The 60,948-nt window shown below is 49.2% G+C and overlaps 1 protein-coding gene and 2 pseudogenes across 1 annotated transcript; 2 read left to right on the top strand and 1 right to left on the bottom strand.

The window, feature by feature from the left end:
• Window positions 1–9,869: 9,869 nt before the first annotated feature.
• On the top strand, window positions 9,870–14,215 carry LOC119514595 (annotated as a pseudogene).
• Window positions 14,216–15,982: 1,767 nt separating this feature from the next.
• Window positions 15,983–17,254, top strand: LOC119514593 (acetylcholine receptor subunit beta-like). The gene is made up of 3 exons (XM_037810427.1): window positions 15,983–16,043; window positions 16,129–16,268; window positions 16,775–17,254. Exons 1-3 carry the CDS (start codon window positions 15,983–15,985, stop codon window positions 17,183–17,185), a joined length of 612 nt encoding a protein of 203 aa, XP_037666355.1. The 3' UTR covers window positions 17,186–17,254.
• Window positions 17,255–21,375: 4,121 nt separating this feature from the next.
• On the bottom strand, window positions 21,376–31,230 carry LOC119514592 (annotated as a pseudogene).
• Between the last annotated feature and the right edge of the window lie 29,718 nt (window positions 31,231–60,948).

The following is a 60,948-nucleotide window of genomic DNA, read 5'->3' as shown; positions in this document are numbered from 1 at the left end:
TTTCTACACAGCCAAATAGGAGAGTTGAATGGGGATGTGGTGGGAATCACTACCCCTGCATACTTCAAGTCCTTAAGAGTGGCATTGATCTCTGCAATCCCTCCAGGAATCCAGTATTGCTTCTGGTTTACTATTTTCCTAGGCAGGGGCAATTCTAGAGGCTTCCATTTAGCCTTTACAGCCATAATAGCCCTCACTCCATGAGTCAGGGAACCAATATGAGAATTCTGCCAGTTGCTGAGTATGTCTATTCCAATGATGCATTCCAGCGTTGGGGAAATAACCACAGAATGGGTCCAGGGACCCACTGGACCCAATGTGAGATGGACCTGAGCTAAAACTCCATCAATCACCTGACCTCCATAAGCCTCAACTCTGACTGGTGGACCAGAGTGACATTTTGGGTCTCCTGGAATTAATGTCACTTCTGAACCAGTGTCTAATAACCCCCAAAATAGCTGATCATTTCCTTTTCCCCAGTGCACAGTTACCCTGGTAACTGTGCACTGGGAGGCTGTAGGTCCCTGTACCCCAGGAGGCTGTAGGTCCTCCTGGGGAAGGCTGGGAGGAAGATTAACAGTATAAATTTTTGGCAGTGTAACAGGGTCCTTCCCCAAGGATACCTGGCCTTCCCCTCATTCAAGGGGCTCTGGATCTGTAAACTGCCTCAAGTCTGGGAATTGATTAAGGGGCTGTGACTCTCTGTTTTTGTAATTCAAGGTAGACTTTTGATCACTTGACCTAGAATTCTTCTGCTTTTACAGCTCAAACAAGAATTTAGTAGACTGCCCATCTGTTTTACTTCTAGGTACTCCATGATCTACTAGCCAATGCCATAAGTCTCTGTGAGTCAGATTATTTTGACTGCTGCTTTGAGCCTCTTTTCTATTATGGTAGCCACACCCACCTTGTCTTTGGTGATTAACTGCAGCCACGTGGCTTCCACCAACTCAGGATCTGATTATCCCCACTGCGTTTAAGAATTCCAGCTCAGTGACAGCAGTTCCCACAGTAATATCTGACCTGCAGAGAAGGGTGACTACAGAGCTCTTCAGGGATGATGGAGCTAGTCTCACAAATTTGTTTCTCACATTCCAGGGGTGTTTGAGCAGTTCTTTCATGATAAATCCACTCTAACATTCCAATCTCTCTAAGCCTTTGGATCCCCTCGCCTACATTATACCAGGGCAGTTCTGGCATTTCGACCTCAGGTAATGCTGGCTACCTTTTGATCCATGTTTCAGCCAGCCACCCAAACAAGCTGTTAACACCCTTCCTAACCCCTCGAGCTACAACATTGAATGCAGAATCTCTGCTTAGTGGGCCCATATCGGTAAATCCAGCATGATCCAACTTTATATTCCTTCCACCATTATCCCACACTCTTAATATCCATTCCCACACATATTCCCTGAGTTCTGTCTGTATAAGTTAGAAAATCCATGCAGTTCTTTTAGAGTATAGCGTAATTCCTCATGGGTCATACTTTGTACCTCACCCTTTGGGGCCTGTTGGGACTTTAGTCTAGTTATAGGTCTTGAAGCAAAGACTGGTGGTGGGGGTGGGTCATGAAAAGAGTTAGAATTATCCCTCAGGACATTTACCTCAGGACATTCTGTTGCAGTTTCATCTGGTGAAACAGCATTAATCTTTCCAGACAGAGGAGTGAGTGCTGCTTCCTCAGGGGAAGTGATTATAGGTTTAGCAGGCACTGAGGGGTTAATCTGTTTAGGTGGAGGTTGGATGGCAGGCTCCTCAGGGCAGACTGGAGGTCAGGAAGCCATTTCCTCAAAGCAGGCTGGAGGTTGGGTAGCTGTCTCCTCAGGACAGACTGGAGGTGGGGGGTGGGGATGTTTCCAACTTCCGAGGTTGAGATTTTAGTTTATGCTGTAAATCTGCTACTCTCACAAGGAGACTCAGGGTCTGGTTTTCAGAAATCTCAAGTCTGTGGCCACAGGAAATAAGATTTTCTTTCAGGGCACACATAGAAACCTTTACATCAGTCACGCAGTGCTTACGTTTCAAATTTGAAGCCTTTAGCTCATCCCTTTCTCTTATAACTTTATCCAGGGTATCTAAGAACAACCAACCAACATCATTATACCTCTTAACTCCACAAAACTCTGTTAAGGTGTCAAAAACACTGTAACCCAGAGCCTTGCTTCATACAAGAGTATGATTAGGAGAATCAAATGCTGATATTTTGCATATCTCCATTGCCAACTCATGCCACGGACTGAAAGTGCCATCTTGATTATTGGAAATGGAGTCATTAGTGCCTTTGAATCTTTTCAGAGTAGAAAACCAATTGTAAAAGCCCATTTTAAGATTCTATTTCTCAAGAACCACTCCTAGTACCAAGCTCTGTTAGCGTTCTCTAGGGAAACAGAACCAACAAGAGATGTCTGTAAATATGTGTCACAGCCCAAGAGGGCTTTTGCAGCCAAAGGATTAAAGAAAGCACCAGACATGCTCTGAGACATGAGCTTTTATTTTGGGGCTTTTCTACAGGGTGGGAAGTTGGTCGTGTTGCCCTGAATTCAGGAGCTTCTCTGAATGGATTCAGAGGCTGTGTGAACGGCAGCCAGTTCAGAGCTCAATTGAAGATACTCCTCCCTTGGGGGGCTGAACAAGCTGGTTATAAGGGCTCGACATTTCAGTGGGAATGAAAGCATAAGGTGGGAATGGGGGGGTCTTGTGATGCAGGGAGGGATCAATTGTAATCAACAAGGAGGAGGGGAGGAATACTATTATCTTGTAGATAATATATCTCAGGGAGTCTCAGGAAGGAGGTAGTTTTGGGTATAGATTACATTTAGCACCTGATTTTACAAGGAGAATAGGTCAAACCTTAACTGACCTAGGTCATGCAAGCTGCTGTGTGCACAGTCTTCAGGGCCCCTGGGGAAGGCGGTGGGCCTGGGGCTCCCACAGTCCACCCCCACACATAGGACAGACATTGCATCCATAATCCACAACAATATAGTAAACAGCAGAATATAAGTAAACCAGTACATATGGACAGTAATCCTATTAACAAGTGGTGCCATGGCCAAGTTAAAGAATTAAACCATTTGGACAAAGGATCGTTCAGATACATGCTCAATATTTTGTATAGGATATTGCATGTGATTAAGAGCTTGCGTTACACTTTGTGAGTTATCAGGTACATATACACAACACTGAATATTAATTAAAGCACAGGTATTGGGCAGCGGTGAAAATATCCAGAGCCATTCTGTTTCGTAAGACTACTTTCCTAAGTTGTGTAGTTTCATCATTAAGCAGTGATATAGCTAATTTTGTCTCGCTGAGCACTTGCATGATGTGGTTAGCTAAAGCAGCTACATGTTTTTCAGTTACTATGGTGGCACCACCTGGGGCTAAAATAGCTAAAGGATAGAACAACCAGGCAGCCTGTTTCATTCTATATCTGGTTTTTACCATTTCCCAATTGCTGGGTGTATGTGGTAAAGTGTCATAGAGGGTAGCAGGCATGTAGGGTTGCCCCCAGGTGCATCATCCAGGGCAGGTAGGGCCAGCCGTTCTGCCCACAGGGTCAGAGCCATCCCTAGGGGATGGATAAGCTCTGTGGCTAACGTTAACGTTTTGCCACTGAAAACAGCTATCCTTTTGTAGGCGGATGGTCATGCCTCAGAGTTCAGGAGGCAGCCAGCCCGCTTCTTTATACCCTTCAGTACGCTCCATACAAACCGGACCCACTTTATCCATGGTTACAGCCTCGGCACTGAGCCATCCTAAACCATCATGAACTGAATACTTATTAATTTCCTCCCAGACCGGGGAATATACATAAGAATAAAATTCAGTCCTGGAGGGAAAAATTTTCAGTGATGCAGAGAAAAGGAAGAAGTCTTCCATACTTGCTGTTGGTGAGTGTGCTGCCACACCAGCATGGCGTCCCAAGTTGTCTGGTTGGCAGGAGCGATGGTCCCTGGGAGGCCAATGGCACCGGAAGACGGCAACTCAGTGCATACCCAGCACCGAGACCTGTTCTGTGCGGAGGTTACTGCAGATGCCCACTGTAGAAATATGTTTCTACAGTGCTATGGGCAAAAAGAAAGATGATTATGGGACACAATAAGAGGCAAATCTTGGTGGTCTAACAATACACAAGCTATATTTTCATCAGTGAATAACAGTGGCCTGGGTGAGGGGGGCATTATGAGGGGGGCTTAAATACATATCTTTTCCCCTTGGGTTTGCAAAGGACCCCCAGAGGTTGCATCCGTGGTTAACTTAGGCATAGTAAGAGTCCATAATGTCATACATATAGTACCTTAAGGTATAGGGGTCCCCCAGTTAACAATATACATAACCTTTGGCATGTTTTGAATAAATTGTGGTCTGTTTAGGTTTTGGATGATCCCAACCCCCCATGGGCTTAGGACACCCAGCCATCGAGGCTGCATTAGCCAAGACCAGGGCCAATTGACCTTATTTTCCCCAATTTCTAGTGTTTGTGGCATAGGCAAGAGTAAATTGCTATAGTTACCCACTATGGTTCTAAGATATCGCATCCCTTTACCTGAATTTGCAAAGCTTGCAGGGGCCCAGCGGTTTGGGGGCAGCTGCTCTAGGCCTGGAGTTGATACTGATTAGTGTTGAATACAATCATCGAGTCCATTGCTGTAGGGAGTTTTTATCATCCTTTAAGTTTTCTTTTGAAAGGCCATTCATTCAATCAACCCTGCCACAGTGGGGTTGTAGGGCAGGTGGAATGTCCACAGGACATCATGCTTGGCAGCCCAGGCTTGGGTTAGCCGTCCTGTAAATGGGGTTCCTCTATCACTGTCCACATGCGTGGTGACCCTGAAGAATGCACTCAGTGTTTCTAGGCTACATGTTGTAGCCTGTTGGTTGGCCTTGTCCACTGGGAGGGCCAACAGCAGTCCTGTAGCCATGTCTACCATGGTGAAGGCATCTTTTGCCTCTTTGGACAGAGGAAGGGGGCCAACATAATCCACTTGCCAATAGGCGACAGGGATCTGGTCTCGGCCAATGTGCCAAGTTAGTGAGGAAGCATTCTGGGCCATCGCAGCAAGCAGGAGGGGCAAGTGTCCACTACTTCTTTTAATTGGTGTCTGGTGATGGTGTCTGGGTAGTTGAAACTGCTGTACCACCTCCACATGGTCTGATAACCTCGGTGCCTTGTTTTCTGATGCAACCACTCAGCAACTTCATGTGTTGTTGGTGCTAGGCTGTGGGTTTTTGCTAGGGCATTGGCTTCTATGTTACCTGGTAATGAATTAGTGTTATGGGCAGAGACATGGAAAATGGTTATCTTGCTTTTGTGGCAGGCAGACCAGATGTCTTCCCACTTTTCTTTTCCCCAGAAGGGACTACCGACTACTGTCCATTTTTCTTGCTTCCAGGTGGCCATCCATACAGTTAAGCCCTGGTACGTGGCCCAGTTGTCTGTACAGTCAAAGCATCCCCTGGTTAATGGACAATGACCATCCATGCAGCCCACAGGCTGCTTTGCAAAGTTCCAGTCTCCCACCAGATGGTGTCAGTAGGGCTGGACAGCCAAGGCTGTCCAGGTAGCAGGTTGCCCATGTGCTGATCCGTCAGTATACCATGCAGAGTCAGGGATGCTTCCTTATCCGTCAACGGTGGGCATGGGAGGAACCACCTTGGGAGGATCGATAGGAAGTGGGGCATGCTGCTGTTCCACACTGGAGACCAGTCCTAAAATTTCATGCATTTCTGCACTCACAGGGCTATTGTTAAAATGCTGCATTGTAGGAGGTAGTCTTTCCATTTTGTCAGCATGCTCAGCTGAACACTTCCTGAATGGGGATTGTTTACAGTGTCCTGTATCCACCCCTGTAGCTGTAGGGCTGCCCGTAAGGTCACTGGGCACCTTTGAGTTAGCCCTTCAACTTGGAACAGAGCATTGTAAGCTGCACACAATTGCTTTTCCAAAGGGCTATCTGTATTTGATTTCCACACCCTTCCATAGTTGGGACCAGAATCCAATAGGTACACGTTTAACCTGTTGCCTTTGACACAAACCCACCCAAAGCCAATATTGGCACTGGCCACATCCAATTTACAGGATATATTGCAAGCCTGTGTTTGCACAATAGTTCAATTAGCTTTTATAGACACAGCCTGCCATGGAAACTTCCAGTCCCATGCTTTCCCTTTTCTAATCAGGGTGTACAAAGATTTTAAAATTTGTACTAAATAGAGTATAAACAGTTTCCAATAACCTAATAAACCAAGAAAAGCTATTAATTATTTAGGAGTTAGTGGTATAGGATAACTTCGTATTTTAAAAACAGCTGAAAGAATAACTTTACTTTTACCCAACTAGACAATACCCAAGAACTTGATAGGGTCGCTAGGTCCTGCTGGAGGTTTCCACATTTTTAAATCTTGAGCTATTAAACCACTGCAGATGGTGGCACTGTGGAGGTATCCTTGTGGAAGCACAGCAAATGTCCACAAAAAAGTTGTTTTTCCCACATGAATGTGGATGCAGGCTGGCCGGAGGGATCTGAAATACTAAAATAAGCTTTAGCAAGGTTTAACACAAAGTGAAATTGGCTTAATACTCATATCCTGCAGCAAGGCAGCTATATTCAGCACAGCTGTAAACAAGGAGGCGTTACTATATTAAGTTTGCTATAGTTAAATAGTTATTTGCCAGGTACCATTAGTTTTTTCATTGGCCAGACAGGGCTATTAAATGGTACTGATAGTTTATACAGATATATTGCTGCAGTACATCTGGCAGAAGGGAACTTTTGTTGGACCAGAGGAAGCACATGCTTACTTTCCCATTTAAATTTCCCAGTCAGACAGGGGCTCATCATCTTTTCATGAGGAATCAACAGGGTCTCACAATTTAGGGTCCCATCAGGGGAAGCCAGGGTATGCCTCTGGTGTACCGGCATGCCAGTATTTCTCAACTTTCATCCAGAATGTCCTTCAATTCTGCTTGGGTCAATAGCATATCCCTTTCTAACTTCAATTCTTCTTCTAAGCTGCAGACTGCTGCATCAGAGGCCTTTTCTGTAGCTGCACACACAGCCTCCAAGAATGGCTGGGTTACTGCTGCAGCAGGCTGGCAGTTTTCCTTTTCCTCAAGAAATCCTACTAGTCCTGTGGCTTGTTGCAGGAGGGCTATTAGTCCAGCTGGGGAGTTATATGCATCTCCATACTCCCTTGGTGGACCCCATTCATCTAGGAGGGTAGCTACCCCTCCCCACATAGATGTTGCAGACCACCCCAGTATCCCACCCGGGGACTTCCCCTTTCTCTTCCCCAAGTTCATGTCATCAGTGGCTGAGATTTCTTTAGTCTCCAGGCTGGCACACCAATTGTCATGACCCTAAAGGACTTTTGCTGCCAAAGGACTAAAGAAAGCACCACACATGTTCTGAAACAGGAGCTGTTACTTTGGGGCTTATCTACAAGGTGGGAAGTAGAGTCACATTGCCTTGAATTCAGGATCTGCTCTGAATGAGTTCAATGTGAAGATTCTCAGCCCTTTGGGGGGCCTGAATAAGCTGGTTATAAGGGCTCGACATTCCAATGGGTGTGAGAGCCTAAGGCCGGAGCTGGGGATCTTGTGACATAGGGAGGGATCCATTGTAATCAACAAGGAGAAGGGGAGGATTATGGATTATCTTGTAGATAATAGCACCTCAGGGAGTCTCAGGGAGAAGGGAGTTTCAGGAGGGAGGTAAACTAGAGATTACATTTATTGCCAGAGGCCTGATTTTACAAGGAGAGTAGGCCAAACCTTAACTGACCTGGGTCACACAAGCTGCTGTGCGCAGTGTTCAAGGCCCTTGGGGAAGGCCCTGGGCCCAGGGCTCCCACAATAAGATTTTATAAAAGTGTCTCAGGCAACTGTGGGGATGCACAAGTCCAAATTCCATAGGGCAGGTAGCGAACTGGCAACTCTGATGAAGGTATCTGATGAACTCCTCAGGAAATGCTTCACTGGCTAGCCAAAGAGGAAGTAAAGGTCCTCTCTCTTTCTCCCTCAAAAGTCTACAGCCGATTGGATTATAGCTGATTGCATTCTCTCATTGTGGAAGACACGCCCTTTGTTGATGTAATCAGTCAGAGCTTCAGCCAATTGACTGATGATTTAACAAACCAGCCTTCTGGTTTATTAGAATATAGGAAATCAGGCCTTACTCAAGCCCCTGAAGTCGAAAGATTTGGCCTTACTCAAGATGTTGGAGTTTCCAGGAACCCAGAACATACCCAAGACCCTATCTCCACGAGGGCCCAGGAATTAACCAAGATCTGGTCCCACATAAGGGCCCAGCCCTTTCCCAAGACTCAGGTCTCTCCAAGATTCCAGATCTTAACCAAGAATCTGGTCTCCACAAAGACTCAAGCCTTATCCAAGATCCTGGCCTCCACAAATCCACATGGTATGTTCAAGGTACTGGAGGGAGGATGGAGAGCAGCACATACCCTGGACTTCTGTCCCACTCACTCAGAATATCTGCTCTTCCAAGACCCCGGTGATGTGTGGTGTGCTGGTTTGTATATATTATGTCCCCCAGAAAATGCCATATTCTTTAATGCATTCTTGTAGGGGCAGACATGTTAGTGTGGATTAGGTTAGAACCTATTGGTTCGGTATTTCCATGGAGGTGTGGCCCTGCCCATTCAGCGTTAGCCTTGGTTAGTTTTACTAGAGCTCTGTAAAAGCTCAGACATAAGGAGCTCACTGCTGTAGCTGAGATAGATATTTTGATGATGGCCATTAGAAGCTGATGCAGACATTTTGGAGAACGGCATTTTGAAATACAACCTGGGACCAAGCAGACGCTAGTCACATACCTTCCCAGATAACAGAGGTTGTCCAGATGCAACTGGCCATCCTCCAGTGAAGGTACCTGATTGTCCATGTATTACCTTGGACGCTTTATGGCCTTAAGACTGTAACTGTGTAAACAAATAAACCCCCTTTATAAAAGCCAATCCGTTTCTGATATTTTGCATTCTGGCAGCATTAGCAAAGCAGAACAGTCTGGCTGGAATCCAAGCCTGACTTCTCCCAGCTCAGGATCTGCCCAGACATGGAAGCAATAGCAAACCAGAACATGCTGTGACCTGCAAACCTTCTCAGAGGTACCTGTTCTAATTGAGCTACAGCCATCCTTCCGGAAACAAAACGGGGTGTACAACCCTATGGATACAGTTCCTTCAACCTGCTAGACCTATTGCCAGATGTCTGTGCCTCCCAAGATCTGGACTCTCTTCTCCTCTATTCCCCTCAGCTCTGGAGGCAGCTGAGGAGCTCCTTGCAGATTCTTTTCCCACCATTTTGCCCTAAAGGTGAGTGAGCCTGGGGATGGGCTCCAGGGGAGGTGGGCCTGTCCCCTTTCTTCTATCCCTGACCCTTCCCTCAGTCCTTTAAGGACCAAGGCCTTGCCTCATCCCACCTCTTTCTGCAGACACGCAGAGCAGCTGTACAGGCAGCCATCCTGTGTGCATGTGCTGCTCCATGGACCCAAAGACCCAGAGCCCGAGAGCTTCTTCCCACTTCCATCGCCACCCAAAATTTCAGCTCAGGCACTAACCATTAGGACTCCTGGATCCCAGACCGGAAGGTGGAGAAGACTTCCAGATGCTCCTGGATGCCACCTCCATGTGGGCACACCGGGGGTCCCACGGAAGCTCCATGGGGACCAAGGAAGGAGGAGATGATGGGAGCTGGGAGGGCCCCTGGGGTCACAGCCTTAAAGGGCCAAGCCTCCTTTTTCTCGAGGCCAGAGACCCCTTCCCAGATCCAAGCCTCCATGGGCAACTTCATGGCCCATGATACAAATGAGCAAGTTTTACATGGTTCCACTGCCCCAGCGTGGGTCATGGGCCTGACAACCACTCCAGTCACTGCCTCCACCCACACCCACAGCCTAACCCCTATTCCCACTTGGCACCCTCTGAAGACCTCCGCATCCCTCACCATCTGGGGCGAGACCTCCTACCCACAGGCCCCAGCTCCTGGCCCGGCCCTGCCCCCCCACTCCTCCCAGCCCCTGCCTGTTGTCCAGGCTGCTGAGTCAACCCCACCCCCAACCACCTTTGTGCCACTCAGCCGCACCCCGGGGGGCAATGCCAGTGCCAGGTGTATGACAGCCTAGAGCTCAAGTGCCAGGTGCAGGACTGCTGAGGACAGTCCCACTCGCTGCCACCGCTTTCCACCTCAGCCTCGAGGCCCTCTCTGCACAGGAGCAGGGCTGGGAAACTTAACTGACCAGCAGGCAAATGTGGGGGGCTGGACAGGTCATGGAATTGGGTAATAAAGAGAAATGAGTCCAGGAAGCACTGTCGTGGTCTGCGGCTTGGAAAGGCCCTTGGCTTCCAGAAAGGAAAGGCCAATATCCCCCTCTTGGTGGGAGTTTCCCTTGGGCTCCTGCCATCAGGCCCTCCTGGGTCTGCACCCTGAGCTGAATAGTTTTTGCAGGTGCAGACTCCAAAGCACCGAGCAGGGCACCCACTCTATGTCGCTCAGCCCCACCCAAGACCCTGAGGCTCCTATGTCTGGGCAGATCCTGGGCAGGGAGAAGTCAGGCTTGGGTTCCAGCCAGGCTGTTCCAGTTTGCTAAATGCTGCCAGAATGCAAAATATCAGAGATGGATTGGCTTTTATAAAGGGGGTTTATTTGGTTACACAGTTACAGTTTTAAGGCCATAAAAGTGTCCAATCTAAGGCATCAACGATAGGGTACCTTCACTGAAGGATGGCCGTTGGCGTCCGGAAAACCTCTGTAAGATTGGAAGACATGTGGATGGTGTCTGCTTGCTCCCAGGTTACGTTTCAAAATGGTGTTCTCCAAAATGTTGCTCTTGGGGTATTTTGTCCTCTGTTAGCTGCAGCTCCTCTTCAAAATGTCACTCTCAGTTGCTCTCCAAAATGTCACTCTTAGCTGCTCCAAGTTCCTTCTGTCTGCGAACTCCAGTGATCCAATTAACACCCATCCTGAATGGGCAGGCTAACACCTCCATGGAAATTATCCAATCAAACTTTCACTCACAGTTGATTGAGTCACATCTCCATGGAAACACTCAATCAAAGAATTCCAATCTAACCAACACTAATACATTTGCCCCCACAAGATTCCATCAAAGAACATGGCATTTGGGGGGACATAATACATCCAAATTGGCACACAGGCCTACCCCATGACTTTGAGGCCAATATCTTGCCAGACTCAGGAGTGGTCAAGGGGTGAAGGGGGCTCAGTATTGTCAAGGAAAACTGCCAGAAAGTCTGAATGAGTGAGTGGGCAGCAAGGGAGTGATGGAGGGAGGGGAGAGGGGAGGTGTCCTGCTCCAGGCCTCATCTGACTATCCAGACTGAGGTCACCCAAGCCAGTTACCAGGGAACTCCAGCCCCTGCCCTCCTCTTCCTCCCGCTCCCTCACTGTGACCCCGACCGCCTCCCCCCAGTCCCTCTGTCCTCCCTTCCCTGGGCAGGGCAGGGGCAGGGGCAGTGCTTGCCATGGAAGCCACGGGAACAGTCTCTAGGGATAGTTAAAAGTGCTACTCTGTTTCTGGCAAGTGTGCGGGGGCCGGGGGGCCCAGGTGGTCCTGAGACCCCCAACCATGGGTGAGTGAGCTTACCATGGAGCCCAGGTGTGCTCTGGCACCAACCCCACGAAATGCCAGGAGTTGGGAGACTCAGTACTTCTATTTCTGGGCACCAACATCCTGCTCAACGTGGGGATCAATGTGGTGACACTGAACATAGGCGGGGCCTGGGCTGAAGGTGGGGGGAAGCCTGGAGTCTCGCAGGGGCTGAGGTGGGAGGGTTGCTGGGATGTGGCCAGACAAGGGCTGGACTTCAGGGCTCACCCTACTTCTGGACTTCCCTCTCCTCTGTTCCCCTCAGCTCTGGATGCAGCTGGAGAGTTACTGGCTGATTCTTTTCAAATATTTGTCCCCCAAAGGTGAGTGAGACTGGGGATGGGCTCCAGGGGTTGTGGGCAGGTCTACTTTCTTCTATCGCTGACCCTTTCCTCAGCCCCTCAGGGACCCAGGCCTTGTCCCATCCCACCGCAGGATAAAGGAAGCCACAGACTGTAAGCCTCTTTCAGGAAGAGGTAAAGGGAAGTAGCTAAAGGAACTCGCTGTGCCACGGTGGAGACTGGCCATTGCATCCCGTAGGAGGGACCCAAGAACTACTTTCTACCTGCTGAGTCAGGTGAAGTGGCCTGGTCCAGCCGCCAGGCCCAGGGCACCGACTTTGCAAGACCAGGGTGCTTTGCTGAGATGCCCTCGCTCCTTCTTGGGAGTCCGGGGCATCTAGTTCAGCAAGGAGAGAAAAGCTCTGCTTTCGGGGGACAGGGAGGGAGGAGCCTGGAGCCAGAGCCACCCATCACCGGATCAACAGGACAGGTTGAGGGGCGTTGGGAAGGTAAAGGGGTGCTATAGGTGGTATCGGGAGGAAGGAGGATCACGGGAAACTCAGACTGATCACTCTGATGAGGAGGGGGCCTATTCACATTTGGGGACCAGTGACAACGTGGGTGCACTCCTCTTTGGGGTGGGCGTGCGAGGTCGGCTGGGTTGGAGAGTGTGGGATCGAAACAGCACTAGCTGTCCCTGAGGAAATTTAAGGAGCAGCCAGAAAATAAAAGGGACTCTACTATTTCGAGGTGACGGGGCCCTGCAGATAACCACCTGAAGTTTCCGCTGGGAAGAGTGGTTTTGGAGGTGACTTGGAAAGGAGTGGAGGGTGACAAGGTGAGGAAAGGGGCTCAGTAGCTGGAACCCTGGGCTACTAAAAGTAGGGGTGACTTGTGAAAAAAGGTATTGTCTAGCGAGAGAGAAGGCCTGGGAACTTCTCACGGAACCAGAGTGGCCTGGCATTCCAAGACACAGGTTTTGCAGACTTCAGTGAAAAAAAAGTGGGGGATCCTCTCCATTTAGGGGGTGGCAAAGGAAAAGACACCAAGGTTGGATTATTTCCTGACACTGGACAGCTCCCCAGAAGGAGGTAAGGGGAGCCAATGTCCCCAAAGCAAAGAATGCACACTCTTTAGATTACAGGAGTGGATTTGGCAGGGCTGCAGGCCCCCAAACAGGGTGGAAAGGCGCCTGGGGCTATTGGAATCACATCTTGGAAATTTTGAGGGTCTTGGCTTTGGGAGAGGGGAAGTGGAGACAGCGACACTGGAGAACAGGGAAGGGGGAATTTTCAGGAGGGGGCAAAATTGAGGCTGGGGTCAACTGAGGGGCGAGCAGGCTGCTGGGTCTGGAGGAGCCAGCGGGGCCCCAGGATAGGAGCTGGCAGCTGCGGGGGGCTCAGCCTCAGGTCCTGTGGGTGGGGTGGGGAGTCCGGGGCCCGAGCGGCAAGAGCATGCCCTGGTGAGCGGGCTTCTCTTCTCTGGGGGAGCCCAGCGCGCTCCGGGCGCCTGCCGGTTTGGGGGTATCTCCTCCCGGGGCGCCATGGCGGCGTGGCCAGTAGCCTGATCCGGCAGAAGCGGGAGGTCGGCGAGCCCGGGGGCAGCCGGCCCGTGTCGGCACAGCGGCGCGTGTGTCCCCGCGGCACCAAGTCCCTTTGCCAGAAGCAGCTTCTCATCCTGCTGTCCAAGGTGCGACTGTGCGGGGGGCGGCCACGCGGCCAGACCGCGGCCCCGGTGAGTGCGGCTGGGGCTGGGGCTCCGCGCCAGGGGTCTCTCTGGGGGGGTTGAGGCCAGGACCCTGGAGAGTGGGTCCCGGTTGAGGGGACTCCCCGGAGAGTGGGTGGGCCAGGAAGACAGAAGTCCCAGCCTGTCAGACTATGCCTCGGTTTCCTTCCCCTTTTCCGGTAACCCGGACTCTCCTTGCTTTCTAGGGCAAGGGGAACGCTTGAGGGGCTAAGTCTGGCGCCCCAAAGTCTCGCAGCTCCTACCTGCACCCCCAATACGGGAGTCCCCACCCCCATCAGCCTCTGCCTACGTGCCGACTCTCGCGATCCTTTCAATCCCGAGCTTAGAGGGCGGGGGTCTGGACGCCTGGGTCACCCCGAGGGTCCCTGCGGCTCCGGCCGCCCCGCCCCGCCGCGGTTCTCCCGCTGCTCCCCGCCTCGGCTCGGATCCTCCCTGCCGAGCTCGCCTGGCTCCGGGCCAATCTCCCCAGCTCTCCCCCGGGGGGGCCCGGCAGCTAATTCGCCAGCGCGCCCCTCTGTGCGCCTCCTCCTGAGACCTGCGTTCAAAGAAAGGATGTAGGGACCCCCGTTATCCCCCCTTCTTCCATCTCTTGTTTCCACAGGCACCCCCCCCCCCCAAAGCCTTTTCCTGAAATGACTCTGGGGTTTCCAGAACTGATAGCGCCAGGGCATGACACTCCCCACCCCAGGCTCAGCCAGTTCCCAGAGCCATATGCCCCTTCTTCTTGCCACTGAGCCATAGATTTACAGATACACTAGAGCTCAGGATTAATTTCCTTCTTTCCCCACTCCACCTTCTGCCTAGATCTGGACAGGTTCTAGAATGCTGGGCACCCCAGCCAGGGCCATTTCTGCACTAGGCCTCTGTACTGGAACTCAGGCATGTTGCCAGGTTCTGTTCTGAATCCATCAGACTCCTGTCCTTGACCCAGACAGATCCCTGGTTTGCAAGTAGAGGGAAGCTGGATTTGAGCTCTGCCCAGCCATGGCCTTGGCTGAAACCGGGACCAGTATCAGGTCACCACAGGCTTAACCGTCTTATCCCAGAGACACCAGGTTCTAGATCATGGTGTTCCAGCCTATACAGAGCCATACGTCCTCCTGAGTCTCAGCTCTAGGACATTGATCACAACTCTCAGCCCTTCCCTCTAGGGTGGAACTGGGGCCTGTATAGCCGTATTATTAGATCTATATAGAGAGATGTAGAATAAGTTCTAGACCCATACTTCCACTTTCTCATTAAGACTGGGCTTTGGAAAGGACCCAGCTAAGATTCATAAAGAACTAAGTTCTGGTTGGATCAAGAACCACATCTTGTTTTTCCCAGATGATTTTCTAAAAATCTTATCTAAAAATACAGAAGGCTAACCTTATTTTTAAACGCAGTTTCTAGCTTCTGGAACTCAGCTGGAGTTCTGCCAGGGGAAAGAGTCTGGAAATGGCGGAGGAGTTTTGGGAGGATCCCTGGCTTATAGTTGGGAGGCTGGGATGAGGAAGGGGCTGGAACCATGGCATGGTGGGACCTGTACTGGGTGTGGGGGGCCAAGAACTCTTACCTATCTCAGCAGGGATTCCTTCCAGGTCCTCTTTAAAGCTGCGATGTTTAGGGTAATGGGTCTGGGGAACCCCAGACACAACCTTGACCCCTAGTTACTATACCCCAATTCAGCAATAAGTCCCACCCCTTTCCCTTACAGGCCAAGGCGGGTGAGGGCCTCTTGGGCCTAACCTCAAACACCCCCAGAGCTTCTAACTGAAATAGAACTTGCTTTACCTTACAGCTTATAATCTCAGCTGGGTTTTAGGTGCAAAAAAAGGGCCTGAGCAGATCTTTCTGAAAGACGTGGAGAGCTAGGGGCAGGCCTGGGGTAGACCCCCTAGAGAGCTGGGAGGGAGACTCCCAGTTGCCTCAGACCTGGGCTGGGTAGACAGAGGAGCCCCTGAGAGAGATGCAGGGGTGCAGTCAGGTCACTTTTCCTCAGGCTCTTCCTACTTCTGGCTTGTTGCAGGAGGGGTGGATGCCCCTCGCCCACACAGACCCCGCTCAGGCTCCACCCGTCTCCTGGTTCCGCTCCCAGGGCTCTGGGTCTCCACTCCAGGCTTTCTCTATTAAAGACGATTTATACAACCGAGTGTTGTCTGTCTGTGGGTGGCGGCACCGGCAGTTGCTCGGGGTGGGACAAAGGCCCGGAGGCGGGGCGGGGCGGGTGGGCTGGCGGCCGCCCCCCATGCAACAGGTGCACATTCCTGGGCGGCTCGTCACTTCCCCTGCGCTGGCAGTCCCGGCGGCTCACAGAGCGAACTTGCTGAGTGACGGGGCTGGGCTATGACCCTCGGGCCGCTGCTGCTGCTGCTGCTGGGGGCTCTGGGGGCGCCGCTCGCTCCGGGTATGTCTGGACCCTGAGAGGACAGTGCCAGGGGCCGGGGTCGTGGCCGGGCACCATGGCTCCACTTGGTGCTCTCCTCCCCCAGGCGCCCACGGCTCGGAGGCCGAAGGCCGGCTCCGCGAGAAACTTTTCTCGGGCTATGACAGCTCGGTGCGCCCGGCACGGGAGGTGGGCGACCGCGTCCTGGTCAGCATTGGTCTCAGCCTGGCGCAGCTCATCAGCCTGGTGAGGGTCGCGGCCGAGGGGAGGTCGGGCCCCGACAGGCTGGGGGGCGCGGCTGTGGGCAGGGTGGGCCGGAGGGACAGGCTGGGTTGGGGCCTGCGGAGAGGCCGGGCCGAGTGCCGGGTGAACAGTTAGAGAAGATTGGGCCGAAATCGGACCAATGGACACGCATGGGCGGGGCTGCCGGGCACCCGGGGGTGGAGCCGGGGAGGGTGATGGACGGGTCTCAAAACGAACTGGGACTGGCGGACCCGCTGGAGGGCGGGCTGGCAAGGCGGGGGCGGAGCTTGGCGCGGGAGGCGGACAATAAAAACGGCGGGCGGCGATTGGCTGCTGGGCCCTGGGCGGTGCTGGTAGACGGACAGGCCCCGCGTGCCGATAGCAGGAAGGGGTGTTACAGAGATACAGGCGGGGCCTGGACCCAAGCAGGTGGGGCTTAGAAGAAGGCCGAGATCCCTCGTTTCTCTCCACCTCTCTGCACCTCTGCCCTTTAAATTTTTCCCTTCTAGAACGAGAAGGATGAGGAGATGAGCACAAAGGTGTACCTAGACCAGGTACGGAGATTCACGCAGGTACATTTCATGAATCCTCACGCACAGGCTGGCCCTGCTGACTTCGTTCCCATCCCATCGTGGCCAGTTGGGGGGGAGCCTTGGGTCTTGCTGGCTCATCCCTCCGGATGCTGGTCTCCAGTGCTGTTAGGGAGAAGCCTATCAGCCAGCCTGGGGTGGGGGTCCTGTCAGGCCTCCGGGTGCCAGCTTGGTCCTGGTCAACCCCCCCCAAAAAAAATCCCGGAGCCAATCTCCAGCCCAGTCTGGGGCCTTTTCCCGACTGTGGACACACTTCCTGCCTCCCAGCACCTCCTGGCACCTTATGTCTCAGGTGGGCTCAAGGGCCTGTGTTTCTTGTTCACTATTTGAAGACTGAACCCCAAATGCAGCCAGGGTTTGGGGGCAGTAGAGCAGGAGCTGGGAGGTTGGTGCCCCTGATGGGAGGTTCACCATTCTGGGGGGAGGAGAGAAGGCCTGGGTAAGGGATGAGGTTGGGGGGAGTGCAGAGGGATGGGGAGGAGTGGGGTGCAAGACCTGCTGACCCCTTATCTGCTTCACCCCACCCTGGGGAGATGGGGTGAGAAGCCAGGCCTTTGAGTACGATGGACGAGAAATGCTGGCAGGCAGGAAGCTGGGTGGGCAGGCAGACACCCCCAGCTGACCTGTCCACAGTCCCCCAGTGGGGAGCTGAGGACTTTCAGAGGCTGTGAACTGTGGGGGCGGGCTACCCCCCCAACCCCAGCCTGCCCTCTGCCCTCCAGAAGGGTCCAAGAGAAACCAGAGTCCTTTCTGCTGCAGCCCCGCCTCTCTACAGCCCTGGGAGAGCAGGCAGGGGCTTGGCTGGCCCTGAGGGGGGCCTGGGAGAGGTCTCCCCAAGAGGCTTCCCCTCAGTCCCCTCACACCCCACCTTTCAATACCGTTTCATTTCCAGCGATTAGCAAACACACGGACAAGCTAAATCCTTTCCAGCCAAGTTGACCATGTCTTAAGGCAGGCCCCTGGCCCACTCAGGCACCCCATGTACCCCAAAACCAGTTTTTTCTTGGGGACATGACTTTTTCTGGGGAGGGGATCAAAATTGAGTTATAGGAATGTTTTCCTCTTTTCTTGGTTTCTTTTCGTGCAAACAAATTTTGCTTTTTTTGGCTTATTTTTTCTGCCCCCCCCCCCCCCTTTTCTGCTTTCTCTCTTCCCTTCCCTATCCACCACCTTCGTCAACTCCTATCTTTACCCACAAAATTGTCCTTTTTTCTCTGTTTTGTGTTCCTGGTCTGAGGTCTGCTGACAAAAAAAATGTGACAAGGTGACACTCAATCTGCCAGACACAGGTAGATTTAAAAGTCAAATCCTGCTGCTGCATGTGATTGCTGGTGACAGGATGCTCACAGCCCTGCCCCTAACTAAATCTAAATGCCCCTAAATCTAAATGCCCCACTGCCCGCAAGGACCCTCATTTGCTCTCCAAACTAAAAATGAAAAAGAAATAAAAGAACAATTTATAATAATTGGAATGAAGAATTACGAAAACTTCAAACAAAATTTGGACAGTGTTGGACCCAAACCTGTAAGAAAAGCTAAAACATGGTGAAAATAAGGTGAAAAAAGACATTGGAATGCCAGGGGTGGGGGTGGAGATAACAAAACCCAAAGAATTGGATGAAATGTTTAGAGTTTGAAGGAAATTTGATACTTGAGAAATGTAACTGTTCCGGTTTGCTAATGCTGCTTTTATGCAAAATACCAGAAATGGATTGGCTTGCATAAAGGGGGTTTATTTGGGTACACAGTTACAGTCTAAGGCCATAAAGCTATCCATGCTATGTCACCAACAATAGGGTACTTTCACGGAAGAATGGCCAATGGCGTCTGGAAAACCTCTGTTGTCTGGGAAGGCATGTGTCTGGCATCTTCTTCCTTTGCTCCCAGGTTGTGTTTCAAAATGGCTTTCTCCCAGGGTGTTTCTCTCTAGGCGTCTGGGGGTGTTCTCTTAGTTTCTCCCAGGCAAACTCTGGAGTAGCAAAAGTCTGCTTTCATGACCATCTTCAAAATGTCTCTCTTGGCTGCAGCACTGAGCTCCTTCTGTCTGAGCTCTTTATACGACCCCAGTGATTAAATTAAGACCCACTCAAACATTTCATTCACAGTTGATTGAGTCACATCTCCATGGAAACAATCAAAGGATTCCAACCGAATGAACACTAATATGTCTGCCCCCACAAGATTGCATCAAGGAACAGGGCATTTTGGGGGACATAATACATCGCAACTGGCACAGTAACATTTGGAGCAAAGAAAGCAAGAGTTGAAAAAAACCTTTAAAAGTTGGCAAATTGATGACATAATTGAAACTTCAGAAACTTACAATTTCCAAAAGCCTGTCAGACACAAACATTTGAAGCAAATTAAAGCATTTGGAAATTTTTGAAAACAGGGCCTGATCTCTTGACATTTTGCCACAAGATTTTGAAAAAAAAAAACAAAAACGTTTTTCTTTTTCTCCAAAATGCATTGTTTTTGTTTTTGGTTTTTCTTTTCTTTTTTGAATCTGCCCCAACAGGTTCTTGCTTTTTTGTTTTCTTTTTCTTTCTTCTTTCTTGGCTTTGGATTCTTGTTGCCCAGCCCTGCTTCCTGCTCCTTCCCCTTCTGACCCCCTTCCCCGACCCTGGGAGCAAGAACGAGGTGCTTGGTGGGGAGTAGGGGCCAGAGGGAGTGTTTTTTCCAAAGACACATGAGACTCAGGCCCAGTGAGGTTACCATGCAGCTGGTCTGGGGAGCTTTCTGGGTTCTTGAGACTTTCTTCCTTCCTTCGTTCTTGGTTTGATGGAATCATGTCCTCCTGGGACTGCAGGTCCTAGGCAATCCTGCCAGGCCTCCCGGACCAAGGATCCTTGCTCTGACTCTGGGAGGTGGATCCATTTGAAACAGGATTCCAGGTCCAGTTGCAGCTCCAGCTCAGTGCCGTCCAGCAAAAATACTGGCACCAGGAGCGTGAACTGGCATCGTAGTGAGGTCCCTGGGCATAGAGACCCAGGGGTGCAGGTCCCAGATCCAGGGAGCCCTCCTAAATCCTGCCATGAAGCAGCAAGAGCTCTGCCATGGGAGGACAGCAGGGGTCCTGGCGGTGAACCAGCCCTAAGGGAAGAGAAGGGATTGTGGGGGCGTGGCCAAAAGCCGGGGTGGTACAGGACCTTGCCAAGAGCTGTGAGTTCCCGAAGGCAAAGAGGGGTTCTTACCAAGCAAAGAGAAGACAAAGTCCTTGGCCCGGATGAGGTCTGGTCCTGGCTTGGCCTGTTACTCCAGCTCTCCTGCACCCCCAGCTCCTGGATCAGCTGGGTCAGTTCCTGAAGCTGTGCCCAGAGCAGAAGTCAATGTCTGTGAGCGGTCGGGCTGGGGCCGGGGGCGGTGAGCCCCACCATATGGACGACCCCAGACTGCAGAAGCCATGTGACTCTATCCTTTTTGGCAAAGGAAAACACGGACGGGAGGCAGCCAAGGTGGGCCTTCGCTTTGTTGCTGAAAAGTCTCCGATCTTCCCTCTTCCAGAGGCCGAGTGAGTGTACACAATGTACAACTGGGTCTGCAGATGAAGGGCTCCAAATGTGTCTTCAAAACGAACAAATCAATGCCGCCTCCGTCTTTGCCCTTCTCTCATGCAGGTCCCCACCCCTAAGGGCCGGTTCACCTGACTCAGCAGGTAGAAAGTATCTGTTGCGTTCCTCTTGCGGGATGCAGTGGCCAGTTCCCTCCATGGCCCAGCAATTTCCTTTAGCTATTTCCCTTTACCTTTTTTTGTAAGGGGCTTATGGTCTGCGGCTTCCCTCATAGAGGTAGTTGCAATAGTGGGGAAGAGGGTGGGTAGAATGATTCAACAGGTGACTTCTTCCACTTGCCCACCTGGCCCCACCCCAAGGACTCTACTGAGAGCCCAAAGACAAAGCCCAGAACTGGAGATGCAGGTTTCCATTGATCTGGTTGTGACCCAAGAGGCCAGGTCAAGAGAACTGAATGAAGACTGGGTTCCTTCTCATGGTCTGGGGTGACCAGGCATCCCTCCATCTCACCTCCTCCTCCAAGCGAGGACTCTGAGCCATCCTAAGGCAAAGTGAGATCTCTGGGCTCTGTGGGAGCTTTGAAGATGCTGGAGGTGGACGGAAGGGAAAGAAAAGTTCTTCTGAACTCTAGAGCATGACTGTCCAATAATTTTGTCCGTGATGATGGAAATGTTCTGAACCCTTGCTGTCTAATACAGCTGCTACTTGCCACATGGGGCTACTGAGCACTTGAAATGTAGATAATGCAGCTCTTTAACAGAAGTTTAAATTTTATTTGATTTTAATCAATTTAAATTTTAAGAGCCCCATTTGCCTAGTGGCTACTGCATTGGACAATGCAGTTCTAGGACCTTGAGGATAATGGGTTTGGCTATGCAGCCAAAAAGACCAAGAAGGGGCTAGGATAGTTCCAGTTTTCAACAGACCCTGTTGGCAGCCAGTGTCAGGGATGGGGCTGGGTGGATGTCCCCAAACAACTGCAGAATACTTCTCTCATCTCTCACGTCTTTATTCCAGCTGTGCCTTTGTCCCCTCTTTATCTAAGGTTCTCACTACATATTGATAGCCCCATTCCTTGCTGCTCTCCCTTGAATTGTTGGGTGTCTCCTGGTGAAGGTGCCTGGGGGAGAGAGCATCACACTTGTCCCTGCCCACTCCTAACTCTCTCTGGTGGGCATCAAAGACCAAATACACAGCCCAGGCACCTGGTCCAGGAAAGTGGAACTTTGAGTTGATTTTTCAGAGGCATAGACATCTGACGAAAGGTCTGGCAGGCTGAAGGAACTTTATCCCTAGGGCGGTACACCCAGTCTTGGCTGCCTGCCTTCCGGGAGGGTGGCTGTAGCTCAATTAGTACAGGAACTTCTGAGGTTTGCAGGTCACTGCACATCCCCGGGGCCTTGGAAGAGCAGGAATTCTGGCTGAGTGGGACAGAAGTCCATGGTATGTGCTGCTCTCGATCCTCCCTCCGAGGATGGTCCTCAGATACAAACGACTTCGTCAGGGACGGTGTTGACTTTGGGGTCTGAAGAGGGCCTTGGGCAGAGCCAGTACTTCAAACAAGCCCTGGACATTTGTGGAGGCCAGGATCTTGGATAAGGCTTGAGTCTTTGTGGAGACCAGATTCCTGGTTAAGGCCTGGAATCTTGGAGAGACCTGAGTCTTGGGAAAGGGCTGGGCCCTTATGTGGGCTTGGATGTTTATTGTTTCATGGAACCTTGTGGAGATTATGGTCTTGGGTTATGTTCTGGGTTCCTGGGAACTCCAACTTCTTGGGTAAAGCCAAATCACCCTTTGACTTCAGGGGTTTGTGTGAGGCCTGGGTTCCTGTATCCCCCAGAATCTTGGGAAGACTTGAAATCTTGTAGTCTCCTAAGATCTGGGTAAGGCCTGAGCCCTTACAAAGCCCAGAGGTTTGGGCATGGCCTGGGCTCTTGATTCAAGTCTTGGGAAAGGCCTGGACTCTTCTGCAGATCAGACTGTTGGGTAAGGCCTAAGGTGCTGAAGACCCCTGGGTCTTGGACAACACCTAGTCGTACAGCCTCCAGAATCTTGAGCAGGGCCTGGGCCCTTATGGGGGCCAGTTGCTTGGATGAGGCACTGGCTTTTGTAGACTGTGGTCTCTTGCAATAGGTCTAGATTCACAAAGACTCTAGAGTCTTGCATAACGCCCAAGCTTGTCTGAAATTTAGAGGATTGGGTGAATGGTATGATCTTCTGGAGGCCAGAGGGTTGGGTGAAACCTGGGTTCCTTAGGAAACCAGCATCTTGAGTTGGGCCTTAGCTCTTTCTTTGGGGCCTGAATCTTGGGTAAGGCCTGGAGTCTTGTGAAGGCCAGCGTCTAGGGGAGGGATTTGGCTCTTGCAGAGATGAGATGCTTGGCTGTTGCCGGGGTTCTTTTGGAGGACTGGATTTTGGTTAGGTCCTGGGTTCTTGTGAGTGCTAGAGTCTTTTGAAGGGCATGGGCTCCTTTGGAGACCAAGGTCTTGGGTAAGGCCTAGACTCTTGTGAATTTCAGAGAATTGTGGTTGAGTGAGAGTTTTAGAAATGGTGGAGAACTGGGGAGGGACAGGCTGAGGAGACTTGGAGGCTGTAAGAGTGGTGGGGGTTGAACTGAGGTGAACTTCTAATAGCTGGTGGATGGAGAAAGGACAAAAGATCTGGGAGGAATGAGAGGCAGGGAAAGAGTGCATGGTGGAGAAAGAGTAGACAGTGAACGCTGGGCACTTCTTGGAAAATGAAGGCAAGGTTTAGAGATGCAGCCTCCTGGGAATAGACCAGGAACTTGAGGTAAAATGGAGCCTGGGAGTCCACATCCCTCCTCTCAGAACTGTAGGGGAAGCTCTTGGGCTGTGAGAACTTGTCTTTGCCATCATGGGAGATCTTCCATTCCAGATTCCTCCACCCCAGGTAGCCCAGTCTGGAGCCTGTTGGGGAGTTGGTACCATCCCCACTGTGTGGCTTTGATGTTTCCTCAAGTGTAACAGAGCCCTGTCTCTCTTGGGGTCTGGAGCAGGCACAGAAGTCCTTTCTAAAATGTGCAGAGTTCTGAGGGATGCACACATGGGAGCAGTTCTGCTTTATCCTTGCTGCATCATATATTACTTGCCCAGTGGAAATGCCATGGTTGAAGGCAGCCAGAGTAGAGGGAATAGGGGTAAGGCTGTGGGTGTGGGTGGAGGCAGTGACTGGAGTGGTTGTCAGGGCCATGACCTGTGCTGGGGCAGGGATTGAGGCAGGGGCTGGGGCAGTGGAACCAAGTCCAACTTGCTCATTTGGATCATGGGCCTTGAAAGTGTTCATGGGGGCATGGATCTTGGAAGGTGTCTCTGGCCTGGAGAAAAAGGAGGCTTTGCCCTTTAATGCATGACTTGAGGGGCCTTTCCAGCTCCCATCATCTCCTCCTTACTTGGTCCCCATGGAGCTTCCGTGGGAGTCCTGATGTGCCCACATGGAGGTGGCATCCAGCAGCACCGAGACTTCTCCACCTTTGGGTGTGGGATCCAGGAGTCCTGGTGGTTAGAGTGCCTGAGCCGAAGTTTGAGCATTGATGGAAGTGAGAAGAGGCTCTTGAGCTCTGGGTCTTGGGGTCCACGGAGCAGTGCGTGCACACGGGATGGCTGCCTGTATAGCTGTGCCTCATGTCTGCAGGGAGAGGTGGGATGGGACAAGGCCTGTGTCCCTGAGGAGCTGAGGAAAGGGACAGGGATAGAAGGGGACAGGCCCACCTCCCCTGGAGCCCATCCTCAGGCCCACTCACCTTTGGGGAAAAAATGGTAGAAAAGAATCTGCAAGGAGCTCTTCAGCTGCCTCCAGAGCTGAGGGGAGCTGAGAGGAGAGGAGAGTTCAAAAGTACGGTGAGCCCTGAAGTCCAGCCTTGTCTGGTCACATCCCAGCAATTGTCCCCCCTCAGCCCTGTGAGACCCCAGGCTCTCCCCCTCCCTTCAGCCCAGGCCCCGCCCTGACCAGAGTCACCTCATTGAACTGCAGTTGAGCTGGATGAAGCTGCCCAGAAGAAGAGAAATTGAGTCTCCTAAGTCCTGGCTTTTCCTGGGACTGGTGCCAGAGCACACTGGGCTCCGGGGTGGGCTTGCTCATCCATGGTTAGGGGTCCTAGGACCACCTCAGCCCCCTGTCCCCCAGACACTTGCCAGAAATAGAGTAGCACTTTGACTGTCCCGAGAGACAGTTCCCGTTGCCTCCTTGGCAAGCACTGCCCCTGCCTGTGCTTCTGCCCTGGCCCCTGCCCCTGCCCACTGGCTCATAATGGGTGGGGGTAGTTGGGATCACAGTGAGGGAGGCGGAGGAAGAGGAGGGCTGGGGCTGGAGTTCCCTGGTTACTGGGCTTCACTGACCTCAGTCTGGACAGTCAGATGAGGCCTGAAGCCCAGCACACCTCCCCTCTCCCTTCCCTCCATCACCCCCTCACGGCCCACTCACTCATTCAGTCATTCAAGCAGTTTTCCTTGAAATTACTGAGCCTCCTTCACCCCTTGACCTCTCTTGAGTCTGGCGAGATATTGGCCTTGAAGTCCTGGGGTGGGTCTGGCTGGAACCCAGAGCCTGATTTCTCCCTGCCCAGGATCTACCCAGACATAGAAGCCCCCAGTCTGGGATCTGGCCTCAGGGTCTTGGGTGGGGCTGAGAGACACAGGGTGGGTGCCCTGCTCAGTGCTTTGGAGTCTGCACCTGCAAAATCTTCTCAGTGCAGGCTGCAGGCCCAGGAGGGGCCTGATGGCAGGAGCCCAAGGAAAACTCCCACCAAGAGGAGGACATTGGCCTCTCCTTTCCCAACACCAATGGTAAGGACAAGGGCCTGGGCCAGCAGAAGGGCTGGTGCTTGCAAGCCACGGAGAAGGACAGTGCTTCTTGAACTCCATTATTCTTATTTCCGCCTTCCCTGACCTGTCCAGCCCCCCACATTTGCCTGCTGGTCATTGTTCTTTGCTCCAGAGACTCGGTCTTTCCCTGCAGGTTCCCTCTGGGCAGTCGCTTCACAGGCTTCCTTTCAAATTCTAGTGCCTGATCCCCACCCCTACTGCCCCTTCCACCTGCTCCCCTGGAGGCTGACCTCATTCTCTCCCCAGCCCCTCCCGGGGAACCTCTCTCCTCCCTTCCCCCTCCCCCTGCCTGGAGTCCTGGCAGCTGAGAGAACGGGGTGCAGGGGTTGAGAAAGTGGGGTGAGATCAGCTGTGGGGAGGTTGATCTGACACTGAGGTAGGGAGACAGAGATGGAGGAGAATGGGAAACTGAGGCAGAGAGGAAGGGAAAAGATAGAGTGAGAAGAGAGGCACAGGCCGGGCTCCCTGAGCTGCCACCTCCCCCTGCCCGGATCCCACCAGCCCCCACTGCGTCCCCTGATCTAGCCCAGGACTCGGGGATCCTCTGCAATTTGGGAGAAGGGTCTTCCCCCTACCCCTCAAACCCGACTTCCCAGTCACAGACGGTCAATGGTCTGAGGGAAACTCTGTCCCGTTGTCTGTCTGAGGGTGGGGAGCACTGGCAGTTGCTGGGGGTGGGACAAAGGCCCGGGGGCGGGGCTGCCGGGCACCCGGGGGTGGAGCCGGGGAGGGTGATGGACGGGCCTCAAAACGAACTGGGACCCGTGGACCCGCTGGGGGGCGGGCTGGCAAGGCGGGGGCGGAGCCTGCTGCAGATGTTGGACCCAAAAGGGCGGGCGGAGATCCGTTACTGGCTGGAATCCGCGCAGGGGGCGGCGCGGGACTGGTGGACCCACAGGCCCCGCGTGCCTATGGCAGGAAGGGGTGTTTATTTTGTTTTGTTTTGTTTTTAATTAAATTCAGTTTTATTGAGATGTATTCACATACCATACAGTCATCCATGGTGTACAGTCAACTGTTCATGGTACCATCATATAGTTGTGCACTCATCACCCCAATCTATTTTTCAACATTTTCCTTACACCAGAGAGAATAAAAATAACAATAAAAAATAAAAGTAAAAAAGAACACCCATACCACCCGCCCCCCCTACTTTGCATTTAATTTTTGTCCCCATTTTTCTACTCATCCATCCATGCACTGGATAAAGGGAGTGCGATCCACAAGGTTTTCACAGTCACACTGTCACCCCTTGTAATCTACATTGTTATACAATCATCTTCAAGAGTCAAGGCTACTGGGTTGGAGTTGGATAGTTTCAGGTATTTACTTCTAGCTATTCCAGTGCATTAAAACCTAAAAAGGGTTGGGATAGAGGCAGGGCCTGAACCCAAGCAGGTGGGGCTGAGAAGAAAGCCGAGATCCCTCATTTCTCTCCACCTCCCTTCACCTCTGCCGTTTAAAGTTTTCCCTTCTGGAAGGATGAGGAGATGAGCACAAAGGTGTGCTTAGACCAAGTACAGAGATTCACGCACGTGCACTTCATGAATCCTCACGCACGGGCTCGCCCTGCTGACTTCATTCCCATCCCATCATGGCCAGTTGGGAGTAGCCTTGGGTCTTGCTGGCTCATCCCTCCTGATGCTGGTCTCCAGTGCTGTTAGGGAGAAGCCTATCAGCCAGCCTGGGGTGGGGGTCTCCTCAGGCCTCCGGGTGCCAGCTCAGCCCTGGTCAACCCCCCCCCAAATCCTGGAGCCAATCTCTGGGACCAGTCTGGGGCCTTTTCCCAACTGTGGACACACTTCCTGCCTCTCAGCACCTCCTGGCACCTTATGTCTCAGATGAGCTCAAGGGCCTGTGTTTCCTGTTCCCTATTTGAGGACGGAACCCCAAATGCAGCCAGGGTTTGGGGGCAGTGGAGCAGGGGCTGGGAGGTTGGTGCTGCTGATGGAAGGTTCACCATTTTGGGGCGAGTAGGGTGGGCCACAACATCATGCTACTGCACCCCCACTCCACCACGCGGGTATAGGGGGCAGCTTGGGGAGGCCCCCCTCCCCGGCCCTCCAGGCCACCCCAAAGGCAGGGAGGTGGACCTGGGGACAGGCTCTTCCCACTGGAGCTGTCACACGTTGAGGAGCCTTAGGTGGCCGTGGGTCTCCTCAGTGGGAATTGAGTTTCTCCTACGCAGAGAGGCACCTGGGCCTTTGGACAACTGGGGGTGTCTTTTGCCCCCTCCATTGGGGTACCAGTCTTCAGTGGGTCGAAACAGGGAAGTATTTTCCCACGTGGAGGTGCGCTTTCTCAAGAGGGGGTGTGTTTTCCCATGTGCAGGGTAAGGTTTTTTTTTTTGTCACCCTGGACACATGTTGGCCCCCTCAAAGAATTTCTGCAGGGGTGTGTACCCCGTAATCCTGTTCCCTCATGCCTTCTCCCACCTCGTCCCCCACCCAGCCCCATGGAGACCCTGGAAGTGGTGTGTTCACAGACAGTGACCCTTGGCCACCAGACAACACAGCAAGAACCCCACAGCCCCCCTCTCCTCCCCCCCAACAAAGCATGTTTCCCCCCCGCGGCACAGGTCAGGCCAAGCACATTCCCCAGGTAGGTGTCCACCTTCCACAGATGGCAGACACAGGTTTCCTGCAGGGGGGAGGGTGCAGATCCGTGCACCCCTGTGCTGCCCGGGAACTTGTTTTCCCCATGGGTCCAGGACATGCTGCTCTGAGTGGACACAAGTTCTTGCATGTGGATGCGTGTTTTCCCATGCAGACAGCCCCTTTCCTCCCAGTGCACCCCCCACCCCCCCACCCCCACTTCCCTGGCCCAGCACTTGTTTCTCCCCATGCTGCAGGTGGGAACAGACTGAAACAGAAGCTGAGGGGGATGGACAGATCCAGGGGGAGGGCTCTGACCCTCCCACCCCCAGAGATGCTGAGTTGGGGATGGGGGGGCAAAGGCCACCCACAGAGGCTATGCATGTTTGACCAAAGCCCTCATCCCGGGTCCCCAGACAGCCTTTCCCTCAGACCATTGCTCATTTGTGCCAAACTGGGAAGGTGGGATTGAGGGGGTGGGGGGAAACCCTTCTCCCAAATGTGCAGAGGATTCCCGAGTCCTGGGCTGGATCAGGGGATGCAGTGGGGGCTGGTGGGATCCGGGCAGGGGGAGGTGGCAGCTAAGGGAGCCCGGCCTGTGCCTCTCTTCTCACTCTATGTTGTCCCTCCCCCTCTGTCTCAGTTTCCCATTCTCCTCCATCTCTGTCTCCCTATCTCAGTGTCAGATCAACCTCCCCACAGCTGACCTCACCCCACCTTCTCACCCCCGGCACCCCTTTCTCTCAGCTGCCAGGACTCCAGGCAAAGGAATGGGGAAGGGAGGAGAAAGCATCCATGGGAGGGGTTTTTATAAAAGTGTCTCATGCAACTGTGGGGATGCACAAGTCCAAATTCCATAGGGCAGGATGCACAAGTTCAAATTCTGTAAGGCAGGCAGCCAACTGGCAACTCCGATGAAGGTATTTGATGAACTGGGAAAGGCTTTGCTGGCTAGCTGAAGAGAAAGAAGTGAAGGTATCTCTCTTTCTCCCTTAAAAGTCTTTGACTGATTGGATTAAATCCAGCTGATTGAATTCTCATTGCAGAAGACATGCCCTTTGTTGATGTAATCAGTCAGAAGTGCGGTCAATTGACTGATGATTTAATAAACCAGCCTTCTGTTTTATTAACCAGCCCCAAATGTCCTAGAAATGGTTAGGCCAGTGCTTCCTTGACCAGATACCTGGACACCATCACCTGGCCAAGTTGACACATGAACCTAACTAACCATCACAGTCCACCCTTTGTCAACTTGGCAGTTAAATACATCACCTTAAACCATACTTTATCTCTAAGTAGAGAACAATAACAGACATATATTTTGCCTAACAATACTCAGCTGTCCTGCATACAACTGGAAATGCCCTAAATCTCTGCAGAATAAGGTGCAAGTCCTTGGGTGATATTGACTCTTAAACTTGATTTCCTTTAACTTAAATATACCAAAATGAACACTACAGCTTATGTCATATGACAAGGGGATAAGATAGAGAAGAAAACAAAGATATTTGCTTTATGGACAAATACGAACATACTCGTAACAAAACGGGGAGGAAATATTCATGCCATCATAGTCCTTGTTTCTGTAACTGGTCACTCAGTAAATGGGCCAAAGTAGCACACCCAAATGAGGACTACGTTGTCTCCAAAATCCAAAGAGTCTGTACTGGTTTGCATATATTATGTCCCCCAGAAAAAGTCATGTTCTTTGATGTAATCTTATGTGGGCAGACGTATCAGTGTTAATTAGATTGTAATTCTTTGAGTGTTTCCATGGAGATGCGACCCACCCAACTGTGGGTGATGACTCTGAGTGGATGGTTCCCATGGAGGTGTGGCCCCACCCATTCAGCATGGGCCTTGATTATTCATTCACTGGAGCACTACATAAGCTCAGACAGAAGGAGGCAAGCTTGCTACAGCCAAGAGGGACACATTGAAGAATGCACTGGAATTGAGAGAGGAGCTTTAGCTTACAGAGACATTTTGGAGATGGGCTTTGAAAGCAGACTTTTGCTCTGCAGAAGCTAAGAGAGGACAAATGCCCCAAGAGCAACTAAGAGTGACATTTTTGAGGAGCTGAAGCCTAGAGAGGAATGTCCTGGGAGAAAGCCATTTTGAAAGCAGAACTCTGGAGCAGACGCCAGCCACATGCCATCCAAGTTAACAGAGGTTTTCCAGACACCATTGGCCATCCTCCAGTGAAGGTACCCGATTGTTGATGACTTACCTTGGACACTTTATGGCCTTAAGACTGTAACTTTGTAACCAAATAAACCCCCTTTATAAAAGCCAATCCATTTCTGGTGTTTTGCATTCTGGCAGCATTAGCAAACTAGAACAAAGGCCAACTAATTGTTTTGCCTCTTTTTTGGTTGTAGGAGGGCCCAGATGCAACAGCTTATTCTTCACCTTAGAAGGGATATCTTGACATGCTTCACACCACTGGACACCTAGAAATTTTACTGAGGTGTAAGTCCCTTCTATTTTTGTTGGATTTATCTCCCATCCTCAGACATGCAAATAGCTTACCAACAAATAGAGTCATTGCTACTTCTTGCTCACTGGGTCCAATCAACATGGTATCATCAATATAATGGACCAGTGTGATGTCTTGTAGGAGGGAGAAACAATCAAGATCCCTGCAGACATAATTATGACCTAGGGCTGGAGAATGGTCTCTAGGAAGAACCATTAGCAAAACAAATGCCATTTTATGAAAGCCTTAAAGCTTACTCATATTGATGGACAGTGAAAGGCACCTAACTCAAATAATTTTCCCCAAATCCCTTGATGTCCCTTACACCTTTGGAGGGAGAAGATGGCTCAACGCACCCTCTTCCTACATTTATATCCATCTCTATGCTCTTTACCAACTGAGCATGAAACACAAATCAAGCCATTTATTTCATTCATTCAGTAAATATATTCAGGACTTCCTGGGTGTCAGGACTTCCTATGAGGGTGTGACGGTGACCAGCAGAGACAGAGTTCTTGTCCTAGTGGTGCTTACAGTCAAGCAATAATAAGCAGGCAGTGACAGCAAGTGGTTGTGATTAGTGCTGAGAAGAAAGAGCGAGGACTGTTACAGGAATGGGTGAAACTGGAAATCTGATCTGTTCCTCCAGGTCAGAGAAACTTCTCCGAGGAGGTGGCATTTCAGATGACTCTGAAGGATGAATGGGTGATGGTGGGTGAAGAATGTGTGGGTCTGTGCTTTAGGGCAGAGAGAAGAGCATGTGAGAAGGTCTTGGCTCTTGAAGATCACCAGGGCTGGGGGCTGGGGGCAGCGAGAGAGGGGTAGGCGTGGAGAAAGATGAGGCTGGAAAAGGAGGCAGGGGCCCGGTGTGAGCGTCAAGGAGTTCGATTTTATCCAAAGTGCAGCGCAAGCCCCCCAGAGCCCTGAGCAGAGCTGTAGCATGCTCCATGGTGTACTTGGTCTGTGGATGGAGAATGAGCTGGAGAAAGCCAAGAAGCAGCAGGTGATTGGCCGTGAGAAGCTTGCAGTAGACCAGGTAGGAGGTGATGCTGGCTGGGACCAGTTGGGTAGCAGTAGTGATGGAGAGAAGCAATCCACGAGGGACATTTAGGGGATCCAATCAACGGTTCTGTAGGTGGCCAATGAAAACAGAATCTGTTCATTCTCCATGTGCTGACAAAATGAAGGTGTTGAGCCTGCATGGCTTGGGACCAGCTTCTGGGGGTAGGTGAACTCATCCAGGAAATGTTGCCTGGAGAGCCCTCTTGGCACATGCCAAATCTGGGACCCCCCCCCCATCACCTTTGCTCCACCCAGTATCCTTAGAGCATCAGTGCTTGTTAACAGCTTACCTGACCTCAGTTGGACCCTCTAATCTCCTCACATGGGTAAGATATTCCCCTGGTTCTCCTAACAGTTAGCTTTTGTTCCTTTATAGCTCTCTCTTTCTCTCATTTTTTTTTTTTTTACCTTGTACTGAGTGCTACCTGTGTACATGTATTAGTCATGCTCCTGAAATATCCCACAATCGAAGGAGGTAAGAATTGTAATATTTGCTTTTATTTCCCTCCCACATAGTATCTGGCCTACCTGGATATTAATGGTGTCCAACAGTGAGTGGGGATACATTTAAATGTATTAAGAATGTTGCTGAACATTGGATTTGATGGCAGGGACAATGTTAACATTAAAGAGCCTTATTGGGTTAGGCAATATTGTAAACACTTTGCATATATTAATTCATTTCATGCCTATAACTTACCTTTTAGGTAGAGACTATTACTATCCCCATTTTATGGAGGGAGAAACTGAGGCATACAGTAGTTTTTTAAATACACTGGTCGAGAAATAAGTGAGGAGCTCAGCTCTGCGACCCAGGAGTCAGAAATGGGATTTCGCCCAACCTGTGGAGAAAGGCCTCATGCAGATTTTTGAACATAGGGAGTGAAGCAGACCCAAAGCTCTCTCTCCTGAGAGCTGCTCCTATCTCCTGCACTAGAGAGGAATTAAAGGGTCAAGTGTAGACCACCACAGTATTTATTCTCTGGAGGGTAAGAGAGCAATTCTTAGGGCCTGCTTTGACAACATTTGGTCACCTCTTAGCTATTTTAAAGATCAGAGAGATTCTCCACCTGTGCCTTGACTTTTGGAACCTGATTAGAAGAAGCCGTAATGTAGGTAGGAAGGCAACTTAAGTGACTTTGAACCCACCTTCCCCAGTTCTGACTTAGGAGTGGGCTGTGAGGATGGCGTGTGTCCACAAGATGGCGGCCGTCAGCTGCCAATGGCGTCTGCACCGTTCAGTGGGAGCAAGAGCGGAGGACAGAAAAGTGGGCTGGGCCTTCCCTTGGCTGTCTATGGACCCTTGTGATGTAGATTTTCTGGGTGGGTCAGAAGCTGGTATCAGCCTGGGGTAAAGAGGTACAAACAGGACTTTGTACCGGGAAATATTTATGTTCAAACAGAAGCATTGGAGGAAAAAGCTAAGACCTTGTGGTGTTGTGGGGATAATTAAAAAGTTTGCCATCCTGGTATTCCAGGGAAGTTAGATATGCTCAAGAGGAGTAATTGCTTCTTCTAACATAGAAGTATTCCCAAAGTAAATGATGTTAATAATAATAGCTTTTGGTTTTTGAGTATTTATTCTGAGCCAGGCTGCTACCCTTCCATCTACTGTACTGTACTTGGAGTCAACTCAAATTCTCCTTGTCAAAATCTAAATTCACACTCTTCTTTTCAACCCACAAGACACAGGCCCCTCCAGGTTTCCCTGGCACCATCACCTATTCAATTACTCATTCTAGAAACCTAGTGTAACCAAGAAATTAAGAATTAACAAATAATTATGATTACTGAATCATTATATAGATGCTCTTCTTACTTTCTAGTGTATTAGAATAGCCAGAAGGAAATACTTGAAAATACTGAACTGTAACCCAGCTGCCTCGATCTTTGATAACAATTGTATAACTATATAACCTTTGTCTTGTGACTGTAAAAACTTTGTGACTGGCCCCATTTGTACCCCCTAATCCTGTTTTTCAACTTTAGAGCTTATGATCAAAAAAGACAGCCCCTAATGTTTATTAATGAAAGAACTTGAGTCAGCCCAGAACTAACCCACCCCGATTCCTAAACTATCTTGTTAGACGAAGCTGGATCTAACCACAGTTGGCCCGCCTGACATGTGCAGTAGCATGTTATCAATCTGCACATGCTCAATAATTAGATCATCTCTCAGTTTGAGCCATTGTACTCATTATCCTAAAACTTGCCCATCTTTTGATACAACGAAACTATCAAAGTTACTGCTGTTGAGGGAGATAGAATTTTAGGTTGATAGGCCATTTGATCTCCTGCTTTGCACTGAGCTATATACTCTCTCTTTGAAACCATGGTGTCTCAGGAATTGGTTATTTGAGCGCATCGGACAGAGAACCACTACTTTTGACCCATATCACTAGGCATTATCCTTGACACTTCTGCCTTCTTCTTCCTCCTCATCCATCCCACCACTGATTGCAGTCGACTTTTCTGCTCCGGGGTCCCCCGTCCATCTTCATGGCTAACAGCTAGTCCAAGCCACCGTCATATTCCCCCTAGATGACTGCAGCAACCTCCTAACTGGGTTCCCCACATCCACACTGAGCTCCCTCCCACCCAGTCTCCACACTGCAAATCTCACATGGCTGCTTAAAATCGATCAGTCCTGCTTCCCTTCCACAAATCGAGTCAGGCACTGTTCTAAGCACGAGGGATGGAGACCTGAACAAAGCAGACAATTCCTGCCTGATGTTCTCATTTGAAGCTCGCAGTCCAGCCCTCCTTGGCTGCCTGTGCCTGAGGTCAAAGATCAGTGTTTTGGACATGGCGCTGGGTGGCTGAGCCCTGCCCACCCCCTTCGGCCTCCACTTGGGCCCTCCTCACCTTCCTTCCCCCCACTTCACATGCACAGTCCCCTCTGCCCTTCCCTTCCCTGCCTTCAGTCCTTCCGGTGTGCCAGGCTCCTTCCAGAAGGTTCTGGAGCTTTGCTGTTCCTTCTGCCCGGAGGCCTCTCCTCTTTAACTCTTTCTCATCCTTCCACTCCCACCTCCTTGTGCAGCCTCCTTACATGCTCTGTGGAGCTTTTGCATCTCCCTTGCAGCACTGATAATGGCTGCAATTAAGTAATTAATTATGCACTTAGTAGTTTACTGCCTGTGTAGCCTGCTAGACTGGAAGCTCCAGGAGGACAAGGTCTGCTTGTTTTTTGCTTCCTGTGGCTTTCTCAGCTCTCACCACAGTCAGAAACATAGCAGGCTTCCTTAACTACTGTTGCATGAATGAGCAAAGGAACAAATGAACAGCTCTAAGTCTAACAAGAATCTCACATCCTTTTGGTATATTTGTTCCCAGAAAAGGAAGGCACAGAGTGGTTAGGTAACTAGCCTGGGTTCACCCAGTTAGTAAGAGCCAGAACTGATACAGGAATCCAGAGCTTTCTGACTTCAGGGCGTCAGCTCTTGACACCATGACTCAGCCCAGTTTGCTTTCAGTGATAGGAGAGCACTTAACAGAAACTCAGAAGCATTCTAACTAGAGATCAAGAATAATTTTCTTTATGGAAATAATTATTGCAACCAACAGGAAAATGGATAATAAACAAATTGTGGCATATTCATATAATGGAATGTTACTCAGCATAAAAGGGAACAAAATACTGATAGCATGTAATTGCATCGATGAATTGCACAAACATTATGCTAAACCAAAGAGGCCAGACACAAAAGAGTACACTGATTCTATTTACATGTAATTCTAGAACAAGCAAAATCATCTATGGTGAAAAATATTCAATCAGTGTTTGCCTCTGGGGTGGGGGTGAGAAGTGACTGGAAAAGGGCATGAGAGAACATTCTGGAGTGAGGATAATGTATCTAGATCTTGATAGAGGTTTGGGTTACTCAGGTGTAAATTTATTTGTCAAAACTCAGCATCTGTACACTTAAGATCTGTTCGTTTCTCTGTTTGCCAATCTTATCTTAAAAAAAAAAAAACCCCTAAATAAATATTGAACTCTAGTTGACAATAGGCATACTGATGTGCTTGGAGGTGAACTGTACAGAAGTTGGCAGGCAGCTTACTTCAAAATGCATAAAAAATAAGACTGATTGATGTTGGATAAGGGGATGGATGAAGCAATTAGAGCAAGAAATGTTAAATGTAGACTCTGGGTGATGGGCATATGGGTTTTCATTGTATAATATATCCCACTTTGCTTCAGCCTTGAAAACTTTCATAATAAAATTTTGGGAAAAATTTTTAATGAAACATTGTGAACTTTTTAAATTTTTACATAAAATGAAAAAAGTTATTCCGCAAGTAGGTTTTGTTTGAATCAATAAAACAATCCAAAGATGCATGAATAGAAAATCACTTATTGTTTTGCGTTAGTTTAAAGGGGATGACAGGCAGGGAAGATGCAGAGAGGGACCCCCAAAAGTGGGAACCAGGGGGTACTAAATCTTGGCTGCATCTGAAAGAAGCCACAGCTGGTGGCATCTCCTTCAAGCCCGAGCAGTTATAGAATAAGAGACCTGGCCGTTCTACAACAGCCTCCTCTTTCTCAGGAGCCCGTGGGCAGCAGGGTTACCCCTCAAAACTTGTTTCACCCATGGTGCGGTTAGAAAAGGTGTAGTTTGTCTTAAGAGTTAAGCAGGGAGAAAGCCTAAGAAGTTTTCGGAGTAAAAGCAATGGCTATGAAACACCAGGCTTGCATTTTGAAGTGGATCGAGCTACCTTGTGGAAGGACTGCATGCTGATGTCACCCAAGGGCGTGAAATCAAGCCTGTACCCTCAAGGGCTGCTTGGAGGCTGGGACCGGGTGGCTGTGGTGCGATGACCGCGTGGACCGGTGCAGACGAAAGAGCCCGGGCTCGGCACACATCCGCATCCAGATCACAGCTCCACCACTCATGGGTTAGGTGGCCCTTGGGCGCATCATGAAGCCTCTCCTGGTCTCAGTTTCCTTAAAATGGAGATAATGATATTTAGCTTGCAGAGTTGGTAGAAGGGTTACAGATTATGACGTTATCAAAGTCAACTGTCGCCTTCATCTCGTCAAATCCGAGGTCCAGCTTCTGTGTCTGTTGCTCTGTTTACTGGCAGCATTTGATACAGCTGATCACGTCTTCCTCGAAATATTACTTCCATCGGCCACTGGGGCCCATTCTCCCTAAGTCTCTCTCAACCTCGCTGGCCACTTTTCCTAGTCTCCGCTGCTGGCTCTTCCTCATCTTCCCAACCACGTGTTGGAGAGCCCCAGGACTCTGTCTTCAGTCTCCCCTTGGCTCTGCCTACACCCAGTCCCTAGATTCTTTCATTTTAATGAATCCAAAGCCAAAATCTTGAACCCTCCCCAACCTACTCTTTCCCCAGTTCATAAATGGCACCACCATTCTCCCAGTTGCTCAGGCCAAAGTCCTTGGAGACTACTTTGACTTGTGTTTCCCCTCTACCCCACATTTAATTCAGCAAATCCTGTTGCGTCCCCTTTGGAAATATTGCCACAATCTGGCCTCTCCCCTCCATGCCCGTGACTAGCACCCTAGCCCAAACCACCACCATCTCTCACCTGGACCATTGCGGGCACAACCTAACTGGTCTCTGGGCTTCCTCTCTTGTCCCCCAAACTATTTTCCCCCACAGTGTTCAGAAAGATCCTTTAAAAGTGATCATGATTCTCCTCATCTCAAAGCTCTCCAGTGGCATCAGAATGAAGCCCCCCAGGCCCATGGCCTTTCTGGGCCCCTGTCTTGGCTCTGTCCCCTTTGTTCTGTCTACTCTGTCCCTACTGACTTCCCAGCTCTTCTGCCAAGGCGCCCAGTGTGTTCCCACCCCAGGGCCTGTTCCCCTGCTTGGACTTCTCTTCTCTTGATGCCCAAATAGTGAAATTCTCACTTCTTTAAGGTTTCTGCTCAAATTGTAGCTTATCATTGAGTCTGTCCTTTACGAGTTCATCTAAATCATCACCCCTTCCATCTCTGCCCCCTTGTGCTGCTTTGTTTTTCTTCTGGCACCCTTCATCACTCAACATTATGTATTCATTTGCTCATTTTTCATTATCTGTCCTTTCCTACTTGAACACGAGCCCCACAAAAGCAGGGACTTCGTATATTTTGCTCATTGCTGCATTCCCAGCACCAGAAATGGAGCACATAGTAGCTCATCATTACTTGTAGAATGAGTGAACAACACCTAGCTCAGGGCCTGGCCTAGAAAAGATACCCACAAAATGAATATCATGACCATAAAAATGGTTCTTTATGGAGAAACAGGACAGAATTAGAGGGAGAGGAGCTAATTACTGTCCCAAAGTTGGGACCTGAATAGAAAAAAATACTCCCTTGGGCAGTTCCATTTGGGGTGTGAGACAGAGATTGCTTTTCTGAGCTGGAAGCTAGAATGTCTCATCACCCAGAAATTGCCACTGCCCCTTCTTGGAAAACAGTTCCCTCCTCCTGTCTGAACCCCTTCCTCCTCTGGCTCCTGGTTCCCAGATTCTGCCTGGGAAGCTTTTCCCGGAAATGACCCCAAGCTCACCACCACCCAATGATTACACCCCAGAGCATAGAGCATTCTGGGGTTGCAAGATGTTGCTCTTACACATTTCAATAGCATCAGTTAAGAGACATTTATCCGACGTCTGCTGGGCTTGCTCTGCAATGAGCTCAGCTCGGATGTTGGCCCTTCTTATCTATGAGGACAAATAGATACAGCCCAATGTACCACCTACAGGAAGTGGGGCCTTTGATCTCTGTGGGGAAACCTGCTTTACAGTGCCTTAGAAGATTGAATTACCTTCATTTTAATGGGTTTTTAGAACTTCAGGATTCTTTTATCAGAAAGGAGACAAAGTTCTACAATCATACATCAAATGTTGAGTGCCTCCCGGCAGGTAATACAGTACTGTGTTTAATAAAGTTCAAATATTTGATACAAAGCAGCAGGACAGAGAGAGAGAATGACACACACATGCACACACACGTGCACACACGTGCACACACACAGATATGAGTGCCACTGCAGCTGTGAGCAGCCAATCCAAGGCTGGCGAGCTGCCCACGGTGCAGCCTGGTACAGTCAAATGGACCAATCAAATGTTCTCTCTCAGGATTTGATCAGGATGATGTTGCCTTTAGCTAGGGGAGCAGCAGAGAAATAAGAAGAGAAGTTGGGGGGGCCATGAGATGGTCAGGCAGGCGATATGGAAGAGAGAGAGTGCAGAACAGGGGTGAGGAAACCTGCCAGATGTGTGTGTGTGAGGACACATGGGAACAGCTAAGTCAGGTTAATGGTGGAACTTTCCAGCAAAAAGCCACCACTTCCTGCTTTTGATGACCTAGAAGGGACAGGATCCCAGATCGATGTTCTGCCTCGGGGATCCAGGAGTCACCCCACACAGGGTCCTGTGTTCAAGACTCCACTCAGGTCCTGTTCCGGGATTCTCATCTACCTTTGTGCCTTGAGGTATTCTCCCAATACCCACCCCACCCTGACTCCCATCGAGATTGTTTTCCTTTATTCCAACTGAAGTGGCTAATTAAATAAAAAGTCTTTATTAATTTGACCAAGCATCGATATGAAAGAATGACGTTGTAGGGCCTATGGAATGAGTTATTGAAGGATATTTTGAAATCACGCTTGATTAGCAATTAGCAACAGCTGCTTAATCTGAGCGGGGCCCCTCACCTCAGAGTTAATAATAGCAACTATTTACTGAGTACCTACCATGGAATGTGGACTTTCTAGATCCTTCACATGTATTGACTCATTTAATACTTTCTACCCTCTGAGGCAGGCACCACTGCTTTCATACATCTCTCTCAGATAAACACATGAAAATAGTCTGAGGTACAGCTGGGGCTTGGAACCATGCAGTCCAGTTCCAGAACTGGTTCTCTTAGTTGCTATGTTTTCCAATCTCTTAGTGTGGACTCCCCTTTTTAATTTACCCTAAATCTGCAGTATTTATAAGCCTCTTTTTTCAATTGATATATTACATGGGTCCCTAATATAGAACCTGGTGGAGTTGCTGTGGTTGAAGATGGGCAGGGATCCTGGGTGCCAGGCACCCAGCCCTCTTCCATGCAAAGGCTCCCGAGGGATCACAGAAGCTCCAGTGTGTGGAGGGGCTGAGAGTCTGGACTGTGGGCTGCTAGGGGATCTCCGTCCCTGCTCACTCTCGGATGCAGCAAGTCTTGTCTCCTCTCAGATTACAGGGCAAACGTCTGTAACTCACCAGGGTACACAACCTGTGCCTGCCCATCCGAGGACACCACCTGGCCACTGGGCCAGTCTAACCCCTAGACCAAAGCCCCTCTAGAAAATAAAAAGAAAGAAGGAGCAAGCCTTACTTTGCTCCTAGATCCTGGCCCACTGTGGTGCATTGAACCATATACTCCAAATTAGACATGTTCTTGGTGTTGATTTGCATTCCTGTGGGTGTGAACCTGTTGGAAACAGGATCTCTTGAAGATGCTATTTTAGTTAAGTGAGGCCCAGCTGAATGAGGATGGGCTTAATCCAGGTTTCTGGTGTCCTTTATAAGCAGAGGAAATTCAGACATAGTCAGAGAAAACCGTGGAGAGGAGCCAAAAGCTGGAAGTCAGTGGAACCCAGAAGAGAAAGACGAGGCTATTGCCTTGTGATTTGAGGCAAGGATACAAGCCAAGGAACCCCAAGGACGGCTGACAGCCAGCACCAGAATGCTACAGATTTTGGAGAGAAAGCACCGTCTTGCTGATGATGCCTTGATTTTGGACTTCTTGCCTCAAAACCATGAGCCAATAAATTCCTGTTGTTTAAGCCAACACATTGTGTGGTATCTGTGACAGCAGTCAAGGAAAACTGACCCGCACCAACTAGGGGCAGAAGCAAAATACAGTAACACACACATCAGTCATCAGCTTCAACCCTTAGGATTACTTTTTGCCCCACCTGAAGGGTTATTTTAATGCTCTCTGTCTAATGCTCCATGTTGGGGAATAATGGGGGGGTCATGGAGAACCAAACCTGCGGCTGTAGATCCGTGCTGGGGGTGGGGATGCTGGGGTGGGGGCGCTTGTCTATAGATGAGACCACAGGCAGGGCAGGCACGAGGAGTGACCTGCCTGTATAGAGTTGCCTTTATTTTTAAGAATAATGAAGTGGGGAGACACGCCAGCTCCCTTTCTCGATCTTTTCTGTCTGAATCTCTGGCTGCAACTAAGGAAGCTCCACTCATGCAGCAGTCTCTTGACTTCCTTTCAAGCCAAGAGCTCCAGGGAAAATAAACAGCCCTGAGAGTGAGTTTTGTGAACCCAAGCATCTAACGGCACAGGGAGGCTGAGTCCCCAGTACCTTTCCTGCCGTAGAAGGAGACCAGGTATCCAAGACCAATCTTTGGGGAAACAGACTTGCCCAGGGAACCAGCAGAAAATGTTTCCATTCACTCCTGAATGCCTCAGTTTGGATAGCATGGGCAAAGAGTGAAAACAAACAAACACCTCTCAGGTTTATTTGGCTCCCGTAGCAAACAAAATTATGGAAATTATTCCATAATAACTAAGTCCCCCTAAAGTTATCTTTCTGTTGCCTTCTTGCCTTTCCTCTTTGCCTTCTCATGTCCCTTCCTTCTCCCTCCTTGGAAATACCAGCCTTAGTCTGCAGCACACACTTGGAGGTCCCATCACATCCCCTCACTCCAAAGGAAGGGTAGAAGAGGAGGGGAGCATTCAACAGATGGCAGCAACGATTTGCTTGTCCATGTGTCAGGCACTGTGCTGGGCTCTAGAAGGAGCATAGAGACAAGCCCCTGCCTTGGTGAAGGCCACATGCTATGGGGAAGAGAGATGATAAACCAGATGAATAAGAAACGGAGATAGTGTGTTAGTGATAAATGCTATGGAGAAAAAGTAGGTAAGGACTAGGGGAGGGAGTGTGTGTGTGTATGGGGGTACAGTTTTAGATGGGAATTGAGGCTCCTTGAGTAAAGACCTGATAGATGGAAGGGAGCGGGAGGGAGCAAGCCATGAGATCCTCCCTCCAGGTTTTTTGGAAGAGCAAGGAGGTGAGGGCCCAGATGCTGTGAGAGAGGGAGAAAGTGAAAGGAGATGAGGTTAAGAAGTACCCTGGGGAGCCCTGTCTCGGGGGCACTGTGTGCGCCTCCTTGGAGGATTTTGGCTTTGCTCTAAGTGAGATGGAAGCCAGCGGAGGGTTTTAGGCAAAGGACAGACATGATCTAACTTCCACTTTGAAATCACTCAGGCTACTGAGTTGAGAATAGACAGTCAAGAGCAAGGGAGGAAGCTTCCAGAAGACTGCTAAATCCCACTGCAGCAATCCAGACAAGAGACGATTGAGGTTATATTAGGAGTGCTGTTTCATCATCTCTTAGCGGCGGCATCTAATTTAATTTTTCACCCCAGTTGAAAATAAACAAACACACACACGCACACAAATCCCATATTTCTCAAGCTCTCCAGCCAGAAGAGGAGCCGTCTCCCACACTCACAGCCTCATGGGCAGATTCACTGGTGTGAGCTCGGAACGCGTGGCCATGTCATCTGAACTGAGAAGAGGCAAAGATGGACAGGAAGGATGGTGGAAGAAGACTGGGAGGTTTTTTTTTTGCCTCCTCTATTCTCAACATAGCAGCCTGAGTTACTCTTAACATGGAAATTAGAACATGACAGTCTGTGTAAAACTCTCTGATGGCTTCCCATCTAGTTCAGAGTAAAACCCTTAATTTCAGACCCAAGTCACCAAAGTTCCAGAGAATTCTGGTATACAGGGCCCAAGCACACTATGTGTGCATCTAAAAGCCCCCTTTTTGCTATTTGGAGGGGTGATGACTTCCACCCCCTAAGCCTAACTCTTTTATGGGTTGACTGAGCCAAGGCAGGGTGGGGAGGGTACTGATGCCAGGATATTATTTTTTTTTTCAGGATAATGTCCAAAATGATTCAACTATAGGATTTCAGGGCTGAAAAATACATAATCTAGTTAACCCCCAGCTCATACAACAAATGAGGACACCAAGACCTAAAGAGAAGAGATTCTTAGTGAGTCAGTCAGTGACTGAGTAGCAGCTGGGTCTCCCCTGGACATAATTATCTGGCTCTGAACTACCATCTTCCCAAGGTAACTGGGATAGAACTCGGCCTACCTGCTGTCTTCACAAACCTTTTTAATGCTCCGCTCAGCAGCTAATTCATTCTTCCATTCATCCACCTATCTGTTCATCCGGCTACCCATCCATTCATTCCGAAAGGGTATTTGTGCTTTCCTTTCCCTTTCTCATTCAACTCCATCCTGAATTTTTCTTTGTTGAATTCTTCTGTTCTCCATTCTCACCCATGGGGATTGGGTGGGATGGATCCCACCCCCAACTGCAGCTAGTTCCTTGGCCACAGAGGTGGGTTCAGAGACAGACGTGAGCCCCAGCTTAGGCTAGTGATAGAGGGACCCCAAGCACTTAGGCTGAGCTACTGGGAGAGCCTCACTCTCTTCTCTGGAGCTTGTGGCACAAGGACACGACATCTTATCTACCCAGAGCTCCTGAGCCATCGCGAGGAGCCTGAGGATGAAGTTCATAAGACAGGAAAGAGAGGGAGAGAGAAATGGATTGATGACATGGTTTGAGTTAGTAGGTCAAGTCTCATTTGAAGCTAGAGCCATCTCAGAACAGCCAAGATTTTTTAGCTAACATGTTAGATATTTTTTGCCTTAGCCGATTTTAATTGGGTACTTAATTGGGCACTTTAATTGGGTCACCTGCAACTCGAAGAATTTTAACTGACACGCCATCTTGCCAACTAACATTCACGGAGAAACTGCCATGCACCGGCTGCTTTATCAAACAAGCAACAATGAACCCAGTGGGATTGGGTGCTGCCTGCCCTGAGGCTACAACGGATAAGTACATGGCAATGACAACAAAGCATGGCCATCCTAGTGTTATAAAACAGTGGGGATTGTAGGATCGATTGCATTTTAAAAATGGTATTTAAATATCTTTTTGTGTGCCTATACATAGAAAAAGTATATTAGAGAGTCAATATCTCTCAGTGCTGTGGCACTGTGATCTATTTCTTAATTTTACACTTTGCCTTATTTTGAAATGAATCTTAATTACATTAATAATCAAGGAGGGGAGGATAAATATTGTATGATATCACTAATATGAAATAACTAGAATAATCAAATTATTCGTAGAGTCAGAAAACAGAATACAGGTTACCAGGGGTGGGAAGTGCGAGTTAATGCTTAATTGGTACAGAATTTCTGTTTGGGGTGATGGGAAAGTTTTGGTAATGGGTGGTGGTGATGGTAGCACAACATTGTGAACGTAATTAACACCGCCAAATTATATATATTTGAATGTGGTTAAAAGGGGAAATTTTTGGTTGTATAGATGTTACTAGAATAAATTAAAAAGAAAAAAGAATGAAAAAACTCAAGCTGGCGGGGAGCTATCAACATCAAAACGATAAGCAGGGGTGCTGGGAGATCCTGGACGCTGGTGGGAGCCCTGGGCAGGGATCTGCTTCAGCCACCTGCATAACTACGCAGGGAAGAGCAGACAAAACACAGAGCAGCTCTCTATGCTTAGAGACCTCCCTGCCTCTGGCTCTGTGGGTCCACCCTTCGGCAAGGCCCTGGAGCGGGGAAGCCAGGCACAGCAGCGAGCCAGCCCCCAGCCCCTTCCCAAGCTCCCTGGGGCTACTGGTTCCCTGATCTCCCTCCTTCTAGACCCCAGCAAGGGCATTTTCACCCGACTCATTCCCCAGCCTCGCCAGTGGAGACCTGATTACTGGAAGCACAAAGCCCTTTCCTCCCAGAGTTCCAGAAGCTGAACATTAAGAAACCATTGCAAATACAGTAATTGCTCAGAACGAACGTTAATGTCCTATTAACAAGAGGCTGCTGCGTGGCTGTAACCTCTAATTCAGCAGCCGCTTCCTGAGAACTGCTAATGTGATTTGAGGCTCATTCCTGCCCGGCTGCCTGCAGGCCCAGACCAGGGCTCCTTCCTGCCCTTCAGTCTTTGCAGAAGCTCAGGAACCCCTCACTCCTTCCGTGGTGGGTCGTTGTGGAGGCAGCAAGCAGCCAGCCATCGACCCGAAAACTGCTGTGCATTGGCCTCTCCTGCGCTTGACATTGGAGGAGGTGCTGGGGAGGTTGGGGTGCAGGAGGGGATGGAGAAAAGAGAGTGACTGGGGCTCATTAAGTGCCTTTGAGGCTTTTGCCATTTGTCTGAGTCAGGGCGGCTGTATTAGGAAATGAAGGAATTGGAGAACAGTTCAACGCAGAATGTTCTCCCCAGTAATTCATTCACTCTGGGCACTGGGGCCATGCTCGTGAATAAGCAGTTCTGGTCCTGCTGTCATGGAGCTTAGATTCTAATGAGGGAGACAGGCATGAAATAAACAAATGCACAGTGATTTATGACCTACACAAGGAATGTGTGTGATGGGTAAGTACAGGAGCCAGAACAGCATGAAAGGAGGTGAGGGGTGGGGACCGACAGTGGGGTGCAAGCTAAGTGGAGGTACAGAAAAGCTTCCTAGGGAAGTGGAGAACTGAAGAATGAGCAGGAACTAACAAAGCGAAGGGAAGGGAGAGCCTTGCAGCCAAGGAAAGAATCTGTTCTGGTTGAGAAGGGGTCAGGAGGCTGGGCTCCGGGAAGAGAGTGAAAGAATCGGGCCAGATAAAGCCGGGGTCACCTCCCTGACTTGCTGTCGATGTAGGAAACTGGGAGTTGGGAGAGCGGCTTCCAATCCTACCTCTACTTCCACAAGCCCTGCTTCCCCAAACAAGTTACCCACATGTCCGTGGTCTCTCTGGCTCTCAACTCCTCAGTGGAAAACAATGGGTTGGATTTGATGATTACTAGCATTCTTTCCAATGCCAATATCCCACTGGTATGTAAATTCCAGGTTCTGGGCCCTGCAGGGGTGAGATGGGGCCACCAGGGTCTATGGGCCCTGGAAGACAACAGAGTTAAGTGGGGCCAAGTGAGCCCACTGGGTCTGAGGGTGCAAAGAGTATCGGAAACAGTTTGAGTTTTGCTCCTCTCCAGCAACTGGGATTCTCTTGTCCGTCCCTTGCCCTTGCGGTTTGCTGGACCTGCTGGAATACATTACAACCTCCAACATGGAGATTATTTGAATCCTATTCTTGGAGCCCTTTGGCCCCTATGTTAGTCAGGGGATGAGGACAGAGGTTTGAAGGGGAGTGTGGAAGACACAATTCCAGCTCCTTCCTTTATTGATGCGGTGAAGTGTAGATGCGGTGAGGCGTAGATGTGGTGAGGTGTAGATGCAGTGAGTTGTAGATGCAGTGAGGTGTAGATGCTGAGAGGTGTAGATGCAGTGAGGTGCACCCTTATCTCTCCTCATGGGCTTATTCACCCTCAGCCATCAGCCCTCCTGAGGGATCACCTTAACTGGAAAAAGTGGCCTTGCCAAGGTCACACTTGTGAACAATGACTGACCAGACCCAGGGTATAAATGTCTGGCTCCATCTCTCCAACTTAGGACAATGGTGAGGGCCAGCTCAACTCCACAACTCCCCACAGGGCGGGCTGAGGCCTCTGTCAGGACTACGCAGTAGCTCAACGTCTCCCTCCTCCCAATCCTGCTCCCTTCCCTGCCTGCTTCCCAGTGTTGGTCCTGAGAATTCTTGCTAATATATGCCCTGCACACTGAGTCTGCAGTCCTGGGAAACCCCACCTGCCACTGTGACCTCTGGCAAGCCCTTTTGATGCTTTAAGCCTCAGTTTTCTCATCTGTAAAATGGGAATGATGATGGCCACCTCTTAGGTGGTTGTGAGGGCTTAAAGCTCTAATGGCTATCAACTTCCTGGTGGTGGGGTTGTTTCTAAAAACATTAATTGGTGTTCTGTCTTGTTCTCAATGCAGCAGGTGGTTGGAAGGAATGAGAGGTATTCTCTGTTTTAAGTAAGAATCCCATTACCATGGTGTTAGGTGCAGAACCGTTCAAGAATCCACACAACGCAGTGAGTCATGGTTTAAGTAGAGAGTTTAAGGTTTATTAGAGGAAGAAAGCAGAAGAAAGCAGGTGGGAGCCATCAGAAAAGAAAGAAAGGAAAAATGGCTCTGGCCCTCTATCTGAGAGCAGCATTTTTTAAAGAAAAAACCCACGTGGGGAGGGAAGGGTGTTGGGGGAGAAGGGTGCCTGATGAGTGCATCTTGTGCCTCGACTGGGTGGGTGTCTATCAATTTCTAAGCTGGTAGGTTGTTAGGATTCCAACCCATTATTCTTCTTAGAAAAGCAGCTGCATTATCTATCTAGAGAGAGCAGGCCTTTTCGGTTGTTTGTCTTATGGGGTTGGGGCACCACGGTGGCTGAAACAGCCTTGAACAGCCTTCATCCTTTAGTTTACGGGGCACCTATTTTCTGTGAGATAAGCAGCAGGGCCCCTGGATCAGACATTCCTTCTATATGTTAGACTCTTTTTTTCTGGGGTCTGACACATGGGTTTTGTGTTTCAGGGAGGAAAACAGACTTTTCCAAGCACCCTGGAGATGACTCCCAGTTTTTTTTCTGGTAGGTAGAGTCTTGGTGGGGAGAGGACAGCTGGTACTGGAAGGTGAGGATGGTTGGAAAGAATGTTTGCTTCTCCAACCAGGGAAAGGGTTGGAAGTTATTGGAGGCGCCTCTGCCCCTCTTCCTGTAGCCCTGGATGGTGGAGGTGGCTATCAAAGGGCAGTGGAGGGCACCTGTGTAGTTGAGACTTCATTCCTTAGGGGGACGTTTCTGAGCCTGCCTGGAGAGCATCTGCTCAGAAGCCGGATGAAGGAGGGTTGGACTTGTTGACCCCATGTATTTAGACCTCCCTGCCCCTACTTCTCTGGCACCCTGTGAATGCCCCACCACTTTGGATTCTTGAACCCAGTTAGGAGAAAAGGGCTCCACGCATGGCTGAGGCTGAATTTTTCTCACCCTGATGAACAGGAACACAGTTCCAGATTCTTGAATGTCTGTCTGTGCTTTCTAACCATTCTGTACCTTCTACTCTAGCATAGTTCCTGGCGTATAATAGATGCTCAGTAAATATCCCCTCCTCTTCCCCTCTACACTTCATCCCACCAAGCCCCACACCTGTTGTCTTGAAATGTGTGTGCATATGCATTATGTAAAGATGCATAAAGAGATGCAAATTGTTGCCAAAGATACAAAATGATACAAAACATACGTACATAGATACAGATACCTACACATTTAGGTGGCACTTAAATATTAATTGCATGCACACATTCATTCGTTCATTCATTCAGTTCAGGGTTTTTCAACCTCGTCACTGTTGACGTTTTGGGCTGGATAATTCTTGTAAGAGGCTTTCCCGGGCACTGTAGGAAGTTTGGCAGCCTTCCTGGCCTCTACCCCCTAGAAGACCATTGCACTCCTGTGTTGTGACAGCCAAAAATGTCTCCAAGACATTGCTAAGTGTGTGCGGAGAGAGTGGGGTGAAAAATTGCCCCTTGTTAGGAACCTCTGTTTGGATTTCAGTTTTCTGAAAAGAGAGAGGGGAAAGCATTTCTCAGTTTCCTTTGGGGATTTCATAGTGAGGAACAAACACCACCCAACAGGCCCTGGTTTCTCTGGGGTGTGAGCTTACATCACTGTCACCACCACCACCTCCTCTTCCTCACTGGACAGGACAGAACGCGCCCCCGCTCTAGCTCTATGGAGGGAAGACTGGAGCAGTTGTTTCTTCCTGGGAGAAGCTGTGCATCACAGGCCTCAGGAAGCACAGGTGAGGACTTACCTGGTCCCCTCCACATCCTTGGCGGGATTGTGTTCCTGAGCTCTCAGTAGCTGGAATCAAGCTCCGGCTTCTGCATTGGTGACTGTAGGTCCCCTTCTCCCTGGATGCTCAGCGAGATGCTCCCAGCCTGCGGCAGCCTCGGAGGAGCACAGGGTGTGGGCAGAGAGCAGAGGAAACCCGTGTCCTTCACGCTCACTGTCGGGTACGGTGCGAGCATCTGCCCTTGGTGGGCTCCGGGGCTCTCCGTGGGGCTCCTTGCTGGGGGATGGCAGCGGGACCCCTGCCCACCTCACCGGAGCCATTGACCACAACTCCGGGCTGCAAGGGCCCTGAGAAAGGACCCTGGGGAGGAGGGGTCACGGCTCTGCCCTCTCAGGAAGAGCTACATGGAGGCTGCATTCATTCATTCACTTGTTCATGCATTCATTCATTCACTCATTAATTCCATACCTATCTTTTGTGCCCCTATTATGCATATTTATTGAGCCACTAATATTTGTATGTCTCTGGAAATATTGAGTTGGTGGGGACACAGATCTATGTACATTACACAAGTGGGGAATTTAAAACACGAACCTTGACCTCTAAGAGTTTGAATCTAGTTGGGAAAACCATATACTCTTAGGAAAGCTAAAGGGCAACATGAATATCCCATAAAATATAAGCACCCAGGAGAAATTACCAGGCAGTCTATGGCTGGGGGGTGGTGGGGAGAGTGTGGGACGGTCGGGGAGTGGTGGGGAGAGTGTGGGGGCCAAGTTTTATCGTGTGCTCCTGTGTGGGAGACCCTTAGTACCCGGGCAGCCCTGGGAAAAAACTGTAACTGTGGCACTCAGAGAAGTGGGAAGGTGCTCAAGTGTATTTACACTGCAAAAGGCAGACGGGCTTTGAGGAGCTCACGATCCTTTTCCCTATTATTATAGCCCGATTTGCTGCACTTGACCTCAGCTTCTGGAAATCTATTTGCTGGTCTCAGGTCTTCTTGAACCCCTTCCTCCCTGACATTTCTAGAAAATCTGCTTTCCTAAGCACAAGTCTAAAGAGAGTATTGGGCCCGAACTTGAGACTGATCTGGCCTATCAGGCTATTTGATATCCTCCCCAAGGCCACACAAAACACTGATCTGCGTTGTGGGTGGGTGTGGCAGGGTGTGGCTGCGTGAGGGTGCGTGAGTCAACTTGGATAAAGAAAACAGTCCAGGAAGGATCTGTTTTGGGACACTGGCCCGTAACCTCCTTTCTGACTTTGGATCTAGGGAACTGCAACCATCCTTGTACTTGGCTTTCCCAGGAGTTCGGGCTTTTCTCCTGAGGCCTGGCCAGGATGGGACACCTGTGAGAAGTTGCTGCTTGCTTTTTCCACTTATTTCTCCCATGAGCTCAAAGCCACCCACCGAGGAATCTGTCCCCTGCTCAGGCAATTTCCGTCCACCCAGGGAGCGAGTGGTATTTGCACTATTTGCTCTTTGAATGCGCCTGGTACATCCTCCTTCCCGGCTAATTTGGGGCTCCAGGATGACACTGACATGGTACACACAGCAGGGGCCCTGGCAGCCACTTTCCTGGCAATGCACATCCCCCCACCCCTTGGGCTGAGCTGCCATCTCGGCAGGCAGCGAGGGGATCCTTCAAAAGCCTGGAAGAGAGCATTTGAAGAGGTGTGAATGGTGGTGAAGTGTGTCTTTGTTAACCAGGGAGCCAACACATTTTAATTAAATCTCACAGATAAACATCTTTGATTCACTCTTGAAATCTGGTGGGAAGTAGGCCAGGGAGAAAGATGTACACAGGGAGCATATTTGAATAGAAGGATTTGGTGGTTTAGATTGTCAGCAGGGGCAAGGCTGGGTAGGGGGGGAGCAGGAGCGGTTTGTCTTCGAGTCCCCTGCTAATGTCCCTTGTGAAGAAAAGACATATAAAAGAATTCTCACCTCCCCCACCCCCTCGGGTTGCATTCATTTGGAACTTCTAGTAATTGTTTGTCTCAGTTGACTGATATCCTCCAAAGGAGAAATTATAGGAATTAAGATGGGAGGAGGGATGGGCGGGGCCATGGAATGGAGAGAGTTGTTGGAATCTTGAAATTGCTGCCAGAATGGACGGCTGTCAGTTCTTCTGCTGCAGGCTCCCGTGGTGAAGGCTGGCCCCGAGTCCCCTCCTGATTTCTAGTCACTTCTATGAGCCAGCCAAGGGTATGGGCTCCTTCTTGAAGGGTCTGAGTCTTAACTTTGCCATGTCTTTGCTGTGTGACCTTGGGTGAATCACCTAACCTCTCTGAGCTCCAGTTTCCTCATCCATAACACGGAGGTGACAGTCAACCCTACCTTCCAGGACTGTTGTGAAATAAGACTGTCCTCGATGGCTCCCTGCCCCTCTCCTCCTCCTCTTCCATCCGGGGACCCTGTTCTTCCTTTTTATTTTTTTAAATTTAGTTTTATTGAGATATATTCACATACCCTATGATCATCCAAAGTGTACAATCAACTGTTCACAGTACCATCATGAAGTTGTGCATTCCTCACCGTAGTCAATTTTTGAACATTTTCCTTATTCCAAAAAATAATAATAAAAATACAAGTAAAAAAGAACACCCAAAGCATTCCATCCCCCCATCCCATCCTATTTTTCATTTACTTTTTGTCCCCATTTTTCTATTCATCTGTCCATACACTGGATAAAGGCAGTGAGATCCACAAGATTTTCATAATCACACAAGTCACACCATGTAAGCTACATTGTTATACAATTGCCTTCAAGAATCAAGGCTACTGGGTTGCAGTTTGACAATTTCATGTATTTCCTTCTAGCTATTAAAGTACACCAAAAACTAAAAAGGGATATCTATATAGCACATAAGAATGCCCTCCAGAGTGATCTCTCGACTCCATTTGAAATCTCTCAGCCACTGAAACTTTATTTTGTTTCATTTCTCTTCTCCCTTTTGGTCAAGAAGGCTTTCTTAATCCCACAATGCTGGGTCCAGGCTCATACCCAGGAGTCTTATGTCCCATGTTGCCAGGGAGATTTACACCCCTGGGAGTCAGGTCCTATATAGCGGGGAGGGCAGTGAGTTTACCTGCCAAGTGGGCTTAGAGAGAGAGAGAGAGAGAGAGAGAGAGAGTGAGAGAGAGAAAGAGGCCACATCTGAGCAACAAAAGAGGGTCTCTGGAGGAGACTCTTAGGCACAATTATAAGTAGGCTTAGCCTCTTCTTTGCAGTAACAAGTTTCATAAGGGCAAGCCCCAAGACCAAGGGCTTGACCTTCCAAATTGGTAGTCCCCAGTGCTTGTGAGAATATCAGTAATTTCCCAGGGTTGGGAGGTTTTTATTTCCAGATTTTTTCCCCAATCCCTCAAGGGGGCTTTGCAAATGCATTTTTATTCTCTGCCCAAATTATTCTGGGATGTATCAGGGCTTCACACTAACCTGTACAAACCAGCCAGATCTCACCCCCTGTCCAAGGTTCCATGTAATTATGGTGTTTGAACAAACTGACCATACAAGTTAAATTGTATAGTGCCAGCGCCTGTTTTTATACATAAAGGCTCACTGGAACCCAGCCTTACACATCTAGTGACGTATTGTCTATGTTGCTTTGTTGCTATAGGGCAGAGTTGAATAGCTGTGACAGATGACCTGGTCTGCAAAATCTAAAACCTTTACTATGTGGCCCTTTACATAACAAGTTTGCCAACTCCCATTCAGAACCTGGAGGGGACTGCCGGGGTGTGATGAGATGAGAGGACCCTCCTTCCCGCCCCACTAGGTATGAAAGGTGCAGGGTGGGAGGCAAAGGGGACTTCTGGGCAAAGAATGCCCCCTACGTCTTCCATGCTGGGGCTGAATAAGGGGGGTGTCCTGCTGTGGGTTCCCACTCCCAGGAGTTTCACGCACCTTCCAGCAGAGCTGTACAACCTGGCAGGCTTGGGGTCAGGCTGGAGACTTTCCACTGCTGCCTGATTCATGACCAAGCTATGCTCACCTCACTGTGATCAGACCTGGGCTCTGCTTATCTAGCAGGGTAAACAAGAGCTCTGCACGCAGGCAGCCCCGAGGGGAAGGAACCGTGATCGCTAACCGTGCATTCAGCATTCGGATCTGATACTTCAACGGAAGCTTTAGGATGAAAAGCATTGGGGTCAGTTGACGGGATGAAGGATCCCTCAGCCATTCCTTTGACATTTATGGGGCACCTGCTGCATGCTAGGACACAGAGAGGAAGAAGATACTGTCCTTGCCCTCCAGGAGCTGATAGATTTTGGGGGGAGACAGCCAAGGAAAGGGAAGCAGTGAGTAATGGAACCCAGAGGAGGCTGGGGTGGGGACAGAGAGGGCTTTGAGAAAGAGACACTGATACTTACTTGTGAACCACAGACCAATCTTCCCCCTCTCCCTCTGACAGTACAGCTGTTAACCCCCTCAGATCTGTAGTACGTGCGGCAGTTCTTAACCCAGTCAAATCTGTGCCTCAATTTCCATAGCATCTTGAGCTGAGCCCTTGTCCCTCCCAGCTCCCCTGATTCTCTTACACAGACCGTGAGAAATGCCTGCAGGTTGCAGCTTCTGGGAAGCCTCGTGGCTGTCCTCTGCCTGGCCACCCTCCCCTGTTCTCCCTCCTCTGTGAAGGATGATTGTGGGGGCAGTGCTTAATGTGTGGGTGGGAGGGGTAGGGGTAGTTCCAGACCGTGCTGCAATTGTATTTTTTGCAGCCTGATCTTGCACCTTACACTATGGATTGAATTGTGCTTCCAAAAATGTGTAACCAAAGTCTAAACCCTGGTCCTTTAAGTGCAATCCTATTGGAAATAGGATGCTTGAAGATGCTATTAGTTAAAATGGAATAGAGTGGGCCCTATTCCAATAGATTGGTGTCCTTATAAGGAGAGGAAATTTGGAGGGGGGGGGCATGGAGGGAGGCGGGGAGATGGAGATGGCCATGTGGCAAACGTAGAGTTGATTTCTCCCACAAGCCAAAGACCACCAGGCGTTTCTGGAAAGTCACTTCTGGAACCCTATGGACTTCAGAGGAAGCACACCCAGCCGACACCTTTGTTCAAATGTCCGACCTCCAGAACTGGGAGACAATACATTTCTGCAGCTTTCAGCCCCCCAGTTGGTGGCTCTTTGTGTGGCAGCCCCAGGGAGCTAAGACCCGGGCCTCACCTGAGGGTCTCAGCAGGTGTTTCCTGAGTGACTGAGTGAGTGAGTGACGTGGATACGAAGGGCCTGAGGAAGATGGAACTGTTCCAGTTCTAATTCTTTCCACCTGCACAGAACTTAAAAGTTTGCAGAGCACTTTGACACTTAAGCTCCTTAATCCCCACACAGACTTTGTGAAATAGACAGAGTGGATGTTTTTTATCAGCCGGGGTTCTTTGGTGGTAAGCAATAGAAAATGGCTTCAGCTAATTGAATCAAAAGGACCGATAGATAGAGGGAAGGCAGAGGGACGCTCACAGGCTCTGTGGAAAATGGAAGGAGCAGGTCTTGGTAAGGATCTAGCGGGAATGTGAAGGACCTCTTAGAGCCACCCTGCAGAACAAATTTTGAATTTGAATCGGGAGCTGGCTGCCCAAAGGAGTAAGGGTTGGGGAAGAAGGCATTTTGATGGTGGCATCTTTAGGACCCAGCTCCAGAGGCAACAGGGCAGTGGGGGCATCCAGGAACCCAGTCCTCACACAGGCAACGTGGCTGGCTCTTTGGGGAGATTTTGGCTCTTCCTGAAACTTAGCCTTCCTTCTTGATGCCTGTTTTCAGAATCGGGCTCTCCAGCCCACTCTGTAGCCCACTGTGTGACCCATTCAATATCCTCTCAATTAATTGCTTTTCTCCTGAAATCAGCCAGAGTTGACTTTTTTTTTCAGTTTTATTGAGATATATTCGCATACCATACAATCATCCATGGTGTACAATCAGCTGTTCACAATACCATCATATAGTTATGCATTCATCACCCCAATCTATTTTTGAACATTTTCCTTACACCAGAAAAAATCAGAATAAGAAAAAAAATAAAAGTAAAAAAGAACATCCAAATCATCCCCCTCCATCCCACCCTATTTTTCATTTAGTTTTTGTCTCCATTTTTCTACTCATCCATCTGTACACTGGATAAAGGGAGTGCGATCCACAAGGCTTTCACAATCACACTCTCACCCTTTGTAATCTCCATTGTTATACAATTGTCTTCAAGAGTCAAGGCTACTGGGTTGGAGTTTGATAGTTTCAGGTATTTACCTCTAGCTATTCCAATACATTAAAACCTAAAAAGTATTATCTGTATTGTGCATAAGAATGTCCACCAGAGTGACCTCTCAACTCCATTTGGAATCTTTCAGCCACTGAAGCTTTATTTTGTTTCATTTTGCATCCCCCTTTTGGTCAAGAAGATGTTCTCAATCCCATGATGCCGGGTCCAGATTCATCCCAGGAGTCATATCCTGTGTTGCCAGGGAGATTTACACCCCTGGGAGTCAGGTCCCATGTAGGGGGGAGGGCAGTGAGTTCATCTGTGGAGGTGGCTTAGCTAGAGAGAGAGAGAGAGAGAGAGAGAGAGAGAGAGCCACGTCTGAGCAGCAAAGAGGTACAGAGTTGACCATTGACTTCTTTTGCCTCTTGCAAGCATGGCCCCTCACTGACACGCGGGGACCTTGCAAACCGTGAATGTTTGCTGACGTTGCACACTGAGCACTCGGAGACTCAAAGCTGCCCTTCCAGCTTTCTTCCCAGTTTCTGTGAAGTCCGCCCTTGGTCCCACTTGAGCGCCTGGCAGCCAACCCTGACCTTGGCCCTCTTTCCAGCCAACGAGGACTGATGGAGGCAGAGACATCGCTGGTGTTTCTTCCCTGGGGAGACATAGTGACCCCCTCTGTCCGCAATGACAGCTGTGAAGGGCGTGACGAGCAGGCAGGCTGGGAGAGGGGGTGGGAGGGAGTGCCGCCCCCACCCGAGCAGGGAAAATGATTCAGGCTCTCAGTGTTCCCCTGCCAAGCTGGGAGAAGTGATGGGAATGTTCTACGGCTTTGGCTTGCTAACGAAGTATATCTGATTGTCCTCTGGGGGCAAGGATTCTCGTGGAGAAAATGCATTTTCTTTTCACCGTTGATCGTTTTCCTACTTCTGAAGGTCCCAAGCCAACCAGCTGAGATTAGTGAATAAGGCTCAGGGGTCCACCGAAAGGAAAAAGCCAGCGGGCGAGGAGTAGGAGCCACCTGCAAACTGCCTGGCTGTGGCTGGGAATGATGGGGGATGGTGAAAATGACAACCACCACCACAACAACCACAACACAACCACAACAACACAACAACTGTACCTGTCAGGGCCTGGCAGGTAACAGAAGGCACCCTGAAATGGAGTAACTGTGGAGAGTGTTCAAGGGGCTATTCTCCAAGGTGTAGGCAGAATTTAGAGGAACAAAGTAAGAGTTGGGGAAGCCCCAAGGCTAACTGAAGCCAGGAGTCCCTCCCTGCTGCCTCTGGGCTCAAGGAGCAAGGAGATGGAGCTGCTAGTAGAGAGTGAAGCGGGTACTCGTTGGAGAGGGCTGCCTCTGGGGAGCTGTGACCCACACCCAGCGTTCCAGGGAAGGAACAGGGGAGTAAACACCCCGGCCTCCTTCTCCTCCTCCCTTCAGTTGCTCATTGGCTGGAACCTGCTGGAAGCCAGAGAACCAGGGAGCCATAGCATTCCATAAAGGCCAGCTTCCCAGAGCACAGCGCAGGGTGAAGGAGGCTGGAGAGTGGATCCGGAAGGGCGTGTGGAGAAAATCCAGCATGACAGTCTATATAGCACCCACCATGTGCTGTTATGAGCACGGTGCACACACTAACTCATGCAATTCTTGGAAGAACTCTGGGTACTATTACCATCCCCATTTAACAGACTAGGAAAGTGAGGCATTTACATGCCAATTAATTAAAATTAAATAAGATTAAGAATTCGCTTCCTCAGTCACACTAGCCACATTTCAAGTGCACGATAGCCACACGTGGCTGGTGGTTAGCGTTTTGGACAGCACAGAGAGAACATTGCCCTCATTGCAGAGAGGTCTAGCTGTGTGCTAGACCTAGACACTTTGTACCCTCACAATCCCCTAACCCCCGGCACAACACACACACACACACACACACACACACACAGGCACAGTCCCATCAGTAGCCGCAGTGTCCTGGATTGAGGGGACCCGGGTCCGTCTGATGACATTTCGTTGCCCTCTTGATGGCTGCCAGATAATGTGAGCTCAAGCCCAGCTCCAAAGCGATAAAATCTGAGAGAGTTTTATATAGGCCATGCCCTTTCTCATTTTCCGCTCTGCCCTTTCCTATCATAATATCAAGGACATCCCATAATAAGCAGAAGGGTTTATATCAAAAGGGACAGGAAAGTGGCTGGCACATTCTGTACTCTCATCCCTGCCTTGTTTCAGAGATATTTGCCCTCAGGTTTATGAGATGCTGGCATCTTGTGATATATGTCAACCTTCCCTCAGCTCCCGGGAGAAATATTTTCAGTTAGATTTAAGTGATTCCCAAATCTTGACACCAATATATCATCTCTGAAATGTCCAGCATCAGTAGATGATATGATGCTGAAGGTGGCATACAGCCTACCTATCAGACAGGCTAAAGGTGAAATCTAGCTCGGTCTAGGGTGCAGAAATGTTATGAAAAGGAATGTGGACAATATCAGATGTCCCTCCCTACAGATGAAGAGATGCAGGATCTTGGTCTATAAAAACATTTTCTGGGAGGAAGCAAAGAGTTACAACTGAAAACCACCTGTAATTCTATCTCCCAGAAAAAATCAGTGCTAGCTTACATATACACATACATACATATGTTCCCTCTCCCCCACATGATTCACACATACATTGACATATATGATTATGCTCGATATAATATTTGTTCAGTCTGTGAACATGTTTGCAGCTCGTTGAAGCCACAGCAATAGCTAACATTCATTGTTCAATTAGATGCCAAGTTCTGTGCATGTCACTTACATTATTTCAGTTCTCACAATTTCATAATGAAATGGGAACCTTTATTATTCCTATTTTACAGGTGAGGAAAACAAGGCACAGAGGGATCAAGTATCTCGCCCAAGGTTACACAGCTGGTTTAGTGGCAGAACTAAGCCTGTAACCTGGATCTGTCTGGCTGCAATGCTTGTGTTCTTTCCATCATGATGCTATTCTGCAAAAGTGGCTTGCAGACTCTTTTAGCTCTGGAATGCATTCTTCACGTGAATTTTCCAGGAGCCCAATATGTAAAACAGATAAAAGTGGAGCTGGACTCAGTTCCCACCTGCTCTTGCACCTCGTTCCCTCCACCTTCTACCCTTTCCCCCTTGAATTAGTTAGGGTTCTCTAGGGAAGCAGAACCAACAGGAGATATCTGTAAATATAAGATTTTATAAAAGTGTCTCAAGCAACTGAGGGGATGCACGAGTCCAAATTCCATAGGGCAGGCAGCAAACTGGTAACTCCGATGAAGGTGTTCGATGAACTCCTCAGGAAAACACTTCACTGGCTTGTAGAAGAAGTGAAGGCTCTCTCTCTTTCTCCCTTAAAAGTCTTCAACTGATTGGATTAAATCCAGCTGACTGAATTCTCTCATTGTGGAAGACATGCCCTTCGTTGATGTCATCAGTCACAGGTACAGTCAATTGATTGATGATTTAATAAACCAGCCTTCAGTTTTATTAACCAGCCACAAATGTCCTTGCAGTAATGGTTAGGCCAGCACTTGCTTGACCAGACACCTGGACACCGTCTCCTGGCCAAGTTGACACATGAACCTAACTATCACACCCCTCAACCAGATGTAATCCTTGAAGCAACTCTGAGGAAACCCTTGAACTTGGAAAAGCCCAGTTAGAAAAACTCTGTTCTGCACATCCTTTTAAAAGACTGCATAGTATTCAGCTTAATGACTATTGCCCAATTAATGTAACCTACTGCTTTTTGCTGTGATAAGCAGTCCTGAGGATCAATTTTGTGCTACTTCACGATGGGTTCTTTTGGATAAATTTCTGGAAGTGAAACGTTTGGATCAAAAATGTGTGCTGTTTTAACACCAAACTCCATGCGAAAGGTGAGTTTATATAAATTCCCACCAGCAGTGTCAGGTCCTGCTCACCTCCCCACAACCGGATATTATTATTTAAAACCAAACTTTGCCAATTGTATATGGAAAGGTACATGGTAAATGTTTTAATTTGCATTTTTTTGGTTGCTAAAAAGAACGGATATTTTAGGTTTATTGACTCCTTGCCTTTCTGCTTTTGTGCAAGTGCAGTTCATACCCTTTGCTTCTTATTTCCCTCTATTGAGATAATTGTCTTTTATTATTTATTTATAAAAGTTGTTTACAATGTATGGTTATTAATCTTTTAATGTCATAGCAGAGCAATTCTTTCCAGATTGGATGTTGAATTTTTTTATTAGAGAAGTTGTAGGTTTACTGAAAAATCATGCAGAACCAGATTGAAATTTTTTTAAATTCAATTTTATTGAAATATATTCACTTACCATAGAGTCATAAAAGTGTACAATCAGTTGTTCACAGTACCATTATACAGTTATGCATTCATCACCAAAATAATTTTTGAACATTTTCATTACCAGACTCACAAAAATAATAAGAATAAAAATTAAAGTGGAAAAGAACAATTAAAGTGGAAAAGAACAATTAAAGTAAAAAAGAACAGTGGGTGCAATTTTTTGTTTTGTTTTGCCCCCATCATATTGAATTTTGTTTTTTATTTTATTCATGGTGTTCTAAATTTACAGAAGTCTTAAGTTTTAGACCACGGTGTCAGATAAACATTCCCCTATGCCTTTTAATTCTTTGATTTTTAAAAACCTTAATTTCTTTAATCCATCTGGAATTTAATTTGGTGTGTTACATAAGGATATGAACTAATGTTATTTCATTTACTTGTCTGATCGCAATGGCTAGACCTTACTTAATAGTTTTAATTTTTAACACAGTGGTGGTGATTTTGTCCCCTTCCCCCACCCCCACCCCCACCACCAGGGGACATTCGGCAATGTCTGGAGACATTTTTGGTTATCACAAATGGGGGTGAGGTGCTACTGGCACCCAGTGGGCAGAGGCCAGGGACACTGCTAAACACGCTACAACACACAGCACAGCCCCCCACAACAAAGAATTATGAGACCCAGAATGTCAATCATGCCAAAGAAAGGTAAGAAATCTTGCTTAAATAATAGTGGAGTTAGCAAGTCCCTTTTGCTTTCTGTGCTTTCCCCGTTGCAAAGCCGAGCTTCATTCATTAAAGACAACTTGAGGGTGATCTTAATGACATGGGAATGCTCAGGTGTGCCTATGGTTCATTAATTTTCTTTTGGCATGATAGGAGCATGCGATGGTTAGGTCCATGTGTCAACTTGGCCGGGTGGTGGTGTCCAGTTGTCTGGTCAAGCAAGCACTGGCCTAACCGTTACTGCAAGGACATTTGTGGCTGGTTAATAAGCCAGAAGACTGGTTTATTAAATCATCAGTCAACTGACTGCATCTGTGGCTGATTACATCCATGAAGAGCATGTCTTCTGCAATGAGAGAATTCAATCAGCTGGATTTAATCCAATCAGTTGAAGACTTTTAAGGGAGAAAGAGAGAGGACCTTCACTTCTTCTTTGGCTAGCCAGTGAAGCATTTCCTGGGGAGTTCATCCAACACCTTCATTGGAGTGGCCAGTTTGCTGCCTCCCTACAGCATCTGGACTCATGCATCCTGCCTTACGGAATTTGGACTCGTGCATCCCTACAGTTGCGTGACACACTTTCATAGAATCCTATATTTACAACTATCTCTTGTTGGTTCTGTTTCCCTAGAGAACCCTAACTAATACAGAGCATATTGGAAGGAATAAAGTTATTTCAGGATATTTGTTTTTCCCATTGCTTTGCTTTGTTTTGTTTGGAAATTTTTTTATTTGATAAATAAAGTTAATTAAAGAAAAAAAAAAGACAACTTGCCTCACTGTCACTGCCATGATCCCTCTAGAATCCCTCTGGAGATTTATTGTCTACCACAGACAGAGTGAAATAAAAAGTGCAATAAAGAATATACAGATACCTAGGTCAACAGAAAGAGGAAATCGATCAACAGATGACTCATTAATAGTGGATGGGTTGAATTGGGTCCCCCCCAAAGGACACAAGTTCTAATCCCTGGTCTTGTGAGTGTGATCCTATTTGGAAAGGTGATCTCTGAAGATGTGGTCAGTTAAGACGGAGCCGATCTGGTTTAGGGTGAGCCCTAATCCAGCATGCCTGGTGTCCTTATCAGAAGGGAGAACGCCACGTGGCGACCCAGGCAGAGAGCGCCATGGATTTCTGGCAAGCTGTGCCAGAAGCCAAGAGAGAGGCCTGGGACAGTCTTCCCTACAGACTCCAGAGGGGGCATGGCCTGGCCAACACCCCGATTTTGGACTTCCGGTCTCCAGAACTGGGACACTATTCATTTCTGTCATTTCAAGCCACCAGGTTTGGGGTATTTTGGTATAGCAGCCCCAGGAAACTAATACAAATAGTGCAGGAGGTTACTTTTCCTGTCTCGAGGCATCTGTGCAACGTTATCCTCGTGTTATTAATTTCCTCCTAGGACTCAAGGCCACCCGCAGCTAAGGGGTCCCAACGTGGCTTACTCTACATACGCCTGAGCATTGGAGTCATGAAGACCCAGGTTCAAATCCCAGCCCCGGCACTGCAGTGGGTGTGAGAACTTGGGCAAGGCTTTCCCAGCCCCTACTCTCTGAACCTGTTCCCGCGTAACATATGCTTGCCTGGTGTTCTAGTTTGCTAATGCTGCGGAATGCAAAACACCAGAG

The sequence above is a fragment of the Choloepus didactylus genome, chromosome 18 (genome assembly GCF_015220235.1).
Source record: "Choloepus didactylus isolate mChoDid1 chromosome 18, mChoDid1.pri, whole genome shotgun sequence".
Classification (NCBI taxonomy): Eukaryota; Metazoa; Chordata; class Mammalia; order Pilosa; family Megalonychidae; genus Choloepus; species Choloepus didactylus.
This window is presented reverse-complemented; position numbering and strand designations above follow the sequence as displayed.

What these genes read in the sequence shown, in the direction of transcription:
- LOC119514593 (XM_037810427.1), top strand. Translation starts at nt 15,983, where the DNA reads ATGACCCTCGGGCCGCTGCTGCTGCTGCTGCTGGGGGCTCTGGGGGCG. An exon ending in GGGGGCGCCGCTCGCTCCGG is followed by an intron (nt 16,044 to 16,128) that starts GTATGTCTGGAC and finishes CTCCTCCCCCAG; the next exon opens with GCGCCCACGGCTCGGAGGCC. An exon ending in TGGCGCAGCTCATCAGCCTG is followed by an intron (nt 16,269 to 16,774) that starts GTGAGGGTCGCG and finishes TTTCCCTTCTAG; the next exon opens with AACGAGAAGGATGAGGAGAT.